Raw genomic sequence first — 72089 nt, forward strand, 5'->3', positions numbered from 1 at the left:
CGGGGTTCCAGTGGGAGAATTCAGTTCCATACTTGTCTTCTATGATCTTATACCAAAGCCTGTTCTTTTCAACACGATATCTCCAACTCTATTTAGCTAGCATTGCTAAATTCATAGGTTTAAGATTGCACACACCAAGTCCACCCCTTTCTTTAGTTGCTCTAACTAAATCCCAGTTAACTAAATGGGAAGTTTTTGCACCATCTCTAAATTCCCATAAGAAATTGCACATCTTTTTTTCTGGAATCTTAATCACTGAGATTGAGGCCTTAAACAGAGAAAAATAATAGGTGGGAAGAGAGTATAAAATACATTTCAAAAGAGCAAGCTTACCTCCCCTCGATAGCGAGATACGTCTCCAAACAGAAAGTCTAGCATCGAACTTCTCTATAATAGGATCCCAAATTCTGATTGAGCCAGATTTTGCACCAAGCGGCATTCCCAAATACATAAAAGGTAGACAATCAGTTGAACAACCAAATTCTTCATCCCATAGAGTTAAGCTAGGGACCTCTCCAACGACAATTAATCTTGTTTTCAAAGTATTTACCTTTAGACCGGCTATGAACTCGAAACAATGTAATGCTGAAAACAAGTTATGTAGATTTTCTTTTTTATTTTATAAAAAGAAGATTGTGTCATCTGCATAGTGAAGATGATTGACTACTATACTTGTAGGACAAACAGAAAAGTCGCTGAATAGACCTTGATTAGCTGCTCTATCTATGAATCTAGAAAAACCCTCTATATCGATGTTAAAAAGAAGAGGAGATACATGACAACCCTTTCTTACACCTATTGTACTAGTGAAATAGCCGAAAGAAGACCCATTAATAAGAACCTAGAATGACGAAGTCGAGTAACAAAATCTCAACCAGTTGCACCATTTCCTACTAAAACCCATCTGAACCATTATAAATTCAAGATATCTCCAATTGATTCTGTCAAACGCCTTTTCAAGATCAATTTTGCATACAATTCCCGGATTTCCATACCTAAGTCTAGAAACTACCAATTCATTGTCAATTAGGGTACCATCAATGATTTGTCTGACTTCAATATATGCACATTGTACTGGAGAAATAAGCTTATCCATAACCAGTTTTAGCCTTGAGGCTAGAACTTTTGCAATGATCTTATAGACACTTGTGAGGAGGAAAATAGGTCTGTAGTCCTTGATAGTCTCAATATGGTCTTTTTTAGGTACAAGACTGATGAAAGTAGAGTTGTGCTTAGAGTTAATAGTACCTGTAGTACATAATTCATTCACGGTACCCATAATATCATGATTGATGAAATGCCAACACTTCTGAAAGAAGAGACTACGGAAACCATCCGAGCCAGGTGCTATGTCATTCTCTAAATCTCTACTAGCATGCAAAACCCCTTCATCGGTGAAATCATCTTCAAGGATAGTGGCCTCTGTAGTGGTAATGGAATCAAACTCAATCTCTTCTAAATTGGGTCGAATAATTTCTTCCTCGGAGAATAAAGATTGGTAATACCCTACTATATGCTCTTGTAACCTTCCTCTGTCAGACACTAATTCATCTTTGATATATAATTTTATGATTCTGTTGTATCTGCGTCTAGCAGAAGCATTGCTGATGAAATAAGAAGTGTTCCTATCACCTTCTTGCAACCACCTAGTATTAGATTTAATTTTCCATTCAGTCTCCTCCATTTTAGAAATCCTTTCAAAGTCAGCTTTGTGTTGAAGATGCACATTTCGCTCTTCTTCAGTGAGGATATTATCCTCCGCCAGTCCATCAGGAGTTTGTATTTCAGAGAGAATAGCATTCAGCTTTGTATCGGTATTACCAAAAACTTCTTTGTTCCAGACTTTTAGCTTTTCTTTAAGTGCTTGTAACTTCAGCCAAAGCATAATGCTAGGAGTACCTTCAAAACAAAAAGAAAGCCATCAATCTTCTAGTAATTGTAAGAATCCATTCTCCAAGAACCACATAACTTCAAACCTGAAAGGACTAGGTCCCCAAGAGGGGTCGAAAATATCTAAAAGGAGTGGGATGTGATCAGAGGTGGGTCTGGCTTTGGCTAATTGGGTTACAAAAAGGTAGTGTTGTTCCAAAGATGGTGAAATAAGGAACCTATCCAATCTGCACATAACCGGGTTTGGTTGACCATTTGACCATGTATATCCGTCTCCTTTGAGAGGTAAATCAATGAGGTCATGCTCAACAATAAATTTTTTGAACTTCTTCATACTTCTTCTGATCTTCTTAAAATTATTTTTTTCAGAACACTTGGTTATTTTGTTGAAATCACCACCAATACACCAAGGGAGATTAGTCCAATATCTATAGACCGTATCGAGTTCAATCCAAAACTCAGTTCTGTCAACTGAATTGTTTGGTCCGTATACACTTGTAAGAAACCACTGAAAGTTATCAAGTTTGTTTGTACAAAGTACAGAGAGCGTATACTCGGCCACAAGGGAATCACTAACTTCCACCAAATCTCTATCCCAGAGAATTAACATACCACCTTTGCTTCCTACAGATTGTTGTAAAGTCCACCCCACATTCTTGTATCCACATATCTGCTTAATGTCCCGAGATGTACAGTGCATCAATTTGGTTTCTTGGATCATACTGATGGGAGGTCTAATGAACTGTAACATTTTATGAACCACCGTTCTTCTACTGCTCGAGTTAAGATCTCTAACATCCCAAGTTAGAATCTTAAGACCCATTTTGAACAAGATTTACCCCTAGAAGTAGCTGACCTTCTTGGCCTGGATGGAGGAGAATTAATAACCTCAACAGAGATACCTAGCCGTTTAAGTTCATTACACAGCTTTAGTGGTATCACCAGCTATGAATGACTATCTGAGTTGAGACCTAAGCAAGCATCATCAGCCATATCTGCAGGGGGTTCAAATCCTGGTGGATATTCAGGAGTGCAAGAATCTGAATAAGTGGAGTCATATGTATCCTTCTCAGAAAGAAAAGTATCTTCGAGACCCATTAGGGGTACTATATATTGCTTTGCTTCAAGCACATGAATGATGTGAACACCCTCAATACAAATTGTTCTCTGGACAGCAAAGTCACTATGAATTTGTTTTTTGTTGGTAAAACGGGGATAGGTTTTGAGCACAGGATCAGAAGTTTTAATTTTTGAAACTAGTAATTTCCTAGAATGATTTGGCATGGATGGGAAGCTAATGCCAAGTTTGATTCCAAGGTCGAATAGACGGTTAACTTCCTTCATAATCCAAGATGGTATTGTGAATTGTTGGATTTTTTGTGGATTTTTGGCATGCGGGTTTAAGCTATTTTCCTTGGTAATATGAGTAACCAAAGCCTGGCGTTTATGGGTGTGGCTGTAAGTTGATTGTGGTGTTATGGTAGGTGAAGGATGAAGTGATGATGGGTTGGGAAACGATATGAGGTTTTCAATGAAAGATTCGAGAGGTGATATAGCCAGACTTCTTTCAGATGATTTCTTAGAAGATAATGCTGTGGATGGGACAATATCGGTTAGGTTTATAGGTTCTTCACAGGTTTCAGGGATGGAAATTATGAATGCCACCGGCATACTCACCTGATCTATTTCCATGTCATTAGCCACATCAGCGATGATTGCCACGTCATCTGTCACTTCAGCTAATACATCAGGTTCTACAATTGAAGTACTCGAAATTTTAGTTAACATATTGCTGCCAAACTTGCTCCACGAGCTTTGACTTGGATTTGGATTTCTTCTTTTTTCTGTACCTTCTTTTCTTCTTTTATTTGGGTTGCACGAGAGCCTTATTAATAGGGGAAGAAATCAAAGATTTCGAAATATCCCGAATATCAGCTGGGGGGCTTCGGATCGTCTATGGCCTAAATAGGTGTCTCCTTGTGTCCCACGAGTAATAATCCGCCATGTGTCCAAATTAGGTTATCGTAAATAGAAAAAGATACAACAATGATACACACACCGAACCCAGCTCCAGTGATCTGTACCGAGAAAAATCTAACGGCTATTAGGGGAGTCCTGGAGGAGATTTGTAGGGGGTGCGGTTAAAGGTGGGGCCCAACATATTTTTTTTCTTTCACACCAAACTTCACGGTGCAGATCGCGGGAGATTTATCATCCTTGGAGAGTGGAGAAAACCAATGTAGAAAAATCAAAACAATAAATACTCAAACCAAATTATAGATAATTTTGTACGGAACCTACTTCCTAACCAAAAAAATATATCTTATTCTCTTATACTTTTCTTGCTCGTCTTCTGGTCTTCTCTTCCATTAGTATTAGTTTGTGGTCGAAATAGATCATGTATTGAGTTAGCTTTTCATCTTCATGTAATCAGTCCTGCATGTTACAGATATGTCATGGTTATTCTGAATTAACTTTCTCTTTTTAACCCTGGAAGTTTCCAAAAAAATAAGGCGGGATGGAAACTCTGTTAAAAGTTGGATCTGTGATCTTAGGTGGAATGATAAGAAAACTACAGTCAACTGAAGAGGACTTTCCTTTAACGCTGATGCGAGCTGTGAACATATTTTTTCCTGAAAATATCTTTATTACTCTAGGTATAGAATTGATTCCATTGACATTTCTTATTTTTAAGCGCACAACTCGAAGATTAGTGAGTTTCAGGGTTGCAGGATCGATCAAAAGTATCTCCCTACATACTTCACCAATCGCATGAATAACTTCCAAGGACCAAAACTGAAAAACGAATACCGACAATTTTAATGTTGAAATCGTAGTGATGAACAACATTAGTACTCCAAATTTGACTATGCCATCGAAATACAGAATAGGTGACCTTGTGTGCAGTAAATTTGAATTCTAAATTAGCCTGTGAGAAGTCGTCATCAACGTGAAAGATTGCTTGTGTTGAGTTTATTGGAAACAGTTCAAAACCTTTCCGAATCTGTAATTCCGTACAAAGAAATTTCCCTAAGCTTGACCATGATTTAACTCTTACAGGGGAAGAGATGATGAAAGCACTACTCCATCTACCTAGGTTGGATGAATCGTGATCAATGTGGATGAATTGGCCAAATTTGGAATTCTTAGTTTTGATAGAGTATGGTGCAGCATACTTATCACAGACAAACGGAGAACTGGTTTGTTTGGGGTAATGGGTTTTGGAACTGACATTCTGGTTTTGGGAAAACAAGGATTGAGCATATGTTGTATTAGGTTTTGTGAAAGCTGCTGGATGGGTATGACTATTTAGTGGGTTCAACAGAGGTTTTGGTTTAGATAATGAGGCAGTGAAGTTGATAATGGATTCCATTGCAGATCTCATATCAAACCATCCTTCAAAACAAGCTCCTGCAGGGACATAGAATAAGACTGGGTAAGCTTTAGGGTTTGATCTAGATAATGTAATATGGAGAAAAAATCCTTTTTCATTATGTAATTTGGTTGCAGAAAACCATTTTTGATTATCTTCATATTTCCAGAACATCCTTCCCAAATCACCATTTTTTGTAGCTTCATGAAAAAGCCTTTGTAAATCAGCAGCTAGTTTGAAAGTGAAAGTTCCATTCAATTTTCCAGTACAATAGAACTCCGTGAGGGTAATGTTTGAAGAGGGTATGGTTGAACTACAGGTTATTCTAAAGAACTTCCAATCAATGGTGATGAATCGTTGCTCAGAAGTCATTATTTCTTATGGATTGAGGCTGGGAATGTAATGGATCTAAGGGATCTAATCGCTAACAGGATGAAGAAAACTAAGGTTCGGAGAATGGAGGAGAGAGAAAACATCGCTTAATTCAAACTACTTAGATTAAATCCGTAAGCGGTAAGCATTGTCTTTACAGACTCATTAAAAATTTAAAAGTCCCTAAATAGTAATGTCTTTACAGTTCCGACCTCTTCAAGGTCTCATCATCAACATAATGATGACTATCAGATAAAAAAAAAAGAAGAAAAATCATTAACATAATGATAAATCATCAATCGTATGGAGATTTTAGCCGATACTCCCCTGTGTATACTGTAGTTGCAGAAAATTTTACAACCACATCCATACAAGAATCTAATAATACACTAAGAAATCATAGTGAAAATTATTCTTTTTCTTGTTAGAATCTTAATTTGGATACAAGATAATCAATGAATTTACTAGCTCTCCAAATAAACTTTCTCTCTCCTAATTTCTTGTCTAACACAATCTCCCTCGGATCTCTCATTACATGATAGCTCTTCCCTTTATATAAGATTTTACGTAATGGATGACAGCTAATAGATCCTTTATTTTTGGAATCACTATGCGTTACAATCGCTCATATACATTCACTCAACTTCGCACACTTTACACTTCGCACAGATCATCACACTTTACTCGTGACTATGCTGACATCATCAGATACGTCATCTCAATTTTGCTATGTGCGATGATCTTCGCTTGTGTTAGAGGATCTTTATTTCGCATACATAATGAGCGTGCGATATTTCACTCCTACATTTTTCCTCTTCTCATGTCGTTCTCTTTATAAAGTTAGCTATATGAGAAATCTCCATCCTAAAGTATCGCACATGTTCAAATTTTCGTATTCTTCCTTACCGACACACTTCCGGAATCTGAGCTTTCTTAATTGAAGCGTGTCTTCTTAACCACTCATTATCTGACACGTCCTTATAACCGCTCCTTTCTATCCGTTTGTTCTTCGCATTAAATGAAATAAACCTTGGGAAACGAGAGAAAATCGTCTTATATATCTTCCTTCATCTTATTCTTCCTTATTTTTACTTCTTGTTTTCCTTTTCACCTGTTACTGCGATTTTTATCTTCATCATCTTATCTCTTTGTTTTTTTTTACAGTCTATCATATCTTCCCCATTTTCTTTATTGTTCTCCGCGTTTTCCCCTCCTTTTATTATAGTCTAATCTCAATTTCACTGATTTGATCATAATCTTACTGATTTGATCTTGATCAAGATTTATTTTTTCTTACTTATAAACCCATCATTCCCATTCTTACAATGGCTCCTGCTGGCAAAAAGATGGAGATAAAATTCACCAAACTCAAGAAAGAATTTGATACCAGAGGTTATTCGCTTTCCCTTCCTTCTGATTCTGATTATTCATCCAAACTCAATCTTGAGTTAATCAATTCCGTACAATGGACTAATCAGAAGATTATTATATAATTAGGACAACTTCTGAATAATCTTCCTATCCCATTGTATAATCCAGAAATCCCTTTGTTCTACGAAATTCTGGCTGATAATCGATTCGCATGGGGAATATTTCAGCTTAGTGGTGATGCTATTAGAATAATTTTGGAATATTCGCGCTGCGCAACAGGATTAGGAAATTCTTATTCTTATGAAGTACGGAATGAATTATTCCGTGACAAAGCTATTGATCCTGCTGATTATACTCTTGATAACTTCTTCAAACAGTACTATGTTGCGATCATGAAGAATGAATCAACCAAGTGGGACATTCGCTTAATAAGAAAGGATGGCATTTTTGAAGATGAAAAGATTATGCGAGATGTAGATTGAAATGACAAATCCAATAGTACTTCTCGCAGGTCCAATGACACATGTTGGATTAATTGTGCTGTAATCTTAGAAGGTCCTTATGTGTCGGGCAAAGTTGCTCATGGTTGCGCTCTTCCCCTGCCTGAGAAATTGTCTGCTTATCAGCCTTGGAAACTATCTCTGTCCGAAGATGAGAATAAGAAAGCGGTATGAGATTTTCGCAGAAGTATTCTAAATTTCGCATAGCTTTATTTTCTTTGTTTCTTACTTTCGTACTCTTCTAATTCCATATTGTTAAGTCAAAGAACATGGACAAGAGGGCCAAGACTTCGCACGATGTATCATCTTCGCAGAATATCGACGTAAGGAACATTCTTTCTCTAATTTTAACAATATTGTTGACTCTTTTCCTTATCTTGGTTATTCGCGAAGGTTGAAACATCGGGTGTTAAAACTATGGCTAAAACTAAGAATCAACCCAAGAAACCTGTGTCTAAAACTTCATGCAAAACGTCTTCTTCAGATCTTTCCAAGAAGCGTAAAGAATTTGATCCTTCTTCAAGCCCTGAATCCGACGATGATGATATTCTTGCTTCTGAAGATCCATCGATCCACTATACCATATTCTGTGACTAGTAACTAAAATTAGTAACCAGCATGTTTCCGTTACTAATTCGTAAATGGAAATTTCAGTTACGAAAATTTAGTAACTGTTCAAGTTCAGTTACGAAATAAGCCTAGTTTAGTAACGTCCCATCCCATGTTACTATTAGAAACTGCTAAGAAAATACGGTGCCAAGAGTTCGTTTGCGGAGTAACACAAGGCCTCATGTTTCCGCCCAAATATTAGTATCTGTTTTCTACTTCAAAGATAATTCTACTTACTTATATCTTTATCTAACCTGACTCCCCCTCTCCAGTCCAACCACATTATCTTCTTTTCTCTTCCTTCTTCACCGAAAAAGCAGAGCAGCCACTTCTTCTTCTATTGCTTCTGCTCGAGCACCAACATCACACCGTCTCGCTAATATCAACGCCATAATCTACCTTCTTCTTTTTCTTAAATCAAATTTTCTTATAACCCTCTTGTTTTATCTCTACAGTAGAATCCTAGATCCAGGATTTCTATTTCTTATCTAGGGTTTCAATTATAGAGATGAGCAAGAGATTCCTTCGATTAATCTACAGGATGATGCGGATTAAAAACAAAGGTATGAAATCATTTCGATTAATCTACATGAGGTTCTTAATCAGGTGATGTTTCATCGTTGGTTTGATTTTTGTTACAAATTCGAAGTTCAGTTAATGTTCAGGTGATGTTCTTAATGAGATTCGTTTGAACATCTTGGTTGGAAATCGACAATTTCTTTTACAAGGTAAAGGACCCTTTCTTCTAAATCATTGGGATAGTCGGAACAATCGATCTGGGTACTAATAAAATCAGATTTCTTTATTTAAATTTTGAAGATGGTTAAGAACCCTAACTTTGTTTTTGTTGTTTGATAGCCATTAGAAGGTGGACCAGCTAAAGAATTACCTAAGTTTGAATAACCATTGGATACTTCATTGTCTGTTTTGTATATTGGTTTCTATGAAAAGGAAATGGAAGGTATGATTTCATTGGGACATTTGAACCTACTTTGTGATTTCCATATTTTTAGTTTAAATTTCTTATTTGCTTTAAATTTGGGTTTTGATTTTCTTTATTGTAGAGTTTATTCTGCAATTTAGTTTTATTAAGCGATCGGGATAAGAAGGTTTGTTTAGCTTTAATGTTTTGATCATGAACTTTTTAAGGCATGCAATGAATTGGGAATTTTTGCCCTTACTGATCAGGGGATCCCGTGGTCCCTACTTGACCAGCTTTGATATTCTGGGAGCTCAGCATATTATTATGAATATGTAAACCACCTTTCTGGCGGAATCCCTTATCCACCAATGCATTTGTCCGGTGGACCTTCACCATATTCCAACGGATCTGTGATGTGACAAGGTACAACCCCTTTTCTTTCCTCTTCCTGTCATACTAAAAGCTATGCATTATTTAGGATTAGTCATCTCTTTGCTGAAAATTTCACCACTACGATTTAATTTTTGTTTATAGACTATCGTTGTCACTTCTATTGTTCGTCAACTCATTGTTGTCACTCTCTGTTGCCTTCTTGTCCGACTCAGGTGGGATGTCAGGTGGGATGTACCAAATGCCCCCTATAATGATAGTTTTGGTTTGGGTTTGCCAATGAGTCATGCTTCTATGGTAGGTTATAATTGTTCTATATTTTATTTCTTTTCGTATTTTCAATTTTTTATCTTATGTGACAATGAACTGATGCCTGGGATTATGCAGGGCTCAAGGCCAGGGATATTTCAAGACGAAAATCCTACAAGAAAGTCAGTCAGTAAGCATTTTTAAAGTTGTTATGGTAAATATTATTGCTTAATTTTTTGTTGTCAGAGCATGTCCTATCATATATTGATGTTCTCTCTAATATTTTGTTTTTTTGTGGAAACTCTGTAGACCCGACACGCGACAACAACTGGACTGGTTCGTTCTCCCAATCAGTGAAGAGCTTCTGTTTTTCTCAACTTTGGTCATGAAAAAGCTTTTCAATAATAAGCTCAAGCCTTACATACCTGATTTCAAGCTTGTGTTAGACCACTTCTGCATACATGCCGGTGGAAGAGCCGTTATTGATGAATTGGAGAAGAACATACAATTGCTTCCTTTACATCTGGAGGCTTCTAGAATGACCCTTCACCGGTTTGGGAACCCCTCTTTGAGTTCCATCTGGTATGAATTGGCTTACATTGACGCCAAAGGAAGGATGAAGTGTAAAGCAATCTCCAAAAGGTCCCTGGGCAGATTGCGTTGACAGATACCCTGTGCAAATAGCCTTTAGTTAATAAGTATTCTCTTGTTAGATCTCATCTAGGAAAAGTTCCTAGCAGAATGTTCTACCCAACTGTGGGGTTTCTATACTTTTATTCGTGATGTGTCTCTTCTTTGTTATTTGATCATAAGTCATGGTCTGAGTCTATTCCTGTTATATTTGGTAGTGTTGCTGAGGAACATAGAAATTTTGTGTAGGAAAAAACATTTGATATAGCATTTAACTATCATGTCCAATTGTCCTTGTACAATTTGAAGCTCAATTATACTTTCTCATCTGTCTTGTAAGTGGTGAATTCGTACCTCGACTACCTCAATGACATTCACCTTGAAACAAAGGAGGAAACAGATAAGGAGGCATCTGTTTTGCATAATTCAAATTATATGTTATCTCTTTGTTTTCTCTTTTCAGTGTCATGAGTATGAACGAATTAATGGATGAGTACAGGATGTCCTCGTGGTTCTTTGTTATGGATCAAACTTACAAAAAAAATTTGACTCTTTCTTTAATCATTTTTTCTTAGCTGGCTTGCTCAATTGTATGAGTCACTTAAATCCTGCTGCGAGTTTAGATTTGTACATATAGTTAGTGCAGTTTGAACTTTTATACCATTATTGTGTTGTTGGCTAGGTTCTTACTCTCCAGCTATTTAGTACAACACTCTCTCTTATATACTAGTAAAAATTTAAGCTTGAGTGACGCTGCGGAGGACTCTTCGAACTAATAGTTCAAAGCTGACAAGCAGTAGACATTAAATTCTCACATTCTCAAGGATGGTGCGCGCAATGCATAATTTTGTAACTGTTAGTAATATTATCACCTGAAATATAATTCATTATATTCAACTGACATGTTGCATCTGCAAATGTATTTTTGAAGAAATCTAGCAATTTCGGGTGGTGTCTAATCATGATTGATGAACAACTGAAGAAGAGGGCATCAAGTAACTAACCATTACAATTTCTTCCATTTTGTTGCAATAAAGATACTAAGTTCTATTTGTACTCAATCTTGTGTATTACTTGTTGTCTTGTCTTATGTCAATATTGTATGCGAGAGTTTGCAGATGAAGCAGTAATCAGGATTGCTGAGGACAAGCAAATATTGAATTAGATAAAGAAACAAGTGGATTCAGGTACTCTTATTAGAGTCATATGCCCATACTTCACAGTTATGAATCATCTGAAAGTTGAACTCACCATGAACCTAAATATCATTGAACAAACATATATAATGATTCGAACAATGTTTTCTTCCCTTTTTTTTTTGTAGAATGTGTAGTAGAGTGACTTGTATTGAATGGAGAATGAATTTTTTTTTTTTTGAAGCATAGAGAATGAATGTTTAATAGTTTGTAAAATGGGTGTTTGAATTGGATTGAATGACAATTCCAGGGGGATAGGGTATTTGAAGGGTAAAATAAAAGGGGTGGGGAATTAATGTTGACCAGGTCAACGAAGACTGATCCTTTTTTTTAGTTACAAATAATTTGTAACGGCGAAAAAGTGTTACTAAATTTTTACCAGGTAATAGGAGAAAGTCAACGTTGACTTAGTCAAAAAAATTAGCAACTCTAGTAAAAATTTAGTGACGGTTCGTTTGCAGTTACTAATTTTCATTTAGTAACGACCACACTTAACCCCAAATTAGTAACAACATGCTGGTTACCAAAATTTGTCACACCCACTTTTGTAACGGTTGAATTGTGCTACAATCCCATTTAGTAACTTGAATAGAGACTTACTAAACACGAAATATGGTGTAGTGATCTCCTCCTCCATGAAAGATTTATCTATCCTTTTCTCTGATACAATGTAAGCTATTAATGATGATGAATTGCAACACACTTTTGGAATGGCTTTTAAAGTCTGCGATGCTCCCATTTTGGAGGATCCATCTCTTCGCGGAGCTGCTTTTGTAATAAACCCAAGTTTCCAATATGTGCTTGGTTCTATGGTAATGTTCTCATCTTCGCACGTTCTTTAATTACTACTTCTATTCTTTCTTTTTATTTCATAATTCCTTCCTTATATTTTCGTAGGTATCTCGCGTATCTTATGTGGTTTCCTCAGATTACCAAAGGAAACTCCTCAAGCTTAAGGGACAAAATACCAAGCTTAAAGCTGAAAATTCTTCCAACTCTGAGCGTATTCGCGAAATCCGAGAAAGAAATGATGAACTTATGGGTACGTAAGTTTTATCATTCCCATTTTCCTTGCTTTATATGATAATTCACACTTCTTATTTTTCCATATTTGAAGACATTTATAACCTTTCTGATGAGGCATCCAATTTTCCCGATGAGGAAACTATTTTACAACATCTCAATTCTTCTTTAAACAATTATCCTACCAAAGGATTTGAGAATCTTAGTTTAGACGAATTAAGACTGAAGTATACCGCTCTTAGAATGGATCATACACCCCTATTGACTACACTCAAAAACTTCAGACGTCGTCTTCATGAGAATAAAGAGACAATTCAGATTTTGGAAGCAAGGAAGAATAAACTCATTAGTGAAAAAGATGTGGTTGCTCTCAAGGGTGCGAAGTCACTAGAAAAATTCCAAGAAATTTTCCTTAAAATTCAAGATGAACGTGATTTAGCTTTGAGCGAGAAGAAAGCACTTATTGATGAAAGAAATTTAATTCTCTCTCAACTTCTTATAGAAAGTGACGCTGAATTTAGTTGGGCTGCTAGGGTTCTGAACGATGCTAGGAAGGGTTTAGCCGTAAACTTGAGCCTTCAATCTGAACATTCCGCACTGGTTAAAGACATTATTTACAATCATGAAGGTCATTTGTTACTCTGTCATACTTGTCATTTCTTAAGGATGATATCTTGTTTAACTCTAACTTGCTTATTTATTCTTCGCAGAGAAAGAGAAGAACTATCTTGAGAGGATTGAAGAATTAGAGATGCAATTATATACCTGCAACTCCAAGTATCAGAAGTTAAAGAAGAATCACATCGTTATTGTTTCGAATAATGGCAAGGATGCCACTCGCGCTCGTGATGCAGCCGTTAAGAAAGTTTGTGTGGATAATGTTATTCCTTCTCTAAGTATATATTCGCAGACGTTCCCCCCAATGAGGTTATTCTTGATATCTCTGATAGTGAAGAAGAATATGAAGAATACGAATAAGAAACAAGTGATTATGAGACCGAACAAAATGATGAGGACAAAAATAAGTCATTCTTCATTTGCTTTTAAATTCTTTTTCTGCCTTTTATATATCTTCATTTTTTTTGGAATGAACAGGTCTTTTGGAATGAGCATCTTTGCCCCTTTAATATATGTTCCCTTTGATTTATATTTGTATTTGCACATTGCTTTAACACTCTTTAAAATGTCATTCTTTCTTGTACGTGTATAAGACTATCAAATGGGGCAAATAACATTCCTCTTATGTTTGCATTCCCATTCTTGCTTCTGTTAGTTGTCACATATTGATAGGCTGATGAACATAATGCCGTCCTAATGCGAAGTTATTCGCAGTGTATTAATTTTCTTGCAAAACAAAGTTATCATATTTTTATCACGAGGTCCCTAATGGAGGCTGTCATCCTTATCTTCCCCATGGTTTCCCCTTCAAGGAAGCTTACCTCTACCGGGTTAAGGTTGGCTCCTCCCATCCGGTAATACAACAACCATTTGATTTCGCAGTCCCTTATCCCTCTACCGATTTGGTTAATGGTTACGAGACTGCAGCCTAAGTTGGGTATCTTCGGACCGAGTGCATCATAGTCAGGACTTGTCAAGAGTGGCAAGGTACGCTCCAGACTCCCCGGGCACTCTTGACTCAACCGTGTACCTCGAATCCCTAATCGAGTTTCTGCACTCCTTAGGAAAGATCTTATTACCCCAATATTTCGATTTAGGTGCCTTTCCTGGATGGGCATTTTCGTTTTTCTCACCCCAAATCTCCATGACTCAAGTTCCAGGGTCGATGTAGCTTTCCCTTGAGTCATGCCTACCAGGTTTTCCCCGAATATGACGTGCGGTAGGTCTTACTTTTTGCATCTTGCATTTATGCGAACTAAGTTGCACGCCACATTCGGATGCCTAGCCTCCCTAATTAGAGTTTTTATTTCTGTTTCCTTCTATTAAGGTCTTATTATTAGGACTTACATTTTCCTTCTCTTGATATGATATCATCAAATGAAAATAGAATTTTTCATTCCATTCTTACTCTTGAGTTATACAACTCTAGTACATAGAATTATTATTAATTTCTTACTCATGAAGAAAAACATTTGCACCTTTCATACAAATCACTTGCTTCTTTCGTCTTTTACATCTCTTGAATTTCACAAATGCTTCTCAGAACATTACTTCGCACGGTTTCCTTTATGCGAGAATCGTCGCACACTTCACTTTTTTATTAAAAACACAACTTCTGTCTCCGCATGCCTTCTCCTTCTTTAGAAATAATCTTTCTGGATCGTTTGGTATTATTATTCGCAGAAGATTTTGCTTCAGTACTCTGCTCATCTGTTTTTCCACTTTTAGACACTACATCAACTATTAATCTTTCACCTCTTTGATTATCTTTAGCATGTTGTTTCCAATTTCTTCTTTTTCATTCCCGCTCTTCGCACTTGTCTATATCAATTTCTTGACAGCTTCGTCCTTCATTTGTATCTCCCTTTATTATGCCAAGGCCTTGAAGTAAAGGAACTTTATGCATTGATGGAATGTCGAAGCCACACCCAAAATGCTATGCAGCCATGGTCTCCCAATCAAAGCATTATAAGGGGACTCGACATCAACAAAAAAGAATACAATTTCTGTTGGAAGACTTTGTAGAGGAATTCTCATTGTCACTTCTCCTTTTGGCTTATTCGCAGCACCATTAAAGCCGTAAATTTTATAAGTTGAAGGAATTAATTCGTCATCTCTCCCTCCCATAGTCTTGTATGTATGATAGAAGAGAATATCAACAGAACTCCCAGGATCTATGAATATTCTATTTATATCCCAAGTATTCGCTTCATCTTCTTCGTCATCCTCTACCTTAGCCTTCAGATTAATCCCTAACCTCACCACTAGTGGACATTCATGTGGTTCTCCTGCTCCTGGTATTTCTTCCGCACTGAACAAAATAGTCTTTTTTTTCCAGTCCTTCAATGGTGATACCTAAGGAAGGTTAAAGATTTCTCTTCCATCATTGTCTCTCGCATGCACCCGACTTAAAATGTTGTCATGAAAGTCTTCTATATTCTCGAATGAATGTATAATCGAATTACAATACAGTTTCTTCGCCTTTACACCAACTTCAGTTATGTATGTATTCTTTCCTTTCTCCGCGCCATATGCATTTCCTTCTGATGGTGGTGGTGGTAAATTCTGTGGCTGTTGTGCTAAGAAGTGATTCAATTTTCCTTGCTCAATCAACCGCAGTATGATTTTCCTAACATTTCTACAATTACTTGTTCTGTGACCATGGAAGTGACGATATACACAGAATTATTTGCTCCTTCTACCATGCAATAAAATTCTTCCCTGTTCTCGATCATTTTCTTCATCATTACCTGACTCATAGTGTGTGTGATACCGCCCGCCTGCATTTTGACGTCTGTTATTCTTTTGACCTTCTTGTCGGTGATGATGCTCACGTGGTTACTCGTATCGGTCATATTCTATGCGTCTCTCATCACGTTGATCTTGTAAATTATCAGCTACCTGTAATTTCTCATTAATATTATCTAAGGGTTGCTCTTGCCTGACATCTCTTTAATTAGATTGACTTCGTCTTGATGAACTTATGCTTGCCCTAGATCTTGATCGCATGGCGCGTCTTGATTTATGTTCTTGTAATCTAAGATTCTCTTCTCTTGGATTATTATTCTAGTGTATCAAGTTCGCACGCTCTTCTTCTTCTCTTCGCTTGTTGTGCAATCAATCTTTGTCTAAGTTCTGCAATTATCATATTTTCTTCATTTCCTTCAATCCTTTCTGCATCTCAAGTTCTTGTTCCTCTTCGGTAGAATTCGTTCGTGCAGTATGAACACTCACGTGATCGTGATCAATATCATTGTTCTGCTCTTGTATGCGCTGAGGTCCAATTGGATTTGCATTTTTTTGATTTTCCCTTTCTCCTACCTCTGGTTGTTCAGGAATTTCACCTCTTCTTCTTTCGGCAATTCTTTTACTCCTCCTAGTTACCGTCGTTCGTTCAACAGTAGATCCGATTCGTTCCATCACCACTTTTTTGTAACAACAAATAAAAGACTATTTTAACAAGAATTGAAAGATTCTAACTATGAAAATCTCAATTGTTTAAAGAAAAATGTGAGATCTAAAATTCCACAGACTTGATTTCTAAACGAATTCACCAACAGGGTATATGACTCCTCCCTGTTTCTAGCGCCAAAATGTAGTTGCAGAAAATCTTACAACCACATCCGTACAAGAATCTAATAATACACTAAAAAATCATAGTGAAAATTATTCTTTTTCTTATTAGAATCTTAATTTGGATATAAGATAGTCAATGACTTTACTTGCTCTCCAAATAAACTTTCTCTCTCCTAATTTCTTGTGTAACACAATCTCCCCCAGATCTCTCATTACATGATAGCTCTTCCCTTTATATAGGATTTTACATAATGGATGACGGCTAATAGATCCTTTATTTTCGGAATCACTGTGCGTTACAATCGCTCATATAATTCACTCAACTTCGCACACTTTACACTTCACACGGATCATCACACTTTACTTGTGACTATGTTGACATCACCAGATACGTCATCTCAATTTTGCTATGTGCAATGATCTTCGCTTGTGTTAGATGATCTTTGTTTCACATACATAATGAACGTGCGATATTTCACTCATACATACACAAGATTGAAGCAGGTAAAATATCTTCTATGTGCTTAATCTCTAACTGTTTTGTTAATCACGAGATAGAGATTTTTTTTCAATTTCAAGAAACTGATTTGACTGGTTCCCCATGCATTTATTTTCAAACGAAAAATGATTATAAAAACGAAACAAACAAGTAATTAACTCGGGTTAAATATAATCCAACAACAAGGGGAGGAATGTGCACCCTTGGTTTAGTGGGGGTGCACATAGATGCAATCCAAATTCGAACTCCATGAATAAGAAAGAAAACTTATTGAATGAGATAACTGAATAATTTATTTTCTAACCATACTATATATAGTTGGAGACAATTCATTACACTATCTAAGCTCCAAAAACAAAACAAAAATTATACCGGAATAAATAAATTATATATGCAATGTAAATAAGCAGACTTAAGGAATGAAATCGATCTAGCTAGCTAGCTAGCTACATCGCGCCACATGATAATCCATTCGAACATTCCTCCATATGATCTTCCTCAAGAACCTGTTGAGTTGCTTCATCCAGGAGCCACTTCTCTAGTACAGAAAATGGAGGTTCGTTTTGATCATCTTCGATCAACCCTTGGTGATCACTCAGCAAGATCGAATCAACCATGTCTTCGATTGTGGTAGTTGTTGTTGTAGTAGTGGTAGTTGTTTGAGCTTCCTCTGATGATGCCGATGTTGTCCCATGAATCTTAGTTGACTGTGGAGAAGATTTCTGCTCCCAACAAGCCACATTACTTGTATTCTCAAATGTTAAAAGAGATTCAAAGTAATCTGCCTCATTTGAGAGATGAGCATCATCGTCATTGCGGGTTTCTTGTTCTTCAACTTTCTTAATGAATATATCATCATCATCAAGGTTATTGTTGCTAGTGTTGTGGTTGTTGTTATCGGAGTTGTTGCTGCCGTTGGGTACTACTTTGTCTTCTGATTGGGTAGTCTTTAATTCGAGTTTACTACTACTCAACTTGTTAGGAGAAGTTTTCACCCCAACCTTCCAAGAGTCTGCTTAAAGCATAAGTAGTAGATGAGGGAGTACTAGTACTACTACTAGTAATACTATTAATGAACTTATTTAAGGCCGAAGTTTGATGGATATCCAGATTATGGTTGCATTCTAAGTTTCTTGTTCTATTAAAACTAATACTACTATAATCTTTGTTAAGAAATTGAAAGTTCGGTGAAGATGATCCCAAATGATGCGAATGAAACTTCTTCATCAGTTTTTTCTTTAGATCTGTATTCCAATAATTCTTTATATCATTATCTGTTCTTTGTGGGAGATGTGAAGCCATTGCCGCCCATCTGTGTGTAATGCCCAAAAAAAAAAAGTAAAAAAGAATGGTCAACTAATTAAAAAAATAAATAGTTGGCTACTTTACGTAAGAAATGTAAATATATATACTTGTTGCCCCATAAACTTTGAAGACTTATAATCATCTTTTCTTCCAGTTCAGTGAAGTTTCCTCTTTTGATTTCCGGTCTTAAGTAATTAGTCCATCTCAACCTGCAACTTTTGCTGCATCTTAGCAAACCTTGTAAAACAACAACAAACAAAATTTAGGAGATAGACCTTAAAGTATATATACGTACGATCAAAAAGAAGTATAATAATAAAAATCCTGAGGAGAACATTCTATACTTACCTGCATTAGTTGGTACTGATCTCCAATTCGCTGGTCCGTGTTGTTTTATATAAGATGCTAAAAGATGGTCTTCTTCAGGAGTCCAAGGTCCTTTCTTGATTCCAAGTACTTCATCACAGCAACATCTTGGCCTATTTCCCATGGCTTGCTTATTGCTTTCTTTTTGTTTCTCCTCTATTTCTATATGATCTATCTATCTCTTAAAGTAATGTACTCTTCAACTTTACTTCTCTAGGAAAAACAACCTACCTACTTCTTCATATACAAAATGAATGAATGTACCATCTGAATGAGTTGTGAACATAAATTCATGAGAGAGATATAGAGAGGGGGGACTCCTTTGATGATCTGATCTACCTCTTTGGCTTCATCAGCTTCTTCTATCAAAAAAATATTAAATTCAGTCAAATTTACAATAGTAAGTTTATATCTAATTTTCAATGCTGCTAGGCACCCCTCCAAAACAAAATGAAAAGTAAAAGAAGAAAAAGTAATTAATGGTGTTATCAGGTTTAATAAAGGCGCGGTTTAGGTATTGTATATGAAGTGAGTTGATTTTCTTATTGTTTATTTGGAGTATCATGCTGAAGTTTATCAGAACAATGTACAGTTTAATTCTCGCAGTAGATCTTATGATCCATGAGAGTCCACGGTATTGTACCTTTCTTTACTTTAATGAGTTTTCAAGTATATTCTGTTTTTCTTGATATAATCATAACTTTGCATTGATATTTCATTTTTAACCAAACAGAAATTTATGTACTTGTCAGATAAATTCATATTGTAGATACCAAAACCACACTCGACGCATGGCGCCATATGGAAGAAGGAGTTACTTAGCATCTTTAGAATTATTTACTTGGCTTAGTTTTTTTAATTTATAAGTAAATGACATTTTTGTAAATTCACTTCTACTCTCTAGTACTTTAAGGAAATATCTAAGAGAGAGAAGGGGATCAGATTTTTATTCTCGGTTATCTCCTTTTTCCCAAAACTAGATTGAACAAGGACATAAAACAAGGATCATTTGCAATTATTCTAAGAAACTGTGTTTCCTTTCTTTTGGTAAAAGTTCAGGCTAGAAGTCGAGTGAAAACGTTTGCAGCAGTTGAAACTATTGAATTGGGTAATCAAATTGATACCCATGTGATTATCACTCAATCTAGATGCGACAATCTCACGGAGAAAATAAAAGGAGAGGAACAACTTGGCTTGGCAGGAAAATACATTATGGAAAGACTTCAAAGTTCCACGTTTTTGAACTATCAATCTCGTCAAAGTTTTAATTTCACTTATGCAACCTAGAGGGTACATAAGGCGTCTTCTGCATTGGTTCTCAAATCTAATGCAAATGCAACGTGTTATTACTTTACCATTTTTATCCTCCTAGATGTATATTTTCTTTTCTGAACTCTAATAGGTTTAGGACTGAACATGGTTTCGATTTTTCGCTGGAACCGGACCAAACCAGACCAATTAGGAAGAAACCAAACCGAACCATTTACTAATGGATTGGTTACGGTGTAGAAAGTGGAAAACCGATAGTGTTGGTTTTGGTTTGGTTTGATCTCTAAAACCGAACCAAAAACCATTGGAAAACCGATAGTGTTGGTTTTGGTTTGGTTTCTACCGTTGATTTACAAGTATTAGATTCTACCCATTGATATAGAGGATAAATAAAAACCCTAAATCTAATATTTCATTATGATACTCTCCCTCTTTCTCTTTCTCCTTCTCTCAGTCGCCTCCCTTCTCCCCCCAATTATAGCTGCTGCTACTCGACTTTTTTCTTCCCGTCTTCCTTCTTTTTTAGTTTTCAATAACTAAATTAAGATATATTATATATCTTCTTTTAATCTCTAGATTTAGAGTAAGCTTTAACTATTCTTGATTTTTTTTTTGTCTGTAACTTTGTGTAAACCAATACTATTGGCAACTACGATTTTTTTATCTGTAAATTTGTGTATTTTTATTTTTTTTGGTTTGACATAATTATTGGTTAACCAAAAACCACTAGGACAAACCGAAACCAATTGGAACCATTTGGAAATCGAACCAATGGTTAATGGATTGGTTTGGTTTAGATTTTTAGAAACCAATAATATTGGTTTCGGTTTTGGTTTGGCTAGAAACCGAACCAAAACCGACCATGAACAGCCCTAAATAGGTCATAAGCTACACATGATCTGACTCAGCCAATGCTTTCATGACTCTGTAAGTATTGTCTTGACAGGATGTTTGTTTTTTTGTGGAGTCCACGTCTAGTTCTCACTCAGTTCCTGACTCGTCCCGAGTCAAATGTCTGACTTTTTATCTTTTAATTTGAGTTAGATTTGACTCGCAAACTGATTCAAACCTAATCCCAGATTCGGACATGTTTCAGTCAGGGAATAAAATTCTCTAGGTTCATGAGACCAAGTCACTAAATCACATATTTTAAATCAGATGAGTTAGATCTGGCTCAAAAAATAAAATATATTGAGTCAGCTCCAGATGAGTTAGACGACTCAGACGATCAAATAAATAAATAAATAAACGATGTCAGGCTGATTTTTTATTTTTCTTATTGATAAAATACAAAATAAATGTAATGTTCGTGTGTCCGGTCCGGTGATATATATGAATGCATTTACGCTCAACGTGTATCAGCATCAACACGACAACTTAGGGGTGAACTGGATCTCCATTAACAAAAATAGTCAAAAGACTCGAAACCAACTTTCATGAACTGATCAATGCAATCAATTTTTCTGACTTTGATATATCTATTAAATTGTATAGGATTGACAAAATAAAGAGTTCATTTGATTGACAAGGAAATCATGTTGGCAATTAATTTGTTGCAATGTTTCGAGTCAAAAGTCAAGTAGCGAGCAGGTGTTATCCTAGTATAGTAGTAAAGTCATTGGGTATATACCAGTGATCTAAATTCGAAGCTTGTCCAGAGGAAGAGCCAACCTATGACAAGGGTAGGTTATCTAACTCCCGGTGCTATCCTACCCTGCCGGATGCCCTTAGCAATTTATGCCTAGGCACATTTCTAGCTCTGCCGCTGAGCTCGTCATATCAAGAAAAATTACTGAGCAAAAATGAAATAATCAAATAGCGCTTGTTTGGTTGTAGTAAGTAGAAAAAATTATAGGTTTTATGGGATAATGGTCTTGAGCTTTTCTGCTGAAAACCCATTATTTCTCCCGAAAACAAAACATTGAAAACCCTAGACGCTTAAAACCTTTTTAGCTCATATTTGTTACATGGAGCAGGTATGAGCAGATTATCTACATTGAAACACCTTCTTCTTCTTCTTCTTCTTCTTCTTCTTCTTTAACATCAACGATTTTTCATCGCCTTCGTCTTCATCTACATCTTATTCAACAATACCACCGGTAACTAGTTTCAAATTCGAGATTCCAACAGCGTTTTCAGACCGATTCAGCCACTATCAGACCAATTCAGACACCTATTCCAGTAGTTTTCTACCGATTTAGGGCATGTGTGTTACCTTTGTTACCTTGTTTTTGGTTTAAACCTTGAAAGAATGTTGGATCTGTCAATGATCCTAACACTTCTGTTAGATGCAGATTTGTTAACAGGTTTGGCTTTAATTTTTTCCAAACCATAAATGTCCATTTAAATTTGTTACGTTACCTCTGTTACCTTTGATTCAGATAGCGGAAATAGTTAGAAGATATTCAAATGGTGTATCTCGCAGGCAAGGTTTGCAGTTCTTATAAATGGAGAAGCTACTCATATGTTAAGAAGACAAAAGGGAATAAAGCAGGGGGACCCAATATCTCCTTTCCTCTTCATTATGGTTTCGGAATTACTTTCTAAAATGATCCAAAAAGCAGCGTCGAATGGTCTTCTTTCTGGGTTTAAGGTAAACTATAACAGAATTATAGTCAATCACCTTCGATTTGAGGATGATTTGATAGTATTCTTAGACGACACGGAGGAGAAGGTAACAAATTTGAAGAATGTCCTTTTTGCTTTTCAATCGATTTCTGGTTTGAGGGTAAATTTCAGAAAAAATGCGATAGCTAGTGTTGGGAATGAACATAACGGTTTGAATTATGCTACTTCTTTCGGTTGTCAGTTAGTTTCACTACTAATCAACTATCTTGTAATTACGTTGGGCAGTAAGTCGAAGAATATGGTGGTGTGGGATGTGATTATTCAAAAGTGTCAACAAAGATTGAGTACTTGGAAGCGAAAACATCTGTCAAAGGGGCAAAGAATAATTTTTGATTAGTAGTGTGATGGCTAGCCTCCCAATCTATTATCTTTCAATGTTCAAAATGTCAATGTCAGTAACAAAGGAAATCGAAAATATAATGAGAAATTTCTGTGAGGGTCATCTACAATATCTAAGAAGAGGAGTTGGGTTAAATGGAGGAAAGAAAGGCGCCTTCTGGAGAAAAATTATTCATGAAAATTTGGAGGTAATTTTAATTATTTTTTCCCGAATCTTTACTCTGAGTCGGTTGGTCAGAGCTTATGGGCAGAAATTTTAAAAGCTAGACAATATATTAAGGAGAACAAAGACATCATTTTGCATAATAGTTCTTACATCCAATTTTGGACTAACAAATGGATTAGTGACACCCTTCTAAAAGACGGATTCCCTTCTCTTTCCAAATCCTCACATTTTCAAAAGGCTATAGTAAAGGAAATGTTGTCAGATCAAAGTTCTTTGAATTTCAGATTTAAAAGAAACTTGAATGAGTGAAGTTTCCATCTTGATATAGTTGTTGGATGGTTTTAATACTACAATCTATAATAGTACATTGGAGCAGGGTCCGCCCCGAAGGGGAAGCAGGGAAAGCTCCACTTTGGAGCAACATACCTATTAGGGAAAAAAAATAGGAGGGATGTCATATTTACCTTGCAAACTGAGAAAAGAATTGAGACTAATAATAGAGATGAATATAAAGATCGAAGACAGTAAAGGCGTAATTTTCCCATTGATTGAAATTGACTTCAGTGGGTGTTACTAAAATTTCTAAATATTTTCAATAAGTTTTTGATCTCTCCATCTCTTGGGTAAGTTTTAGGGTTATAGAAGACACTGTTGTTTATATGTGATTTTATTTATATTTTGGAATGCGATATTGATTCAGTTACAATTCCATATTTCGGTATTTTGGTTCAACTTAATTGACTCAAAATCGATTTCCACTTTGCCAACATGTTGACGTAGAGCACCCTTTCTTACTATGATAAGATATGTAGTTCAAAACGTACTGGAAATTCTTGTTCTAAATACAAACAACATGTTACAGGTACTTCAAGACTAGAAACAGTTATAGGGTTACAAAATATTCTTATACGTTTTAGCCTTTTGGACTTCTTTCTTCCCCTTCCTATGTAAATATTATGTAAATATTGAGACATTGTAATTTGTACATGTGTTTCTGCTTTTAAATATGATATTCATAGACAATGGATCGTTGATAATCAAATGTTCATGAGTATGTTGGCTTCTCATTATGGAAATGAAATTAAGAAAAGTTATAAAAAACCTTATACAACCATGATGTTCGTCAAGTTTTTTTAAGATAAGGGGGAAACATTTTTCTGGTATGCTTTGGGGCAAAAAAATCTCAGGACCGACCCTGATTGGAGGATGCAATAAAATGGAATTTTGCGCAAGATTTTTCAGTTTCCAGCTGTTATTCTTCGATGGAGATTGATGGTTTAATTTCTTTCCCCTATAAACGGATATGGAACCCAAAAGTACCATTAAAGTTGTCTTTTTTAGCTTGGTCACTGTGTCATAATGGAGCTCTGACACTAGATTATTTGCTGAGGACTGGAAAGGTTACTTCTAGTGTCTGCACCCTGTGTAACTCAGAGCAAGAAACTCATAATCACTTATTCATTCACTGTCCGGTAACCAGAAAGCTATGACATTATTTTTTGGATCGTTTTGGTGTTCAGTGGGTTTTTTCTGAAAGCATCAAGTCCAATTTATAGGAATGGTCGGCTAAGAAAAATAACAATATGATCAAGATGATTTGGGGTATACTTTCGTCTCAATATGGTGGACCATTTGGAGAGAACGCAAATGCATGGTTTTTAATAAGAAGAGAAGAACTTTTGAGCAGCTCATAATTTCTGTTAAATACACTTTGTTCAATTAAATACACTTTGTTCAATTGGTCGATAACACTAAGATTTTTGAAGTTTGCTCTTAAGTACCTTAATATGTAATTGGAAAGTTGTAACTGGTAACAGCTAATTTCACATTCTTGTAAATGTGTTAACATTCAGTTGTGGACATCCCATTGTAACTCTGTAATTTGCTTTGCCTTTCATGAATGTAAGACCAATGGATCGTTGTGCTCGACTCAGTTATGTAACCGATCTCATTTTGGGTTTTTATCTTTAATATAATTTAGGGTTTATGATAGAAAAAAGAAAATAGTGATCTTTTGGTGATTACTTTTTAGTTTAAGTATTAAGTTTGTGGACGTGTGTAAACGACAACTATGGCATTTAATATCTATTCTTAATGTGTACATGAGGATAACCACTAAATATCATTTGCAGGGAGAAAACGTCAACAAGAAAAACCCGGATAAGTTAAGTTCTGCCAACCAAGGAAAGGATACTATTTGTTTGGGTTATCACTTTCGCATTTAATAATAAAAAAATGTTGGATTAACTTATTTATGTGACGCCATCAGCTTCTGATGTCAGAAACATTATTAACTAATCCCAAATTTCAAAGGGTGATTCTGCACTCACCGAAATTCCCCCTTCAATTTACACCAAAAGGGCAACGGACTGATAGCACATAGAGTGCTTAACATCTGGATTACAAAAGGCAGGACTGGGCCCTATCTGTTATCTCACGTGGTGGTTGTTTAGGTGGAAAATCCGAAATCAACCTAATTGAATTTTAAATCAAGAGCCAACAACCATGCTATGCTTCAGACAGGCAACTCGACTAGTGCTATCGTGATGTGCGAATAAATTTTAATACTCCCTCCATTTCTTGAAAAATAGGCCAAACTAAAAAAAAAATATCAAACTCTCTTCCTTCCAAAAACAGAAGGAATACAAAAAATAAAATAATAAGTCAACTATATACGGTCTATAAATTAGCCCGTGAAAATGAACAACTATAACGCACCTATAATAATTCAGTTTAATACTGTATTATCATCATTACAAAACTACCCATTGGTGAACGGATTGTTGTAATATATTCATTGATCGGAACACTTGTTCTGAGACTGTGGACAAAGTACAATTGTTGTCAAAGGAGATAATTAAACCATCTTCTCCAACACCTCAACACCTTAAAACCTACAATCTTTCACTTCTTGATCATCTTACTCCTCCTGTTTATGTTCAAGCCATTATTTTCTACCCATCCGGTAGCATCAAGAGATATAATGGGGGTGAAAAGGGTATTTTTGAGCTCCTCAAGAGATCGTTCTCGGAGACACTGACGATATTTCATCCTTTGGCTGGTCGAATCAAAGATAACATAATAGTTGATTGTAATGATGAGGGTATCGAATACTATGAAGCGAAAGTCAATGGTGAAACCTCGGATTATATGAGTTCAATTGTTTCCATCTGATATTGTTGTTGCTGATAATATGGTTAAGGTAAGGATACTCTATTAATCGTCCAAGTTGTTTGACTGCGGTGGGATAGCCATATCCGGGTGTGTGTCACAGAAGATAGCCGACGGCCTGAGCGTCGCAATGTTATTGGTTAATGCTTGGGCAGCCAGCGCTCTTGGCGGTGGTCCTGTGGAGAGTCTGTGCCCAACATTCTGCTTCTTATTTCCCTCCTAAAGAAAATCTACCCGATTATATGCCTGGTTTGCTAGAGAGCGTTGGGCAAGGATCCAAGATTGTATCAAAGAGATTCGTAATAGATGGTTCCAAATTATCCACCTTAAGGTCATCAATTAATTATATGTCTCCACGAAGAATGAGCACTACCTGACATCATTCGAGGCCGTGACGGCTCTATTATGGAAATCGGTGATGGAGGTAAGTAAACTAAAATCAGCTATACTAGAAAAACCCACACCACTGCTGCCAAGGGCATCATTCAGGAATATCGTGACGGTCGCAACTGCAACATCGATGAACGATGGTGGAAACGAATTAGATGAATTGGTGGGTCAAGTAAGAGAAAGCATAAGTAAGATCAACAATGAGTATATACAGTATATGGGAAGTGGTGGATTTATGAAATCCATTTTAGCTTTTACAAACTTGAATGAAAATGGTAATGGCAACTGCAAGATGAAACTTAGCTTATATAAAGACAACTCTCTTTATTGATGTTTAGAAAATCTCTCAAAACTAAACACAACCTCTAATCTTGCTCATATAATCAACCACAACTTTGGTGATCATATATATAGAACTATGAATTCCTTTTCCTAGTCCTATTACCTTATTACATGTCTTTCCTTTTCTTAGAACTAGATGACTTCTAATTCCCTTAGGATTACATCAATTTCCTAATCTTGTCCTAACCAGCTTGTTAGTGACTTCTATGTTGAAGTTAATCCAACATTCTCCCCCTTAAGCTTCAACTGTGCTTGTGAAAAATCTTGTACTCCTATTAATTTCCTCATTTCTTCAAACTTGATCCGAGCCAATGCCTTTGTTAATATATCTGCCTTCTGCTCAGTTCCAGGTATGTGTTCTACGTTAATGACCTCCTTCTCGATGCATTCTCGTATAAAATTATACCTTTTGTGAATGTGTTTCGTCTTCCCATGAAACACTGGATTTTTAGTGAGTGCAATTGCAGACTTATTATCAATCTTGATGAGAACTTTTGTAGGTTCTCTTCCTTTGATTTCACCGAACAGTTCTTGAAGCCATATTGATTGTTTAGCTGCTTCTGTTGCAGCCATAAACTCAGCTTCACAGGATGAGAGGGATACAGTGTCTTGTTTCTGTGATCACCATGTAATAGGTTCTTCACCTAGATAAAATATATGACCAGTTGTACCTTTTCCATCATCTTGGTAATATTATAACTGCTGTCACTATACCCAACAATTCCTTTTGATCCTCATTGACCATACTTCAATCCACAACTGATTGTTCCTCTTAGACATCTTAATATCTGCTTTATTACATCACCATGAGACTTGCGGACTCTGCATATAACGGCTTGCTACTCCCACAGAGAAAGCCAAGTCTGGTCTTGTGTGTAACAAGTATCTAAGGCATCCAACATTTCTTCTATAACTCGTTGAATCAATCTCAGCTTCTTCTTGTGCCTTTGAAACTTTAAGTCCAAACTCCATTGGTATCTTAGTTGGATTACAAGTTTCAAGTCCTGCTTCTTTCAGAATTCTCCTTGCATAAGCTTCTTGTTTAATCTGAATCCCATCTACTCCTTGATGGAATTCTATGCCAAGGTAATAAGTGAGATTTCCGAGGTCTGACATCTCAAACTTTGATGACATTTCTCTCTTGAACTCATTGATCACCTTAAGGGAGTTGCCAGTCAAAAATAGATCATCTACATAAACTGCAATCACAAGAAGCGTTCCCTTTTCTTCTCTTCTGTATACTGATGTTTCTTTAGAGCACTTAACAAATCTGATTTCTCTTAAGATTTGATCTAACTTTGTATTCCAGGCTCGAGGAGCTTGTCTTAGACCATATAGAGCTTTTGATAACTTATAAACCTTATGCTCTTGTCCTTTTACTTCAAAACCTTCTGGTAGTTCAACATACACATCATCTCGCAATTCACCATGTAAGAATGCTGTCTTAACGTCTAAGTGGTGAATTTCCCATGAGTTTGATGCTGCCTCTGCAATTAATAAACGTATTGTTTCAATTCTAGCAACTGGTGCAAAAACTTCATCAAAATCTATGCCTGATTCTTGAACGTATCCCTTAGCTACAAGTGTTGCCTTATATTTGTTGACAGTACCATCAGCATTCCGTTTTATTTTGAATATCCACTTAAGACCAATCACTTTTACCCCACCTGAATTATCAACTAGAAACCAAGTCTTGTTTCTGTTGATTGAAATAATTTCTTCTCTACATGCTTGTATCCATTTATACGAAAGCTTTGCTTCCTTAAAGTTTCCTGGTTCGTCATTAATGGACAACAATAATGTCTCACATTCCTCTGCTGCTTGAAGAACATAATCCTCCAGATACTGTGGTTTTTGAGTCTGTCTTGTTGATTTTCGCAGTGGAATGGGTCGAGTTATTTCATCGATCTCTTATTCTTCTTTTTCTTCTTCTTCTTCTTCTACTTCTTCTACTTCTTCATTATTCTCAGTGTTTTCATTATTCTCTTCTTCTTCTTGATTAACATCATTGTTTCCATTGGTATTGATGATTATGGGTCCTTCTCCTTCATCAATTACTTGACCCCATCTCATGTGAAACATTCCTGGATCCCTACTTGGTCTATCATTAGTTTCTTTCCAGTTCCAATGTGCTGTCTCATCAAACACCACGTCTCGATTCACTATCACTCTTTTCGTTGTTGGATTGAATAATCTGTAAGCTTTGGATCCAGGATCAATTCCTAGATTCACAAGAGTCTGAGATCGATCATCAAGTTTCTTAAGAGTTGCAGAATCAACTTTTGCATATGCTTTGCAACCAAACACTCTTAAATGTTCTATGTTTGGTTTTCTCTTTCGCAAACTTTCATATGGAGTCATGTCTTTCAGAGCTTTCGTAGGTATCCTGTTTATCAGGTATGTGGAGTGTCGTACAGCTTCTCCCCATAGATAATTAGGAACCTGCATAGCCTTTAAATAACTTCTTGTCATCTCCATTAGAGTCCTGTTTCTCCTCTCCACCACTCCGTTTTGTTGGGGTATCCCTCGAACCATCTTGTTCTGAGACATAGTTTTTAAGGTTCTGAAACTTATGTGTCCTAACCTTGCGTGCCAATTCTATGTCTGATCTTCCAGTCTCATATTCAGACACAATGGCCTTCCAATCATGAGACTTATCTTGTAGAGTATATTCTGTGAGCGTGAGGCTCTAACTAAAAGTCTTCCACTTAGGTCATGAACTGTTAGATAATCTTGTCGCATTCTAACATCACATCCAACTTCTGTAGCTTGTCCTAAACTTAGAATGTTGCTTTGTAAGTTTGGGATGAAGTAGATATTTGTGACAAGCTTCTGTTCTCCGGTCTTGCTCTGAAATAAAATTTATCCTTTCCCTTCAATTTCTACAGAAGATCCATCCCCAAACTTCACTTGTACTTTGATTTTCTCATTGAGTTCAGAAAAGTAGTTTCTCTTACCAGTCATGTGATTGCTGGCTCCATTATCTAAATACCAGATTCCTTCTTCTCCATCCTTTGATTCGTAGTTCTTTGGTATTAGTTTCCCTTCATTTAAGAATACAACTTCGTGCATGAAAAGAGCTGTATCTGCTTCCCTTGTTTCATTCTTGTTTGCTTCTTCCATCTTTTGTATTCTTTCAGGGCATACAGAGGAGAAGTGTCCTGGTTTATCACATCTGTAACAAATAATGTTTTATCTATCCTTCTTTTCTTTCCCTTGGTTTTGATCATTCTGACTTGTTGTTCTATCTTGTGATTTAAACCTTCCTCCCCTTCCTCGGCCTCTGTTTACTCTACCACCTCTTCCACGACCTCTTCCTCTTGTCGCAGAGTTTTGTTGGTAAGTGTTTTTGTACAAAAGTTTTCCTTGAGTTTCTCCATTGTTTTCTTCATCACGGATTCTCTCTTCATATGCTTTCAATCTTCCACTTATATCTTCATAGCTAGTCTTCTTTAAATCTAAGACTTGTTCGAGAGAAGCTATGATATGAATATACTTGGATCTTGGTAAGCTATTGAGAAACTTCTTTACCAGTTTATCTTCATCAATGGATTGTCCAAGTGACGATAGCTTTCCTGCTAAGCTATCAATAGTATCAGTGTCTTTCATCTTCATTCTTTCAAATTCATACATTAAGGTTTGCAGACGGGATTCCTTAACTCGATCAGCTCCGAGATTACGTGCCTTTATTGCATCCCAAATTTTCTTTGAAGTTTCCTGTTCACCAACTTGTAGAATAAGACATTCTGGTATTGCTTGAAAGAGTAATCCAATGGCAACATTGTTTTTGTCTGGGTCCAATGTACCAGGATCAATTGTTTCCCAAACTTTGTAGATTTTCATCAGTACCTTCATTCTCATGGCCCATACTGTGTAGTTTGTGGCGTTGAGGATTGGAACTTGTATTGATGGTGGCGTGAACTGTTTTACACCCACAATGGTGGTTTCGTTTTCCATGGCTCAGAAACACGCTCTAACACCAATTAATGGCAACTGCAAGATGAAACATAGCTTATATAAAGACAACTCTCTTTATTGATGTTTAGAAAATCTCTCAAAACTAAACAAAAGCTCTAATCTTGCTCATATGATCAACCACAACTTTGGTGATCATATATATATATAGAATTATGAATTCCTTTTCCTAATCCTATTACCTTATTACATGTCTTTCCTTTTCTTAAAACTAGATGACTTCTAATTCCCTTAGGATTACATCAATTTTCTAATCTTATCCTAACCAACTTGTTAGTGACTTCTATGTTGAAGTTAATTCAACATTTTTTTTTTGTTAGAACTTTCATGATGGTTTGCCTCCATAAAAAACGCCTTAACCTTGTCAGTTGTGATCTAAGCCACCAGAAAACAAACATATATATACAAATAAAGAATAATTTCACCGGGAACAGTCATTGGTCTCGATAGATCACAGAGAACATATTAAACATACTGAGCCGAAAAATTAAACAAGTTCTCGCAACCAAAGGAAATGTTCACTAGTTCAGAAAATCCTTCATTGGATCGTCATGATGGGTCCTCTTCATCCTATATGCCTCCATATCCTCAGCAGTGACCTCATCATTCCATTTAACATTATACTTCCGCTTTCTTTCATCCCGCTCTTCCCGTTTCCTTTCATCCTCCTTCCTGAGGGCTTCGTTCAGCCGTTTTGGATCAAGAACCTGATCTTCTGGTACATCAGTTCCCCAAGGAGCAAGCTTCTTCTCCTCTGCTGCTACAGGTACTTCTTCAGTTGCCTCCTTGCGAGCAATATTGGCTTTCATATGATCAATTGCCTCTTCAGCCGCCTCAATTCCTGCAATTCCTAAGCAGTAGCTGTTCTTAATCATCTGTTTGCAGCACTTGTAACCCCACTGGTGATCTTTCCACCACGAGCCCCAAACTGTCGTATGGTTATTTGGGTAGATGTCTTCTTCATACTTGCTCCTTGGAATGGCCATCTCCTGGCCCTTGATGATTCTACCAGCACGGTCATACTCGACCTGACTCTCACTTTGTCCAACGAGAAGCTCTCTAGGAACGTCCTCATCAGTTGCTGCATTACCGTACTTCTCCATGATGGTATCTTTTGTTTTCGTCTTCAACTTATCCTTGCTAATCATAAAATTTTTATACAGAAATTCAGCTTGGGAAGGAGCAGCCTGCATGTGCATATCTTGCCCCTTCTCGGAAGCCTCCCAAGCATGCATAGTGAGCTGCTTGAACTCTGATGCTTGGCCACTGGTTCTATACTGGTTATCACCTCCATAGGACTTCTCATTAGGATCAGTGTCTGGAATAGGATCCTCACGCATAGAACGAGTTTTGGGATCATAGTGAGAGGAATTGACGTCTAGATTCAAAAGGTATTTCGCTGTATCCTCCCGAATACGCAAGTTCCTGACGGTTCCTGTGCTTCCACCACCAGTGGTTCTCACACGTTTCTCCACCTTAGCAAAATCCATTTGTTTGCTCTCATCAACCTTAACTTCATCTACTCTCAGATCATCTTCATCCTCATCACTCACCTCGGCCACTGCCGCAGCCTCATCATTTTGGTTATTGCTTTTCTCCTCTAATTTCTTCAGTTGCTGCTCTTTTAGGTGGTTTCTTCTGGCATCATCTCTGGCCTCGTATCTGTCCACGACGCGAGCATATGTTGAGGTATCATATCCGTTCCATCGGTCTCTCTTTGCATCATAATCCAATTCAAATGTTTCAATCTTTTCATCAGGCGCAATGTACATGTTTGTATGTATTGCTCCCTTCTTCCGAGGCCTTTCCATGCATGACTTGGCATCATGTGTCATAGCCCCACAATTTTGGCAAGCGCCTTTCCTGTACTTGTCGGCCTGAAATATCTTTGCACCCCTTTCATACCATTTATCGGTGTAATTCGGATCTTGTTTCCATTTCCTTTGATGTTTCAAACTCGGTCTCTCAGCATTGAGATACCAAGGTGCAGATGACATATACTGCGGAATATGAGGATTGATTTCTTTTCCATCTTCATCAACCTCAGCGGGTGCAAGACCAGCTTTACGAGCTTCTTCTAATTCTAACTGTTTCCGATGATCCTCCCTGGACTTAAAAGCCATCGATGCAGTTGCCATATTTGGAAGGAGGAAATGAGATACCTTCTACCTCAACACCTTTTGACAGTATACCGAATGTTCTGTGGTTCTTACGCTGGTTTGAAGGCGGTGTAATTATTGGCAACTGCAAGATGAAACTTAGCTTATATAAAGACAACTCTCTTTATTGATGTTTAGAAAATCTCTCAAAACTAAACACAAGCTCTAATCTTGTTCATATGATCAACCACAACTTTGGCGATCATATATATATAGAACTATGAATTTCTTTTCCTAGTCCTATTACCTTATTACATGTTTTTCCTTTTCTTAGAACTAGATGACTTCTAATTCCCTTAGGATTACATCAATTTCCTAATCTTGTCCTAACCAGCTTGTTAGAGACTTCTATGTTGAAGTTAATCCAACAAATGGCAATCCCATGGTTCAAAATGTTGAGGTTTATTGGATATTAAGTGTATGTAAAGCTCCACTGTATGATATTGATTTTGGATGGGGAAAACCAGAGTTGGTATGTTCTAGTGCAAGTAAACCGTATCAGAATGTATTTTTACTGATGGATACAAAATGTGGTAATGGGGTTCAAGTTCAAGTACATATGACAAAAGAAGATATGGCTTTGTTTGAGACAAATCAAGGGCTTCTTCAATTTGCTAATGTTGGCAACTAGAAACTGTAAGACAGTGTAAACAAACCGTTACAGTTGACACTGCATTTACGGTACTGTTTCAGTCATCAACTGGGATATGTACATGGGTTGATAAACGTTTGTCCGCTTTATTTGTTTTTCATTGAACTAAACCAAGGCTACAACCAGTTTCTCTCTTATGAGACTTTTTAACCTACTTGGCAAATCATAATCCCAGAAAATTTAAATAAAGAGTCTTGCATCCTTAGCTACAGAATCAACAACATTAATAAGAGTACGTTTCCAAGAAGTAAAGAAACTGAGCAAGTATTTACAGTCATTGACCACCCCAAGCACGTTTGATACTCGAATAAACTACTACCCAAAATTACCTCATCAAAGAAAACAAACACAAATATTTTTGCTACTTGTTACCAACCCTCCAGCAGTCCCAATGACCCCTATAGGTGCCACAATGTGCATATCAGAAATGTGATAGAATCTGTCTGGATAGTTATTTTCACGCTATCTCACAACTTCAACACTGTTTTATTTATAAAATCCAAAGGTATAGTAAATTTGAGGCTAATGCTCTGGTAGTTTCATGGGTTTGTCCACCAAAAGAACACAAATTCTCGCTCTAACGGTCGCATATACGGCCGGATTCATTACACTCAACACATTTGTTTAGTCAAAGCTAGTTTTTGTTATTAGTTAGATCGAGATAATAATACAATCAAGTAATTTGTATCGGGAAAGGAAAAATCTACTAATTTTGTATCGACTACCTAAATACTGTACTGATGGAGTTTCTGCTCTTTCATGTTATGCAGCATGCAATTACCAACTCAACAGATTGTTTTACTCTGTAAGAATTCATTATTCTTGAAAGATTCAGCATTTATGTGAACCCTTGGTGGCAAATTGGCAATTCACTGAAACCCTCTGAAGCCCCAACAAAAATCTATTAAATGACACTTTAAAACATTATGAATCCAATTTAACATCTCCTCAAAAAAAATTTAGAAACAACAAGTGTTCCCAGGTGAAAGTAAAAATAAGTCAGAAAAATAACAAAAAATAGCACAAATCATAGCTAATAAGGTTTAGATTATTACTAACTAGCAAAGAATTTAGCAGCTCAGTTGGAGGGTATTGAATGCAGCTGCTAAATGTACAAAATCCAGTCTGGCAAATCAGTCATCGCAGTCAATAACATAAGACTCAGCTGCGAGACAAAAACTTAGACTATGACAAGTGATGATAAATACCTTAGAGTTTATTTCTGGAGAAGTATCATACATTATGTCCTCCTAGCAAGTGCATCACATTCCAAGCCACTAGAAGCAACCAACCGATCAAAATAGTATGGTTTCTCTAAATTCTAGCACAACAGATCAGCCTTTGTCACTCACCATTTCATTAAGATGGTGACTGCCATTTTTATTGTACTGACTGTCATACTAATCATTATGTATGTTGTTGGTAGTGGTGGTGGACTGCATGCTCAGATTTTACATTCCTCCAGTCCACCCTTCTAGATAATAACATTGTTATACATAGAGAAATGCCAAAATGACAACTCTGAGAGAAAAAACTTCAATTCCAAATTATCTGAAAGCAACTATATCGGGTCGACTTACATGCATTTCTTCATAAAAAATTAAAAAAAAAAAAATCATGTGGGTCACTCATACATAAGCAAACAACTAAGAGGTAAAAAGGAGAAGATGTTACCCTGCTTTTTGATCTCTGGTTTGGATCATTTATCTAATGGAAAGTAGTGATAAGGAGGTAAGTATTCTTTCAGCAAGTTGTGTTTTCCCCTGACGAAAGATTCACTCAGTATAGCTATAGTATTCCTAATACCCTGCCTGTCAATATTGTACATGCTAAAAACATGATAGATGTCCAAACTCCAAAATAAAACTGCATGCAAGTGACATTATATAATTCCACCATCTCCACTATCGCTACAACAATTAGAAGCAATGCAAAATTGCATGCTTCTGCCGCCTAAAACTCCAAAAAGGATAATCTCATCGAGTAACTGAACTCCAAATACAAGGTTTGTAAACATCACATTATCTCATCGAGATAATCTCGTATGTCACCTAACGTCTAGATTATGTTTTCAATATAATCTCCAAGGTTTCCTCACTTTTCATTCTAAAATAACTCCATAGTGAAGTGCATAGAAATATACCTGACTAACTAATACTTCATAAACCGAACAGTCTACAAATTCAAATTGACAACTGATGAAGGGTGTTTGAATACTGCACACTTATATGATGTTCGTAAGTGACCATGGGAAACCATTTACATCTAATATACACCCTGAATCACACCCTATTCAACAAAAATGGTTATTGCATTTTTGGCTTGAAAAAGAGGTAGAACAACCTTTCAAACAGACTTTGAAGGCTGACTCTCGCTTCTTCTTTAGGACGAAAACAGAGAGTGCACGAAAGAAAGATAATAAGGCTAATGAGGAACATCATACCTTTTAGTCTGAATACCGAACACCGAATACAATTGAAAAATTCTTTGGATAGATTAAAAGATAACAGCGAAGCAATGGAAGTCCATTAACCGAATGTCTTGTTCCAATGGAATAGTCAACATCCTCTTATCAGATCTATCACCAAGGACTTGAATAGTCTCTCGTTATTGAATTTGTCGGTAAACATATAAATTCCCTAAGCAACTGCTGGAAACTCTTCTTTCCTCTATACACGACAACTCTACATCCCAAGCATTGAACAACACCATTTTTCCTGTTATTGATTTTGTTTGGCAATCAAATATGATATCAATGATGCACAGTTATATTGCTCCAAACAGTGTCACTAACTCATTTCAATCCCAAGAGACAAACAATCTTACTTCATTTTCCGAAATTCATGCGTCACTCCAAGAAACTGGTGGAAGTATTGTCGGCCTTGGCTTTAGAACAAATCCTAAGGTACTCAGATGAGGAACAGAGGGAAGATTGCTATGCGTGAAAGAAGGATGAAATAGCTGTTTATATACCATGGTTCTGATGTTATATGCATCTTAGACATCTCTATTTGTTTTGCATTTGGACTTTATAATAATTTTCATTATTGTGGAGGGAATTAACCAGGAAAAGATATACAAATGTATATTATTATCATATATGTATCAATGTTTTTTACTATGAATCGTCTTCTTAATATTACTCCTAGCTACTTTACCATCTGTCCAGAACTTTCATGAGAAAAAATTTGATACCTTTTCAGGCATAGGAGGACATAGGACTAGCTAGCAGAGCGTCAATGTTTAATGAGGTAAACATTAGAGGTTGAAATATATGCATTTCATTTCAATTCATGGATTGTATCAACATCTTAAATTAATTGCACCACCGATTTCGAATTTAGGTGGACTTACTGAAGTTCGTATTTTATCTTAGTTTTTGCTACATCTACAAAGCAGTATCCTCCAGATTGCAATCTCACCTTTAATAATAACGAAATTAAAGGAACACAAATTTATGCACATGGAGTAGTATTAGTTACATAATATACAACTTACAATTTATCAACAAAAACTAACTTAGCATTAGCAGATCGAACGTCAGGTCAAAGTTAATTTAGTTATGTACATCAAGATGTGTTACCGAATGATAAAGTAGTTGTAGAGAAGACTCTCAAGTCTGGTAAGTAGTTTCCTATCAATCTGATAGCATAACTGTACTTTTAGTAAATAAGTTTTGGTAATGAGACAACGGAGCAAATTTGTAAATTTATTTTAGTTTTCTTAGATCGGTTAAGCTTTCCTTTGTGGTTAATTCCATTAGGTGATAACTTTTGTTTTTTAATCTATGTGTAGGTAGGTCCAATCCAACCTTTAGAGAATATGAGGTTAGTGGGTGATGGTAGACAAGGCAGTTGGCAAGAGGAATATACTTGGTGGAAATGCATATGTTTGTATACAGTCACATACGTTGTAGCAAAGTGACTTCCTTAAAACAAGCAATGGACTGACATCCATATTCCTCTGTATGTCCCATACAACTCAGTACGGGATATGCTCTCGCAAGTTATTTTTCAATGCCGATGATTGAAAATCGCAAAAAAAATCCCGACGTTATCAAGGAAAAGGTCATTTGGTGGACTATATCAAAAACGGTACAGATCTTTATTCATGTCAATTTCCTTAAAGGTTACACCATTTTAGTTAGTGCTTCGCTATGCAATTTATTATATATCGATCCTTTGTCAGTAAATAGCTACATGATTGTTAGACAAAGCTAATATGACTGAGTTAAGTAATGATAACAGGAAAAAGAAAAATATAAGTCGAAGGAGATTCCATTTTTAGTTGCCGGTGTGGATTTGATTGGGAACAAGTTAGTTGATCTTATGTCTATTGTTATTAATATTTTATAAGTTTTGATGTTTTATGTCTCATCGATCCTAAAGCCCGGAATACAAAAGGTCGCATTGACCTGAACTGTGCAGTAATCAAAAGCCCTTTGCTTTTTCTGTTCATGTAATGGTTACCTTCATTTCTAAAGAACCTCCATCGTCATATTATGGAAGCTCGAACGGATTGTATTAATAGTCTCGATAATTTTATTGTTGTACTTGCAGCAACTCTTAATACCTTAGGAACTTGCACACCTCTTTGTCAATTATAGCCTTGGAAATATTTGCATCCTATGTAGTGTTTATTATTATTTTTTTATTTTGAATTCATGATATCTTAATTCCCTGTTTGCACGAGATATTCATGGAGTAGCAACAAAAGGAGATAAAATTACAGTTGTGTTAATGATGGCTATTGGCTATTTCCTCAAATATTGCAAGTTTACTTAAAAACTTTGATGAAGTTGTGCAGTTTGGTTACAAGCAGCATATTAATATAACTTCTGATTGTAATCGCAATGCAATATTCATTAACAACACTTTTGTTTGCTCTGTCATAGTTACAGTCGTCCAGACAGTGTCTCTGTAGCTGTTTCATTACACTCCCGATCATCTTGAGGTTAGGATGATTCTACCCACCAGGGAGTTTAGCACATGTTCTATGTTTTTTACATGGTCCTGCATCGTCATATTATCTTCTTGGTACCAACGTATTACATATAAATGTAAGAGGAAGGCCCACAATTTTGAAGTTACGAAAGCATTCATCAAATGTAACTCATGAGCAACATACTTCATTGTAGACTTTATGACAAAGTTTCGCATACCAACACTTCGTTAAATTAATGGACACACATTTAAAACATTGCGATCTAATGGGTACTATACAAATTGCAGGAACTTTAACCTCATGACATGTTTGAGATTTTGGATTTTCTACCAATATGGCGAATGATTAATATGAGAATAGCACGTGAATCATTTGGAACAAAAGCGTAAGCAGGTATATGGGGAACATGCGATACGGACATGAAGGATGAGGAGAATTTTATGGACGATGTTGATAGTTGATTTGGCTTGGAGCTGCAGTCAGCCTAATTTTTTTAAGCATTTTAATTTTGTTTATCTTTTTAAGAATTTAAATTTTTATTGTTCATGTAGAGCACTATCTCATTCTAAATAATGAACCTAAATAAAACAATGTCAAGGAGTTGAGAATGATATACTGAAAGAGTAGTTCTAAACAGAGAGTGTTGTTAAAACAACACAAAAACCGAATTCTAATTTTGTCTCACAGATTTTTTTATGTGGACCCAGTGGGCCCCGTGGAGGATAGCAGGGGTCCGGCTTTGTGAGATCTTTTCAAGCGGTTATTATGGGACGATTTAATTTGACGTTCTGTCAAGCATTTTTGATACTGAAAAAGGAAAAAACAGTTTTAGACTTAATCCTAATCGATGAAAAAGCGTGAAGGTTTATTCCACAATATGGGTCGGAAATAAAAAATAGATATAAATCTTATGTGTTATAATGTTGTACTGTTATAGGAACATATGATTCACGCAGCCATTGATAATATGTTGCAGTGGTTGAAGGTGCAATATATTTACCACGTAAATGAAACTTGAGAAAACCCCTATATATAGATAATTGAAAATGCAGAGCTTTTCTAAACCGGACTGCAAATAAAATGATCATGTAAAAATTGAAATTATGGCCTACATAATTCGTGAACTGTTACAACTCAACATAGATCAAGGCCCGTGCCGTTACCGCACGGGTTAAGCCCTAGTAACCCATATAAAAGGCACCAGAAGTCATTGTATGAGAGAGGGACCTTTCTTAAGAGTTTGTGCAAGGAATTTAGGAGAGAAAAAGTTATTTGTTTTCCAAGTTAGAGTTTTCTCATATTGCATTTTGTATATGTTCATGTTCTTAATGAAGTAATTTAGAGAATTTTTTTTTATCATGTCTTAGATTATTTAGATTATTACTTGGATGTGGCTATAGGATTTCTTGTAGTTACAACCACGTTTTTACAAAATTATCATCTTCTATCATATTTTTTACTCTTAAATCTTACATACACCAACTAATCTTGTAGGCTCTTGCCCTACACTACCAAGAAACATATTATTTGGTGATTACATTGCATATACGTCGTAGGTATACTTCCTTAAAAATCATAAAATCATATTACGTGAGGCGAGATTTTTTTAAAATATGATTTTTTTTAACGTTATAATACTCCGGAAGGAGGTTCATCCGCTGAAGCCAAACGTTTGAGAAGGTTACTGTTTGGGCAAAAATTGAACTTCACCACAAACAATCTCAATTGAAGTTGATGCTCGATCTTCTCCTCCTGATAAATGGAGTGTGGGTACCTACAAAAAAATCTTCCGACGCTCAAGTTAAAATCAGGTTTTCTACAGGAGTTTTTAGGGTTTGGGAGCATACCTTTTTTTAGTATTTTTGTTATCCTTTTATGGGCCAAAGGAATCTCTAGATAAAGCTCTGTTGCTATATCTGCGCTCATATTACTTATTCAACCTTCTCGAATCTTCCATAGGGTTTAGAGAAAGAATGTACCATTCAAAAATTAAATAAAATAGAAAGAAACCTATTATAGGGGCAAATATTTGGTTTTGAGGGCTCACAAAATGACAAAATCGGGTTATGAAATAGTGATCAACAAAACCCAAAATCTAACTATTTTTGTAATGGCTAGAATACCCTCCATGAATTATAAAATTAAATTTATTATCTTTTCCTTCTCTTTTCATTCATAAATCATGATGAAGATGATGATCATATACAAAAAACAAATCTATTATATTCTCCTTCTCTTTTCATTCATAAATCATGATGAAGATGATGATCATAAAAATTCTCCTCCCTAGTGATGAAGATGACTATCATAAAAAGAAAAAACTAAGAAAACTCATCACTTATTATTGCAAAAAACAGTTTCAGTACTGTCTACGGTGGGGAAAATTCATACTTCCCAACCATAGACAATTCAGTCTACAGTTGGGAAAATTCATATTTCCCCACCGTAGAAAGTCTATGGTTGGGAAAATTCATACTTCCCAACCGTAGAAAGTTAAGTCTACGGTTGGGAAAATTCATATTTCCCAACCGTAGACAGTTCTGAAACTGCTTTTTCAAAAAACCCAATTCGATCGATTCCGTTTATCCGTGCATTGAAACCAATTAAATGAGATGGGTTTTTGATTTTTACCTTATTCAAATCATTGCGGGTGGATTAAATGGTGTTAATCGATAATGAATTATTTTGAGAATTGACGATTAATCGAAGAAATAAGTGATGGAGGTGATGGGGAAGAAGAAAATGGAAGAATTAAAGGAGAGGAATGAAAAAAAATTAGTTTTAGGTTTTCAATATTTTATAGGTTAAGGGTATTTTAATATTTTTCTCATAAATTAGGTCCCCTTATCATCATTGTAGAATATTTGAATCCTTAGAAGCCCTCAAAACTCTTTTCTTGGAGCCCCTGTAATAGGTTTCAATAAAAAACCAATTATTTGGATGGAGTAAAGCTAACAGAGAATTGAATCAATATTTTGCACATACTTAAACTAATACTCCCAAGAAAATAGGATCATAACAGATTGTTGTAGTTCACTCCAACAAAGTGACATAAGTATTGCTTGCTTGTTTGTAGAAACCGTGCTAAGGATCGCTTACCAAGATGACATAATTGTTCATATACCCCGGTCTTGGTATCATATCCCCAAACGTACTTCTTGGAACTAAGTATAACAACATATTTGTCAACTGGACTGATACCTCCAACCTTAGTTTCTGTAATCAAATTAACCCCTTCTCGCCCATCTAACCGATCTGGAAGTCCAATATCCTTGTGCAACGTATACCAGTCTCCATCAAGCACCCAAACGTACACTCAAACTCCTTTCCGTTACCGTAAACCTAGCATAACATATCAATCCTTCTGACACCCCGAGACATTCACTGAAATAGGTTATATCACCATCCATTGCTCCGTTAGGCATATTGATCAACCTACATGCATAGCCACAGGTTCCATGGTTTGGGTTTCTATCAACACAACAGTAGAGAAGACCATTATGGGTAAGAAGATTGTCATAAAGGGAGTTATCCCAAGTAACATATTGAGGACATAAAACATCATAGGTATTCCATTCACTCAAATCAGAAGAAACTATTTCAACTTTGAATTTTTTAGCTGCAGATGCAAACTTTGGTATAGGGATAACCTTATAACTCTTAGAAACGAGTGATGATGAACAAGATTCATTACATATGATACCAGTCACAACGCTATTATTTTCTCTTGGTGGTGGTGGAGGAAGTGAAACCCATGGGTTTGTTTGTTGCTACATCAGGTTGTTGTCAATGAAATTTTTTGAGACTGAATAATATTTTCCGTCATGCGGTTGCAGATGATGGTGATGGTTGTTTAAGATATGGAAAATGGGTCATTTGTCCAAATATTTTAAAACATGGTTCTAATGGACGAGTAAAAATTAGTATGGGTGAAATGGACACCAAAAAAATAGCGAGGATGAAACTGGATTCATCCTGGCTAAAACTTAAAAAATAGCGTGGATGAAACTGGATGCATCCTGATGTAAATTAAAAATAAGAAAAAATATTTGGAAATGGGTAGGAGGAAACTGTTTACATCTTGTCTATATTTACATTTTTGTCCATTTAAACAGTATCAAAATCTAGATGTCTTTTTCACCTAGGAATTGTTGATTTTAGTCTTTTTAACCAATTTTGTGTTTAAGATATAGGTTTAGCCCTTGGGATTTTTTTTTCTATTGTTGTTGTTGGATTTTTGGTCGCTTTCTAGAATGGGTTCACTCATTGGATGTAGTGGTTTTAGCTGATGTCTTGGTGGTGGTGGTTGCCGTTTATTTTGCCGTGGTGCATCTCCTCCTTGGGGGCGCGACTAGAACATTCCTGTGGTGTTTTCCTGGCGCTCGGCTCGACGCTTGGTCTTCTCACTGTACTTTTACTCTTTGGAGCAAGGGTGGTAAATCGTTTATATTCCCTATAAGATGGCTGGTGTGTATTTCTGTGCTCCGTTCAGTCCTTTGGTATCTGTCTTTGTATTGTGCTCTGTATCGAGCTTCTATTTGTCAAACTAACTTTTGGCTTTTCGCCTTATTTAAGTCGAAATAATCTCTACATCTAATTTCTCAAGATGTGGAGATGTGTATTGTGTTTTTCCCCTGCGCCCCTGCCAGCAGATTCATTTAGTGTTAGCCACAATATGATCGATGTTCCACGCATACGATGCTCACGGTTCTACGGATGTCGTCTCCCAAGATATGACGATCATACCTTGTAGTAAGTAGCACTGCAATACTACTCGGCCGGCAAATGTCGACAATTACTGCGCTTTTAATGACTCTTTGACATAAATACTTGTTTTCTTTCTCTTAAAAACTTCTCAAAACCCCTACAAAATAGAACTAAGAGATGAGTTTATATAGAGTCAATAGTGACTGTATAAGGTCTCTTTTCACCAATACGTGACTCACCATGGCCAATGATGACTCTTCTTAATACCTATTCATGACTAGCTGTCTTATGGTGAAAAGGCATAACCCAAACACATCTCTTGAAGTTTAAATCTTAAAAACAATTTTCACTCACATAAAAAATTTGAACTCAAAATTGTAACAGTTTCTAGTCTTGATCTACAGGACTGCTAATAAAATTAGAACTCTAAATTTAATTTACAGTTCAAAACTAAATAATGTAGGAAAGATTACTATTTTCTCTTTTTTAATTTAATCGCCATGAGAAAGAAATCTTAATTGAATGAAATTACTGCATAATTCAGTTTCTATCAGTACTAAGTTTTTGAAGATAACTTTGGTAGTTTACATAAACAAACTTTAGGAATGAAATCATCTAACTAACTAAATGCTTATTTAATTTTATATGATAACCCTAATTCTTCCGTCATTCATTTGGTGACTTGAACACAAACTCATACTTAAAAACAGTTTTTCCCCTTACGGAGCCAGAGAAGAAAAGCATTACCATGCTAAACATGATCAAAATTTTGGATAGATCTCCATTTGATCTTCCTCAAGAACTTGGACAGTTGCTTCATCCAGGAGCCACTTCTCTAGTAAAGAAAATGGAGTACGTTGGTTTTGATCATCTACAATCATCCCTTGGTGATCACTACCCGAGATCGAATTTACCCTATCTTCAGTTGGGGTAGCAGCTGTAGTAGTAATGGTAGTGGTTTGAGGTTCCTCTGGGGATGGCGATGTCGAGTCATGAATTGTAGTCGATGAGTCTGAAGAAGATTTCTACTCCCAACAGCCAATACTAGTACTCTCAAATGGGAAAAGAGATTCAAAGTAATCTGCCTCATTAGAGATAACATAATCATCGCTATTACAGGTATCTTGCACTTCAAATTTCTTAATAAGTAGCTCATCATAATTATAAGGGTTATTGTTACCATTGTTGGGGTTGTTGTTATCGGAGTTATTGCTGCCACTGGGTAGTACTTTTTCTTCTGTTTGGGTGGTCTTTAATTTGAGCGCACCACTACTGAACTTGTTAGGAGAATTCTTGACGCAATCTTCCAAGAGTCTTGAAATGTTTTCTGTGCTTGAAGCATAAGTGGTAGATGAGGGGGTACTAGTACTACTACTAGTAATAGTACTAATGAACTTATTTAGGGCTGAATTTTGATGGATACTCAAATGATGATATTCTAAGTTGCTTATCCTATCATGACTAAGAGTTCTACAATTTTTGTTAAGAAACTGAAGGCTTGTTGATGATGATCCCAGATGATGCGAACGAAACTTATTCTTGAGTTTTTTCTTTCGATTTGCATTCCAATAATTATTTATATCATTATCTGTTCTTTGTGGAAGATTTGAAGCTATTGCTGCCCATCTGAGTGTAATACCCCCACCAAAAAAGAGATCAAGTTACTAAAATTTATAGATTACGGAATCGAAATTAAATAAGCATTACTAGGGTTTTACGAGAGAAATGTAGATATATATACTTGTTTCCCCATAAACGTTGAAGAGTAATTATGTTGTTTTCTTCAAGTTCAGTGAAGTTTCCTCTCTTGATTCCTGGTCTTAAGTAATTAGTCCATCTCAGCCTGCAACTTTTGCTGCACCTTGACAAACCTAAAAGTTATAACAACGAACAAAAAATTAGGAGGTACACGTTTAAAGTACACATTTACGAAAAGTATAATGATCAGCATGCATAAAATCAAATTCATAGTACGATGTAGAGAGAGTATTGAGGATATTCTATATACCTATTCTAAACTTACCTGCATTAGTTGGAACTGATCTCCAATTCCCTGGTCCATGTCCTTCGATGTAAGATGCTAAAATTAGATCTTCTTCAGGAGTCCAAGGTCCTTTCTTGATACCAAGTACTTTATCACAACAAGGAGGTCTTCCCATGGCTAATGGCTTGCGTTCTTCTCGTTTGATCTCCTCTCTATTTTAGGGGGAATGTTCTTCAACTTACCAAAATGAGTTGAATTGGGAATAACTTCATGAGAGAAAGGGGTATAAAAGCTGTTCTCACTCATTTGATGATTTTGATCTACCTCTCTGACTTGGCTTATTCTATTACGTAATTACTTTCTTATGAAAACATATTAAATTCTGTCAAATTTACAACAAGTGTCCAAGTCATTGTAGAGATTTTTATTTTTTAAGAAATTATGGTTTTTTTTTGTCTATGTGTGTTTATTACTAGCTAGATAGAGCAGAGTCGCTGTTTCTCAATGAATGGGCGGTTTATGATTTTAAGTTTCAATTTTGACGTTGAACCTAAAAATGTTACTTGATCAGAAGATTCAGAATTACAATCGTATTTGATGAAGTAGATTTTCTATGATCCAAGAAAGTCCACGGTATTACTTTACAAAAAAAATAAAAAATAGAACCAAATAAAAAGAGAGCAATTATTAATTAAGAAACCAGAAAACCACAATGGGGATCGGGGAGGGACAACATCCAGAGAAATAAGAAACAAAAGAAATTTTAGAAAAATCGAAAATGGAAAAACATCTGTCAACATTCAACCCCATTGCAATATTAATCATCATTGTGGAGAATTCCTCCGACAAGATTCAGTAGAAATTCTCTTGGTGGTGGAAATTCTTTCAAAACTAATTAATGATGCGGTGGAGAGAGGTCAGCTCTCTGGATTTCAAGTGGTGGAATATGGCTCTATTATTTCTCATCTTCAATTTGCGTATGATACTTTGATCTTCATTGATGCGACAGTGGAGGAAGTTAGACGACTTTTCATCATTTTGGTTGTTTTTGAAATCATTACGGGATTGAAGATGAACCTTGACAAGAATACTATCATTAGTGTGGGAGATGAAGGGGTGATTGAAGATCTTGCCAAAGAATTAGGCTGCAAAACAGAGAACTTCCTTTCACATATCTTGGCATGCCAATTGTAGCTCATTGGCGTAGTACTTCAGTGTGGGATCATGTTTTGCTCAGAATGGAACAAAAGTTAGCTTCGTGGAAGAAAAGACAATTAAATAAAGAAGGTAGAGCAATTCTTATCAAGAGTTGTCTAGCGAGTTTACCTATCTACTATCTTTCACTGTTTCATCTTCCGGTAAGTGCGGAAAAGAGAATGATTAAGATTATGCATAACTTCTTGTGGGGTGCGCTGAAAGGTAGAAGGAAATTGATTTGGGTTTCCTGGAAGAAACTATGTATTCTGAAGGTGAAAGGGGGATTAGGCGTGAAGAATCTGAGGAAAACAAACCAATCATTGCTAACCAAGTGGATTTGGATATTTTCGAAGAACAAAAATAGCCTTTGAAGGGAACTAGTGAATGAAAAATTTTCTTATAATTCTAATCTTCTAATTCCTAACGTGGATAATATGCCTCAAGGAAGGAGCCTATGGAAGAATGTTACTAATATGGTGTCATTAGTCCAAAATACGGCGAGCTTCACGGTAAGGAATGGAAAGGGTATTCGGTTTTGGAAGGATCATTGGCTTGATGGGGGAATTTTATAGAACCTTTTTATGGTTGTTTTCAAGGTTGCAAGGATGAAGAATGCTACAGTCTCGGATATGATAGTGAACGGAGAATGGGTTTATGATTTCAAGAGGCCTTTAAATTTGAATGACCAACTAGAATGGGATTTACTAAAACGTGATTTACATCATGTTCCTGTTTTAGTGGAGGAGGATGACAAAATTGAGATTATGGATAATTTCAGCACTTCGAATTGTTATGAGAATCTAATTGGTGAGTTTGACGATTGCGGATTCAATAATTTTCTTTGGAGATCTCATATTCCAAACAAGGTGAGTTTTATTTTGTGGCTACTTTTCATGACTCTCTTCCACCTAGAGATATGTTACGCCATCGTGGTGTGGACATAGAAAGTGAACAATGCGTCTTATGCAATAATGTTAGGGAATCTGCGAATCATATATTTCTTCATTGCACGTATTCTTTTGAGGTTTGGAAGTATTTCATTGTAGACTTTAAAATCGCTTGGCCTATACCAAGTACGTTGCTTCAATTATTTGAAGCTTGGACAATTAACGCGCTGCGTGGTAAAGGAAGACATGTCTGGGAAATATTGCACTATGCGATTTGTTGGGTTTTGTGGAAGGAAAGGAATGGGAGGGTCTTTGGAGGTCGTCACAAGTGTGTGCAAGAAAGTATTGATTTCGTCAAAAAATTAATAGTTTTATGGTCTTGCGATAGTGATATTTTTAAATATGTTGATCCTAATCTTATTTGGAGTAATTGGGAAACTCTAATGTGTATGTAATTTGTTGTTCTTGCTTTGATCCTTGTTTTTTTTTTTTCTCTTTAATATAAACTTTTCTTTCTAAAAAAAAAACTTCAGTAGTATTAGCTCTAAATTTAGTAAGAATATGCAACGGATCTCCTTAGTTACGATCCATTAATATATTCTTTCTATTACATGCCAGTTGAAAGAGGACACATTGAACTTCAGTTTTTTTCTATTTTTGAAGAGAAAAAAGGGTACAAGATGACAGCCCCTGTGCGAAACCAAAGGTGTGGGCAAACCACCACCACAAACAAAGAAATAAACTAAAAGAGTGGAAGAAACCAACTTGTCAACTGTTGGAAACAGTGAACAAATAATGAAATCGAATCTCAAACAGCTAAGTCGCGGACTAGGTCGCTATCTTTAAGGTATTTCGCGACTCTGCCTCTTGATTGTGCTAACAGTCAAAAAATTATCGAAAATCTATGGGATAAAACAGCTCATACTCTCTTGTTCGATTTCTCTACACCTTGAGAAATCGAACCAACTCTTACTCTTTCTAACACTTGCTCAGAATCACTCGGAAAAACAGATACATTTTCTCTTTTCAGAAACCAGCCTTTTTAATAGCTTAAGAGAATCGATTACTTTTAATGAAAATAAATTCTGATTAATTACCAAGAATTAATCTTCCGTAACAGACAGAAAACGAGAAGAAAATAGAACCAAAATTAATGAGAATTAATTACAGAATAATTTCCTTAAAATGTTTTGAAAACCAAAAGTCAAAACTGCAAAAAATTATTTTTTTCAAATCACTGGACCTCCCAAGACCCCAAGGCCCCGCTCTCTCGGACTTTTGATAAATAGTATAGATATAAATAATATACCTAACCAAATGCAAAGGGTGAGACTTGAACCCAAGTCTATAGTGTGCGAGCCCAAAATAATACCACCACACTATCTCTTTATGTTTGGTATAATATTACAAAATTATGTTTTTAAATATACATACCCAGCACCAACCAAATAAATAAAAAACAATGTTATAAAAAAAGCAAATTACTTATGCTTCCTATCCGTAGATCTTTGGCCTTTTCCCAAATTTTCATTGAACTTCAGTTAAAATATCTGCATGCGGCGCTTTATGTCTAGTTTTGCTTGTTAAAAAGGCATTTTTGTATGTCTATTAGGCTTAACCCGTGCCGTAACGGCACGGGCATACAGTTTATTAGAAAAATCAGGTGTGGATTTTATACATACCCCTTTTATTTTCATTTATTTTGGGGATATCTGGAGATTGGTTATCCCCCTTTAGCCCAGTAAGGATGCACTGCGCTGTTTCACTTCTCAACATGTTTTCTTCATAGGTGGACAAACATACAGGATAATGCAAAAAAAAAATTAATGTTTGTTACAGATAAAAATACTACTCCAACACAAATCTTACAAAAAAAAAAATGCAAATATGACATTAAACTTATGTGGAGGTCATCCTATGCGGAAATTTGACATTAGGCTCTTAAAATCTAAAGTTTAGATTTATAGCGAGGCTCGTTACATTACTTCAATTCTTTCTAACTTATACAGTTGTCAACAACCCTATCAGCCGACGACAGCTCTTACCTCTGTTGCCATCTATCTTAATCTCCCAAAAAAACAAACGGAATAAACATAAAACTCAAAATAATTTTATACAACAAATCTTCACAAATTTATAGGTTTTATATTCCAATTGTGAGTTAATACTACTATATGTACATATATCGTAACTCCGAAAGATGGCAAAAGAGAACAATGCAAAGGCATCTTTACCTGGTAGCAAAAAGTTTTAAAGAGTGTAAAATTTAGAAAGATAAACCTAAACTTCAGAACTTAAATAAGTTTTCGATCCTTCGTATATGGCGTATCCTCAATCCAATTCTTTCATTGATTCGTCAACTCTCTTAATGAGTATCCCAGTTTCCATCTGTAGATTATCATGATGTTGTTACAATTGCTACGGTCTAAGTTTCATCTTCGTGGTATTTTTACAGTTACAATCTCAAGCATAGGGTCTTGACCCTGTCCAACAGTTCCCCATATTGCTCTTATACCTGTGGAGGGTTTGGATTTTCTTAACTTCATCTTCCAGCTATACATTGCAAAACATATTAGTAATATGTAGGTATAATTGAATGTCTTCAATCAATTATTTCACATATATTCGTTGTAAAATGGTTGACGCCAATATTGATTCTCCATTTCTGAGTTCCACTCATTGTAAGTATCAGCTTTTTCTCACCCTCTTTTGGCTGAAATACGCATTTAAAATACAATCTGACGCATTAGAATCTCATAGACGATCTCCAAAATATGTTTCATTTTTTTTCATGCGATGTATATTTTGCACTATTTGTAAGATTGATGAATCGACATACCCAGTAGTAAGCTGCTTCCAATTACCCTCTTGTTGAGATAAGCAAACATGTAATTTTGTTCTTGAAAATGCTTTTGTTCCTCCATATCGTCTTTCTTGATGCCTGCATATTTGGAAGACAATTCAAGATAGTTTAGCCTAAAGAAGTCCCATGTTGAGAATCTACCAAGTGAAAATGAGGGATCATTCACCAACAGAATTGTAGTGATTTCGGATTACTTTTGTTCGAATTCCCTGTGGTTCCTTGATTTTCATATGCTCGAGATTGGTTGTGGGAAGGATCATATATATAATATATTGATGTGGTCAGTAATCATTAAATGTTCTAAATGCCAGAATGGCATCAACACAAAAGTGAGATGTTTCTTAAAAAAGAAAAACAATCAAAAATAAAATTTCCAAAATTCCCTAATACCTTTTAATTAGTCACCCTACAAAGCCATCAAAAATGTTAATATCTTCTTCACCAAAAATCATTACTTGCTACATATTCCTCATCTGTCAAACTCCGTTAAATTCTACAACAAATCCCAATTACTGCTGAAATATTATAATGGTTCAAGTTAATCAAGAACAAAAACTTTTTCTACGTATTTATAGATGGCAATAAGAGCATGGATAATCTCAAGTAAACCCCAAGATCATTTGTGACCATCAAACCCATTATCCAACGTTGTATATGCAATTCTAAAATTTAGCTCAATCTGTTGAATTCATATTAAAAACGGTTAGCAACACACAACATTTATGCCTTAATTAAGTATCTGTCCACGACGCGAGCATATGTTGAGGTATCATATCCGTTCCATCGGTCTCTCTTGCCATCATAATCCAATTCAAATGTTTCAATCTTTTCATCAGGCGCAATGTACATGTTTGTATGTATTGCTCCCTTCTTCCGAGGCCTTTCCATGCATGACTTGGCATCATGTGTCATAGCCCCACAATTTTGGCAAGCGCCTTTCCTGTACTTGTCGGCCTGAAATATCTTTGCACCCCTTTCATACCATTTATCGGTGTAATTCGGATCTTGTTTCCATTTCCTTTGATGTTTCAAACTCGGTCTCTCAGCATTGAGATACCAAGGTGCAGATGACATATACTGCGAAATATGAGGATTGATTTCTTTTCCATCTTCATCAACCTCAGCGGGTGCAAGACCAGCTTTACGAGCTTCTTCTAATTCTAACTGTTTCCGATGATCCTCCCTGGACTTAAAAGCCATCGATGCAGTTGCCATATTTGGAAGGAGGAAATGAGATACCTTCTACCTCAACACCTTTTGACAGTATACCGAATGTTCTGTGGTTCTTACGCTGGTTTGAAGGCGGTGTAATTATTGGCAACTGCAAGATGAAACTTAGCTTATATAAAGACAACTCTCTTTATTGATGTTTAGAAAATCTCTCAAAACTAAACACAAGCTCTAATCTTGCTCATATGATCAACCACAACTTTGGCGATCATATATATATAGAACTATGAATTCCTTTTACTAGTCCTATTACCTTATTACATGTTTTTCCTTTTCTTAGAACTAGATGACTTCTAATTCCCTTAGGATTACATCAATTTACTAATCTTGTCCTAACCAGCTTGTTAGAGACTTCTATGTTGAAGTTAATCCAACAAATGGCAATCCCATGGTTCAAAATGTTGAGGTTTATTGGATATTAAGTGTATGTAAAGCTCCACTGTATGATATTGATTTTGGATGGGGAAAACCAGAGTTGGTATGTTCTAGTGCAAGTAAACCGTATCAGAATGTATTTTTACTGATGGATACAAAATGTGGTAATGGGGTTCAAGTTCAAGTACATATGACAAAAGAAGATATGGCTTTGTTTGAGACAAATCAAGGGCTTCTTCAATTTGCTAATGTTGGCAACTAGAAACTGTAAGACAGTGTAAACAAACCGTTACAGTTGACACTGCATTTACGGTACTGTTTCAGTCATCAACTGGGATATGTACATGGGTTGATAAACGTTTGTCCGCTTTATTTGTTTTTCATTGAACTAAACCAAGGCTACAACCAGTTTCTCTCTTATGAGACTTTTTAACCTACTTGGCAAATCATAATCCCAGAAAATTTAAATAAAGAGTCTTGCATCCTTAGCTACAGAATCAACAACATTAATAAGAGTACGTTTCCAAGAAGTAAAGAAACTGAGCAAGTATTTACAGTCATTGACCACCCCAAGCACGTTTGATACTCGAATAAACTACTACCCAAAATTACCTCATCAAAGAAAACAAACACAAATATTTTTGCTACTTGTTACCAACCCTCCAGCAGTCCCAATGACCCCTATAGGTGCCACAATGTGCATATCAGAAATGTGATAGAATCTGTCTGGATAGTTATTTTCACGCTATCTCACAACTTCAACACTGTTTTATTTATAAAATCCAAAGGTATAGTAAATTTGAGGCTAATGCTCTGGTAGTTTCATGGGTTTGTCCACCAAAAGAACACAAATTCTCGCTCTAACGGTCGCATATACGGCCGGATTCATTACACTCAACACATTTGTTTAGTCAAAGCTAGTTTTTGTTATTAGTTAGATCGAGATAATAATACAATCAAGTAATTTGTATCGGGAAAGGAAAAATCTACTAATTTTGTATCGACTACCTAAATACTGTACTGATGGAGTTTCTGCTCTTTCATGTTATGCAGCATGCAATTACCAACTCAACAGATTGTTTTACTCTGTAAGAATTCATTATTCTTGAAAGATTCAGCATTTATGTGAACCCTTGGTGGCAAATTGGCAATTCACTGAAACCCTCTGAAGCCCCAACAAAAATCTATTAAATGACACTTTAAAACATTATGAATCCAATTTAACATCTCCTCAAAAAAAATTTAGAAACAACAAGTGTTCCCAGGTGAAAGTAAAAATAAGTCAGAAAAATAACAAAAAATAGCACAAATCATAGCTAATAAGGTTTAGATTATTACTAACTAGCAAAGAATTTAGCAGCTCAGTTGGAGGGTATTGAATGCAGCTGCTAAATGTACAAAATCCAGTCTGGCAAATCAGTCATCGCAGTCAATAACATAAGACTCAGCTGCGAGACAAAAACTTAGACTATGACAAGTGATGATAAATACCTTAGAGTTTATTTCTGGAGAAGTATCATACATTATGTCCTCCTAGCAAGTGCATCACATTCCAAGCCACTAGAAGCAACCAACCGATCAAAGTAGTATGGTTTCTCTAAATTCTAGCACAACAGATCAGCCTTTGTCACTCACCATTTCATTAAGATGGTGACTGCCATTTTTATTGTACTGACTGTCATACTAATCATTATGTATGTTGTTGGTAGTGGTGGTGGACTGCATGCTCAGATTTTACATTCCTCCAGTCCACCCTTCTAGATAATAACATTGTTATACATAGAGAAATGCCAAAATGACAACTCTGAGAGAAAAAACTTCAATTCCAAATTATCTGAAAGCAACTATATCGGGTCGACTTACATGCATTTCTTCATAAAAAATTAAAAAAAAAAAAATCATGTGGGTCACTCATACATAAGCAAACAACTAAGAGGTAAAAAGGAGAAGATGTTACCCTGCTTTTTGATCTCTGGTTTGGATCATTTATCTAATGGAAAGTAGTGATAAGGAGGTAAGTATTCTTTCAGCAAGTTGTGTTTTCCCCTGACGAAAGATTCACTCAGTATAGCTATAGTATTCCTAATACCCTGCCTGTCAATATTGTACATGCTAAAAACATGATAGATGTCCAAACTCCAAAATAAAACTGCATGCAAGTGACATTATATAATTCCACCATCTCCACTATCGCTACAACAATTAGAAGCAATGCAAAATTGCATGCTTCTGCCGCCTAAAACTCCAAAAAGGATAATCTCATCGAGTAACTGAACTCCAAATACAAGGTTTGTAAACATCACATTATCTCATCGAGATAATCTCGTATGTCACCTAACGTCTAGATTATGTTTTCAATATAATCTCCAAGGTTTCCTCACTTTTCATTCTAAAATAACTCCATAGTGAAGTGCATAGAAATATACCTGACTAACTAATACTTCATAAACCGAACAGTCTACAAATTCAAATTGACAACTGATGAAGGGTGTTTGAATACTGCACACTTATATGATGTTCGTAAGTGACCATGGGAAACCATTTACATCTAATATACACCCTGAATCACACCCTATTCAACAAAAATGGTTATTGCATTTTTGGCTTGAAAAAGAGGTAGAACAACCTTTCAAACAGACTTTGAAGGCTGACTCTCGCTTCTTCTTTAGGACGAAAACAGAGAGTGCACGAAAGAAAGATAATAAGGCTAATGAGGAACATCATACCTTTTAGTCTGAATACCGAACACCGAATACAATTGAAAAATTCTTTGGATAGATTAAAAGATAACAGCGAAGCAATGGAAGTCCATTAACCGAATGTCTTGTTCCAATGGAATAGTCAACATCCTCTTATCAGATCTATCACCAAGGACTTGAATAGTCTCTCGTTATTGAATTTGTCGGTAAACATATAAATTCCCTAAGCAACTGCTGGAAACTCTTCTTTCCTCTATACACGACAACTCTACATCCCAAGCATTGAACAACACCATTTTTCCTGTTATTGATTTTGTTTGGCAATCAAATATGATATCAATGATGCACAGTTATATTGCTCCAAACAGTGTCACTAACTCATTTCAATCCCAAGAGACAAACAATCTTACTTCATTTTCCGAAATTCATGCGTCACTCCAAGAAACTGGTGGAAGTATTGTCGGCCTTGGCTTTAGAACAAATCCTAAGGTACTCAGATGAGGAACAGAGGGAAGATTGCTATGCGTGAAAGAAGGATGAAATAGCTGTTTATATACCATGGTTCTGATGTTATATGCATCTTAGACATCTCTATTTGTTTTGCATTTGGACTTTATAATAATTTTCATTATTGTGGAGGGAATTAACCAGGAAAAGATATACAAATGTATATTATTATCATATATGTATCAATGTTTTTTACTATGAATCGTCTTCTTAATATTACTCCTAGCTACTTTACCATCTGTCCAGAACTTTCATGAGAAAAAATTTGATACCTTTTCAGGCATAGGAGGACATAGGACTAGCTAGCAGAGCGTCAATGTTTAATGAGGTAAACATTAGAGGTTGAAATATATGCATTTCATTTCAATTTATGGATTGTATCAACATCTTAAATTAATTGCACCACCGATTTCGAATTTAGGTGGACTTACTGAAGTTCGTATTTTATCTTAGTTTTTGCTACATCTACAAAGCAGTATCCTCCAGATTGCAATCTCACCTTTAATAATAACGAAATTAAAGGAACACAAATTTATGCACATGGAGTAGTATTAGTTACATAATATACAACTTACAATTTATCAACAAAAACTAACTTAGCATTAGCAGATCGAACGTCAGGTCAAAGTTAATTTAGTTATGTACATCAAGATGTGTTACCGAATGATAAAGTAGTTGTAGAGAAGACTCTCAAGTCTGGTAAGTAGTTTCCTATCAATCTGATAGCATAACTGTACTTTTAGTAAATAAGTTTTGGTAATGAGACAACGGAGCAAATTTGTAAATTTATTTTAGTTTTCTTAGATCGGTTAAGCTTTCCTTTGTGGTTAATTCCATTAGGTGATAACTTTTGTTTTTTAATCTATGTGTAGGTAGGTCCAATCCAACCTTTAGAGAATATGAGGTTAGTGGGTGATGGTAGACAAGGCAGTTGGCAAGAGGAATATACTTGGTGGAAATGCATATGTTTGTATACAGTCACATACGTTGTAGCAAAGTGACTTCCTTAAAACAAGCAATGGACTGACATCCATATTCCTCTGTATGTCCCATACAACTCAGTACGGGATATGCTCTCGCAAGTTATTTTTCAATGCCGATGATTGAAAATCGCAAAAAAAATCCCGACGTTATCAAGGAAAAGGTCATTTGGTGGACTATATCAAAAACGGTACAGATCTTTATTCATGTCAATTTCCTTAAAGGTTACACCATTTTAGTTAGTGCTTCGCTATGCAATTTATTATATATCGATCCTTTGTCAGTAAATAGCTACATGATTGTTAGACAAAGCTAATATGACTGAGTTAAGTAATGATAACAGGAAAAAGAAAAATATAAGTCGAAGGAGATTCCATTTTTAGTTGCCGGTGTGGATTTGATTGGGAACAAGTTAGTTGATCTTATGTCTATTGTTATTAATATTTTATAAGTTTTGATGTTTTATGTCTCATCGATCCTAAAGCCCGGAATACAAAAGGTCGCATTGACCTGAACTGTGCAGTAATCAAAAGCCCTTTGCTTTTTCTGTTCATGTAATGGTTACCTTCATTTCTAAAGAACCTCCATCGTCATATTATGGAAGCTCGAACGGATTGTATTAATAGTCTCGATAATTTTATTGTTGTACTTGCAGCAACTCTTAATACCTTAGGAACTTGCACACCTCTTTGTCAATTATAGCCTTGGAAATATTTGCATCCTATGTAGTGTTTATTATTATTTTTTTATTTTGAATTCATGATATCTTAATTCCCTGTTTGCACGAGATATTCATGGAGTAGCAACAAAAGGAGATAAAATTACAGTTGTGTTAATGATGGCTATTGGCTATTTCCTCAAATATTGCAAGTTTACTTAAAAACTTTGATGAAGTTGTGCAGTTTGGTTACAAGCAGCATATTAATATAACTTCTGATTGTAATCGCAATGCAATATTCATTAACAACACTTTTGTTTGCTCTGTCATAGTTACAGTCGTCCAGACAGTGTCTCTGTAGCTGTTTCATTACACTCCCGATCATCTTGAGGTTAGGATGATTCTACCCACCAGGGAGTTTAGCACATGTTCTATGTTTTTTACATGGTCCTGCATCGTCATATTATCTTCTTGGTACCAACGTATTACATATAAATGTAAGAGGAAGGCCCACAATTTTGAAGTTACGAAAGCATTCATCAAATGTAACTCATGAGCAACATACTTCATTGTAGACTTTATGACAAAGTTTCGCATACCAACACTTCGTTAAATTAATGGACACACATTTAAAACATTGCGATCTAATGGGTACTATACAAATTGCAGGAACTTTAACCTCATGACATGTTTGAGATTTTGGATTTTCTACCAATATGGCGAATGATTAATATGAGAATAGCACGTGAATCATTTGGAACAAAAGCGTAAGCAGGTATATGGGGAACATGCGATACGGACATGAAGGATGAGGAGAATTTTATGGACGATGTTGATAGTTGATTTGGCTTGGAGCTGCAGTCAGCCTAATTTTTTTAAGCATTTTAATTTTGTTTATCTTTTTAAGAATTTAAATTTTTATTGTTCATGTAGAGCACTATCTCATTCTAAATAATGAACCTAAATAAAACAATGTCAAGGAGTTGAGAATGATATACTGAAAGAGTAGTTCTAAACAGAGAGTGTTGTTAAAACAACACAAAAACCGAATTCTAATTTTGTCTCACAGATTTTTTTATGTGGACCCAGTGGGCCCCGTGGAGGATAGCAGGGGTCCGGCTTTGTGAGATCTTTTCAAGCGGTTATTATGGGACGATTTAATTTGACGTTCTGTCAAGCATTTTTGATACTGAAAAAGGAAAAAACAGTTTTAGACTTAATCCTAATCGATGAAAAAGCGTGAAGGTTTATTCCACAATATGGGTCGGAAATAAAAAATAGATATAAATCTTATGTGTTATAATGTTGTACTGTTATAGGAACATATGATTCACGCAGCCATTGATAATATGTTGCAGTGGTTGAAGGTGCAATATATTTACCACGTAAATGAAACTTGAGAAAACCCCTATATATAGATAATTGAAAATGCAGAGCTTTTCTAAACCGGACTGCAAATAAAATGATCATGTAAAAATTGAAATTATGGCCTACATAATTCGTGAACTGTTACAACTCAACATAGATCAAGGCCCGTGCCGTTACCGCACGGGTTAAGCCCTAGTAACCCATATAAAAGGCACCAGAAGTCATTGTATGAGAGAGGGACCTTTCTTAAGAGTTTGTGCAAGGAATTTAGGAGAGAAAAAGTTATTTGTTTTCCAAGTTAGAGTTTTCTCATATTGCATTTTGTATATGTTCATGTTCTTAATGAAGTAATTTAGAGAATTTTTTTTATCATGTCTTAGATTATTTAGATTATTACTTGGATGTGGCTATAGGATTTCTTGTAGTTACAACCACGTTTTTACAAAATTATCATCTTCTATCATATTTTTTACTCTTAAATCTTACATACACCAACTAATCTTGTAGGCTCTTGCCCTACACTACCAAGAAACATATTATTTGGTGATTACATTGCATATACGTCGTAGGTATACTTCCTTAAAAATCATAAAATCATATTACGTGAGGCGAGATTTTTTTAAAATATGATTTTTTTTAACGTTATAATACTCCGGAAGGAGGTTCATCCGCTGAAGCCAAACGTTTGAGAAGGTTACTGTTTGGGCAAAAATTGAACTTCACGACAAACAATCTCAATTGAAGTTGATGCTCGATCTTCTCCTCCTGATAAATGGAGTGTGGGTACCTACAAAAAAATCTTCCGACGCTCAAGTTAAAATCAGGTTTTCTACAGGAGTTTTTAGGGTTTGGGAGCATACCTTTTTTTAGTATTTTTGTTATCCTTTTATGGGCCAAAGGAATCTCTAGATAAAGCTCTGTTGCTATATCTGCGCTCATATTACTTATTCAACCTTCTCGAATCTTCCATAGGGTTTAGAGAAAGAATGTACCATTCAAAAATTAAATAAAATAGAAAGAAACCTATTATAGGGGTAAATATTTGGTTTTGAGGGCTCACAAAATGACAAAATCGGGTTATGAAATAGTGATCAACAAAACCCCATATCTAACTATTTTTGTAATGGCTAGAATACCCTCCATGAATTATAAAATTAAATTTATTATCTTTTCCTTCTCTTTTCATTCATATATCATGATGAAGATGATGATCATATACAAAAAAACAAATCTATTATATTCTCCTTCTCTTTTCATTCATAAATCATGATGAAGATGATGATCATAAAAATTCTCCTCCCTCGTGATGAAGATGACGATCATGAAAAGAAAAAACTAAGAAAACTCATCACTTATTATTGCAAAAAACAGTTTCAGTACTGTCTACGGTGGGGAAAATTCATACTTCCCAACCATAGACAATTCAGTCTACGGTTGGGAAAATTCATATTTCCCCACCGTAGAAAGTCTATGGTTGGGAAAATTCATACTTCCCAACCGTAGAAAGTTAAGTCTACGGTTGGGAAAATTCATATTTCCCAACCGTAGAAAGTTTTGAAACTGTTTTTTCAAAAACCCAATTCGATCGATTCCGTTTATCCGTGCATTGAAACCAATTAAATGAGATGGTTTTTTGATTTTTACCTTATTCAAATCATTGCGGGTGGATTAAATGGTGTTAATCGATGATGAATTATTTTGAGAATTGACGATTAATCGAAGAAATAAGTGATGGAGGTGATGGGGAAGAAGAAAATGGAAGAATTAAAGGAGAGGAATGAAAAAAATTAGTTTTAGGTTTTCAATATTTAATAGGTTAAGGGTATTTTAGTATTTTTCTCATAAATTAGGTCCCCTTATCATCATTGTAGAATATTTGAATCCTTAGAAGCCCTCAAAACTCTTTTCTTGGAGCCCCTGTAATAGGTTTCAATAGAAAACCAATTATTTGGATGGAGTAAAGCTAACAGAGAATTGAATCAATATTTTGCACATACTTAAACTAATACTCCCAAGAAAATAGGATCATAACAGATTGTTGTAGTTCACTCCAACAAAGTGACATAAGTATTGCTTGCTTGTTTGTAGAAACCGTGCTAAGGATCGCTTACCAAGATGACATAATTGTTCATATGCCCCGGTCTTGGTATCATATCCCCAAACGTACTTCTTGGAACTAAGTATAACAACATATTTGTCAACTGGACTGATACCTCCAACCTTAGTTTCTGTAATCAAATTAACCCCTTCTCGCCCATCTAACCGATCTGGAAGTCCAATATCCTTGTGCAACGTATACCAGTCTACATCAAGCACCCAAACGTACACTCAAACTCCTTTCCGTTACCCTAAACCTAGCATAACATATCAATCCTTCTGACACCCCGAGACATTCACTGAAATAGGTTATATCACCATCCATTGCTCCGTTAGGCATATTGATCAACCTACATGCATAGCCACAGGTTCCATGGTTTGGGTTTCTATCAACACAACAGTAGAGAAGACCATTATGGGTAAGAAGATTTTCATAAAGGGAGTTATCCCAAGTAACATATTGAGGACATAAAACATCATAGGTATTCCATTCACTCAGATCAGAAGAAACTATTTCAACTTTGAATTTTTTAGCTGCAGATGCAAACTTTGGTATAGGGATAACCTTATAACTCTTAGAAACGAGTGATGATGAACAAGATTCATTACATATGATACCAGTCACAACGCTATTATTTTCTCTTGGTGGTGGTGGAGGAAGTGAAACCCATGGGTTTGTTTGTTGCTACATCAGGTTGTTGTCAATGAAATTTTTTGAGACTGAATAATATTTTCCGTCATGCGGTTGCAGATGATGGTGATGGTTGTTTAAGATATGGAAAATGGGTCATTTGTCCAAATATTTTAAAACATGGTTCTAATGGACGAGTAAAAATTAGTATGGGTGAAATGGACACCAAAAAAATAGCGAGGATGAAACTGGATTCATCCTGGCTAAAACTTAAAAAACAGCGTGGATGAAACTGGATGCATCCTGATGTAAATTAAAAATAAGAAAAAATATTTGAAAATGGGTAGGAGGAAACTGTTTACATCCTGTCTATATTTACATTTTTGTCCATTTAAACAGTATCAAAATCTAGATGTCTTTTTCACCTAGGAATTGTTGATTTTAGTCTTTTTAACCAATTTTGTGTTTAAGATATAGGTTTAGCCCTTGGGATTTTTTTTTCTATTGTTGTTGTTGGATTTTTGGTCGCTTTCTAGAATGGGTTCACTCATTGGATGTAGTGGTTTTAGCTGATGTCTTGGTGGTGGTGGTTGCCGTTTATTTTGCCGTGGTGCATCTCCTCCTTGGGGGCGCGACTAGAACATTCCTGTGGTGTTTTCCTGGCGCTCTTAATGACTCTTTGACATAAATACTTGTTTTCTTTCTCTTAAAAACTTCTCAAAACCCCTACAAAATAGAACTAAGAGATGAGTTTATATAGAGTCAATAGTGACTGTATAAGGTGTCTTTTCACCAATATGTGACTCACCATGGCCAATGATGACTCTTCTTAATACCTATTCATGACTAGGTGTCTTATGGTGAAAAGGCATAACCCAAACACATCTCTTGAAGTTTAAATCTTAAAAACAATTTTCACTCACATAAAAAATTTGAACTCAAAATTTTAACAGTTTCTAGTCTTGATCTACAGGACTGCTAAAAAAATTAGAACTCTAAATTTAATTTACAGTTCAAAACTAAATAATGTAGGAAAGATTACAATTTTCTCTTTTTTAATTTAATCGCCATGAGAAAGAAATCTTAATTGAATGAAATTACTGCATAATTCAGTTTCTATCAGTACTAAGTTTTTGAAGATAACTTTGGTAGTTTACATAAACAAACTTTAGGAATGAAATCATCTAACTAACTAAATGCTTATTTAATTTTATATGATAACCCTAATTCTTCCGTCATTCATTTGGTGACTTGAACACAAACTCATACTTAAAAACAGTTTTTCCCCTTACGGAGCCAGAGAAGAAAAGCATTACCATGCTAAACATGATCAAAATTTTGGATAGATCTCCATTTGATCTTCCTCAAGAACTTGGACAGTTGCTTCATCCAGGAGCCACTTCTCTAGTAAAGAAAATGGAGGACGTTGGTTTTGATCATCTACAATCATCCCTTGGTGATCACTACCCGAGATCGAATTTACCCTATCTTCAGTTGGGGTAGCAGCTGTAGTAGTAATGGTAGTGGTTTGAGGTTCCTCTGGGGATGGCGATGTCGAGTCATGAATTGTAGTCGATGAGTCTGAAGAAGATTTCTGCTCCCAACAGCCAATACTAGTACTCTCAAATGGGAAAAGAGATTCAAAGTAATCTGCCTCATTAGAGATAACATAATCATCGCTATTACAGGTATCTTGCACTTCAAATTTCTTAATAAGTAGCTCATCATAATTATAAGGGTTATTGTTACCATTGTTGGGGTTGTTGTTATCGGAGTTATTGCTGCCACTGGGTAGTACTTTTTCTTCTGTTTGGGTGGTCTTTAATTTGAGCGCACCACTACTGAACTTGTTAGGAGAATTCTTGACGCAATCTTCCAAGAGTCTTGAAATGTTTTCTGTGCTTGAAGCATAAGTGGTAGATGAGGGGGTACTAGTACTACTACTAGTAATAGTACTAATGAACTTATTTAGGGCTGAATTTTGATGGATACTCAAATGATGATATTCTAAGTTGCTTATCCTATCATGACTAAGAGTTCTACAATTTTTGTTTAGAAACTGAAGGCTTGTTGATGATGATCCCAGATGATGCGAACGAAACTTATTCTTGAGTTTTTTCTTTCGATGTGCATTCCAATAATTATTTATATCATTATCTGTTCTTTGTGGAAGATTTGAAGCTATTGCTGCCCATCTGAGTGTAATACCCCCACCAAAAAAGAGATCAAGTTACTAAAATTTATAGATTACGGAATCGAAATTAATTAACCATTACTAGGGTTTTACGAGAGAAATGTAAATATATATACTTGTTTCCCCATAAACGTTGAAGAGTAATTATGTTGTTCTCTTCAAGTTCAGTGAAGTTTCCTCTCTTGATTCCTGGTCTTAAGTAATTAGTCCATCTCAGCCTGCAACTTTTGCTGCACCTTGACAAACCTAAAAGTTATAACAACGAACAAAAAATTAGGAGGTACACGTTTAAAGTACACATTTACGAAATGTATAATGATCAGCATGCATAAAATCAAATTCATAGTACGATGTAGAGAGAGTATTGAGGATATTCTATATACCTATTCTAAACTTACCTGCATTAGTTGGAACTGATCTCCAATTCCCTGGTCCATGTCCTTCGATGTAAGATGCTAAAATTAGATCTTCTTCAGGAGTCCAAGGTCCTTTCTTGATACCAAGTACTTTATCACAACAAGGAGGTCTTCCCATGGCTAATGGCTTGCGTTCTTCTCGTTTGATCTCCTCTCTATTTTAGGGGGAATGTTCTTCAACTTACCAAAATGAGTTGAATTGGGAATAACTTCATGAGAGAAAGGGGTATAAAAGCTGTTCTCACTCATTTGATGATTTTGATCTACCTCTCTGACTTGGCTTATTCTATTACGTAATTACTTTCTTATGAAAACATATTAAATTCTGTCAAATTTACAACAAGTGTCCAAGTCATTGTAGAGATTTTTATTTTTTAAGAAATTATGGTTTTTTTTGTCTATGTGTGTTTATTACTAGCTAGATAGAGCAGAGTCGCTGTTTCTCAATAAATGGGCGGTTTATGATTTTAAGTTTCAATTTTGACGTTGAACCTAAAAATGTTACTTGATCAGAAGATTCAGAATTACAATCGTATTTGATGAAGTAGATTTTCTATGATCCAAGAAAGTCCACGGTATTACTTTACAAAAAAAATAAAAAATAGAACCAAATAAAAAGAGAGCAATTATTAATTAAGAAACCAGAAAACCACAATGGGGATCGGGGAGGGACAACATCCAGAGAAATAAGAAACAAAAGAAATTTTAGAAAAATCGAAAATGGCAAAACATCTATCAACATTCAACCCCATTGCAATATTAATCATCATTGTGGAGAATTCCTCCGACAAGCTTCAGTAGAAATTCTCTTGGTGGTGGAAATTCTTTCAAAACTAATTAATGATGCGGTGGAGAGAGGTCAGCTCTCTGGATTTCAAGTGGTGGAATATGGCTCTATTATTTCTCATCTTCAATTTGCGGATGATACTTTGATCTTCATTGATGCGACAGTGGAGGAAGTTAGACGACTTTTCATCATTTTTGTTGTTTTTGAAATCATTACGGGATTGAAGATGAACCTTGACAAGAATACTATGATTAGTGTGGGAGATGAAGGGGTGATTGAAGATCTTGCCAAAGAATTAGGCTGCAAAACAGAGAACTTCCTTTCACATATCTTGGCAAGCCAATTGGAGCTCATTGGCGTAGTACTTCAGTGTGGGATCATGTTTTGCTCAGAATGGAACAAAAGTTAGCTTCGTGGAAGAAAAGACAATTAAATAAAGAAGGTAGAGTAATTCTTATCAAGAGTTGTCTTGCGAGTTTACCTATCTATTATCTTTCACTGTTTCATCTTCCGGTAAGTGCGGAAAAGAGAATGATTAAGATTATGCGTAACTTCTTGTGGGGTGCGCTGAAAGGTAGAAGGAAATTGATTTGGGTTTCCTGGAAGAAACTATGTATTCTGAAGGTGAAAGGGGGATTAGGCGTGAAGAATCTGAGGAAAACAAACCAATCATTGCTAACCAAGTGGATTTGGATATTTTCGAAGAACAAAAATAGCCTTTGAAGGAAACTAGTGAATGAAAAATTTTCTTATAATTCTAATCTTCTAATTCCTGATGTGGATAATATGCCTCAAGGAAGGAGCCTATGGAAGAATGTTACTAATATGGTGTCATTAGTCCAAAGTACGGCGAGCTTCACGGTAAGGAATGGAAAAGGTATTCGGTTTTGGAAGGATCATTGGCTTGATGGGGGAATTTTATAGAACCTTTTTCCGGTTGTTTTCAAGGTTGCAAGGATGAAGAATGCTACAGTCTCGGATATGATAGTGAACGGAGAATGGGTTTATGATTTCAAGAGGCCTTTAAATTTGAATGACCAACTAGAATGGGATTTACTAAAACGTGATTTACATCATGTTCCTGTTTTAGTGGAGGAGGATGACAAAATTGAGATTATGGATAATTTCAGCACTTCGAATTGTTATGAGAATCTAATTGGTGAGTTTGACGATTGCGGCTTCAATAATTTTCTTTGGAGATCTCATATTCCAAACAAGGTGAGTTTTATTTTGTGGCTACTTTTCATGAATCTCTTCCAACTAGAGATATGTTACGCCATCGTGGTGTGGACATAGAAAGTGAACAATGCGTCTTATGCAATAATGTTAGGGAATCTGCGAATCATATATTTCTTCATTGCACGTATTCTTTTGAGGTTTGGAAGTATTTCATTGTAGCCTTTAAAATCGCTTGGCCTATACCAAGTACGTTGCTTCAATTATTTGAAGCTTGGACAATTAACGCGTTGCGTGGTAAAGGAAGACATGTCTGGGAAATATTGCACTATGCGATTTGTTGGGTTTTGTGGAAGGAAATGAATGGGAGGGTCTTTGGAGGTCGTCACAAGTGTGTGCAAGAAAGTATTGATTTCGTCAAAAAATTAATAGTTTTATGGTCTTGCGATAGTGATATTTTTAAATATGTTGATCCTAATCTTATTTGGAGTAATTGGAAAATTCTAATGTGTATGTAATTTGTTGTTCTTGGTTTGATCCTTGTTTTTTTTTTTTTCTCTTTAATATAAACTTTTCTTTCTAAAAAAAACTTCAGTAGTATTAGCTCTAAATTTAGTAAGAATATGCAACGGATCTCCTTAGTTACGATCCATTAATATATTCTTTCTATTACATGCCAGTTGAAAGAGGACACATTGAACTTCAGTTTTTTTCTTTTTTTGAAGAGAAAAAAGGGTACAAGATGACAGCCCCTGTGCGAAACCAAAGGTGTGGGCAAACCACCACCACAAACAAAGAAATAAACTAAAAGAGTGGAAGAAACCAACTTGTCAACTGTTGGAAACAGTGAACAAATAATGAAATCGAATCTCAAACAGCTAAGTCGCGGACTAGGTCGCTATCTTTAAGGTATTTCGCGACTCTGCCTCTTGATTGTGCTAACAGTCAAAAATTATCGAAAATCTATGGGATAAAACAGCTCATACTCTCTTGTTCGATTTCTCTACACGTTGAGAAATCGAACCAACTCTTACTCTTTCTAACACTTGCTCAGAATCACTCGGAAAAACAGATACATTTTCTCTTTTCAGAAACCATCCTTTTTAATAGCTTAAGAGAATCGATTACGTTTAATGAAAATAAATTCTGATTAATTACCAAGAATTAATCTTCCGTAACAGACAGAAAACGAGAAGAAAATAGAACCAAAATTAATGAGAATTAATTACAGAATAATTTCCTTAAAATGTTTTGAAAACCAAAAGTCAAATCTGCAAAAAATTATTTTTTTCAAATCACTGGACCTCCCAAGATCCCAAGGCCCCGCTCTCTCGGACTTTTGATAAATAGTATAGATATAGGGGTGTAAATTGGGTCGGGCCGGGAAGCCTGGCCTAATTATTAAATGGGACGGGACAGGTCGGGACTGGAAATATCTTGCCCATCAGAACAAATAGGCCGGGCGGGCAGGACTATACCTGTTAGAAGACTGCCCATGGCCTGCCCAAGCCTGTTTAGTAATTTGGGCCCGGGCGGGCAGGTTCAGGGCGGGCCTTCAATGTATAATATTAAAGTTTCAACAACTTAATCAATCAAATACTTCCATAAACAAATCAATAAACTCATTGTTCTTCAAAGATCAAAATTGTTCACTCAAAATCAAAGCATTAAAACATAAAAGAAAACGTCCCCTGATAACTCAATTTAAAAACAAAGACTCATGCGTCCTTTTCTACTTGCGCAGCTTAGCAGTCCATGACTCCACACAACTTTATTCTGAAAATACTAAAAGAAACTTTCAAGCCATTCACCTGCACAAAAACAGAAAAAGAACAATACAAAAATTTATGGAAAGAGCGTACTTTTTTTTTGTTCACTCTAGATTACAGAAGTATCAAATTGTAATTCACTAACACTTGCATTGTGTGCTATGTTAATATATAGACAGTAAGTCAGTATTCTATTATCTCTATAGAAACCATCATCGAATTATCATGTAAATGAAAAGTGATCAGAACATAAAAGGATGTGAAGACAGATATTTACCTTAGAAAAGAAGCGACTGACGAGATTAAGTGGCCAAACGTTCAAGTTCATCTGCCGGAGTAATATCATCATTCAAAGGATCAATCGGCTTAAAATATCTTTCATCTCAGCCTTCCACCAATCTTTTAGAACAACTGAACACTCCAACATATCCGGAGTTAAACTACTTCGGTAATCACCTAGTATACGTTTCCCGAGAGAGAAGGAAGACTCGGAGGCAACTGTAGATGCTTGGACTGCTAGAACATCACGAGCGACACAAGAAAGTACTCGGTACCTCTTTTCATTGCTTTTCCACCAATCTAACACGTCAAAGTTCTCGATATCAGCCAAAGCAGGTTCAGGCTCAGCATAATACCTCTTTAGTTCTTCTGATGATGCAGCAAGAGGGTATCTTTTTTGCCGATTGCGAGATGCCCAGAAAGTGCTTCCAGATGAAGTGGAGGAGACCTCGGTTGAAGATCCTGAATGCATTGGACCAGCAGAAGTCTCTGAAGTACCTGTTGAAGTCGGCGGACCACTGGAAACTGTAGTTACCTGTTTATCATGCAAAATATTTGAGTACTCCGCAAACAGACTCTTCAGCTTAGCATCCATTAACCTAATTTGTTCGCCGTGGCATCGAATTGAGAATGCAGAAGTGCCAAAGCATTCTTCAATATCAGAAAGAGTACTTTCCACCCCTCTTAGATTAAGACGAGGATCCAAAATAGACCCTAACCCAAATAATATAGGAGTTTCACCCCAATACTTAACAAACTTTTCCTCCATGGCAGCAATAATATTCTTGAAAAATGGGTTATCTCTGTGATTCTTGAAGACCATACCAATTTCATATAAATATTGAAGAACTGAGTTACTAGTCACATAATGAACTCCTGAAAAATAATTAGTGGCATCATAGAAAGGCTTCAAAAATGCACATAACACTTCAGCGTGTTCCCAATCAGTATCATCAATAACATGAAGACATGACCTATCATCAAGGAATGCCTACAGCACTTGACGGTAGGGAATTGCATCTTTCAACATAAGATAAGTGGAGTTCCACCTATGTTTTACATCAAGCTGCAATTTTTTAGGCCTAACATCCATATCATCACACAATAACCGGAACTGTGTACACCTTGTACCAGACATAAAAATATACTTCAAGCTACCCTTAACATGTTCAAGCATCTCAGTAAACCCTTGAACTTTTAATCCATCATGGACTACTAAGTTCAGGATATGACAACAACACCTAACATGAAATAAATCTCCTTAGAAGGAAGGTTAGGCAATAATTTTTTCAATCTAGAAACTGAGACAGTGTTTGCATTAGCATTATCCATAGCTAAAGAAAACAATTTTTCTGAAATACTCCAATCATGAACAAGCTTGCGAAAAATGAATTCAGCTATATTCTCACCAGTATGAGATGTGTCGATTAAAGCATAAGTTATTATTCTTTTTTGCAGAACCCAATTATTGTCAATGAAATATGCAGTGATACCCAAATAACTCAATCTCTGTTTTGAGAGCCAAATATCGGATGTCAGTGAAATCCTGCCAGGACTATCAAGAAGAATTCTCTTCAACTGTTGTTTTCCCTCTAGATAACACTTATATATATCAGTCCTCAAAGTATTACGAGAAAACTTAACGAAACCAGGATGAAAACTAGCATTGATGAACCATTGGAAAATAGGATCTTCAACGAATTGGAAAGGGAGCTCTCTTAAAATAATTAGCTTAATAACATTTTTCCTAGCTCTAGCCTGGTTGAAAGTAAAGGTAGCAAATTTACCTTGACCATTTACAACTATTGTGGTCTGTGAATTATCGGTCTTGCGCTTCTTCAAACAGCTATTTGTATGCCTTTTTAGGTGTGAGGTTCCAGCATTGCCACCTGATTTTTTCCTTTCTCCACAGATTCTGCAAACTGCCCACATTATAATTGTCCCAGGATTTTCTGGATCTTCCTCTTCTAACTGATCAAAACCACCCCATACCTCAGATGTTAACTTTTTTTTTGGCTTTCGGATAGTTGCATTTGTTGGAGCTGGAGTTCCATTAACATCAGAATTGGTAATAAGCTCAGATGCTGCTTGTGAAGGATTTTCGCCTACTTGACTAGGATCCATTGTGAGAATTCCTGTGTAGAATATCATTGAATGTATAAGTTATACAAGTATATAAGACTAGTTAACATCCAACACCTAAGTGAGCACTAAAAGATCCCAACTTCATTTACCGATTTGAATATATTAATCCATTTCGTTCATACCCATGAATACCCCATCAAACAGAAAAGTAATTTATAATCATAAATCCTAAGCAAAATTAAAACATCAATCGGCAACAATAATGTCCAAATCAATTGAAACAAAAAACAGAAATGAATACCCAAGTTATTATTATCACTTATTAGCACATGCATCAAGTAGAAAAGTAAATCTATCATCACTTAAAATCATTTAAAACAACATTACAAGATCAATCACTAGTAACAATGGAAAAATCAATTGAAATAAAAACATAAAACAAGTGAAAATGAAATTATTGAAACACATACCTTAAGTTTAGCCGCGTAGCAGTACTTCGAAATCAAGCTCTCGTTTGCGGTTCTTCAAAACCCTTATATATAAAATGAATACAAGAGAAAGATAACTTTGATTGTGACCTAATTCAACTAATATATAACAAAATTTCATATATTTACTCCAAAATTGGATCATCTTTCAATAGGAAACCCTAAATTTTCTCACTAAAAATAGCAAAATGAATATATTAATATGCAGAAAAATACTCGGGATAGAATCGAATTTGATGGACTCTGTCACTCTGGTAATCCAAGACTCCAAGTACATATCTAGATTCTAGATATAGAATGAATCGATAAAATCGGAAAGGAATAATTAGGCCGGGTAAATGGGTAGGCAAACGGGACGGGTTGACAGGACGGGTACCGGGCCGGGCAAGACTTTTTTACTCATGGCATGTGCCCGTCCTATTATTTAAAAGGGCTAGGCCGGGCTAGCCTGTGACGGGCAACGGGTACCCATGGGCTGTTATGGGTAAGGGCGGACGGTACTGGGCTTAGGGCTGCCGGGCAGAATTTACACCCCTATATAGATATAAATAATATATCTAGCCAAATGCAAAGGGTGAGACTTGAACCCAAGTCTATAGTGTGCGAACCCAAAATAATACCACCACACTATCTCTCTATGTTTGGTATAATATTACAAAATTATATTTTTAAATATACATACCCAACACCAACCAAATAAATAAAAAACAATGTTACAAAAAAAGCAAATTACTTATGCTTCCTATCCGTAGATCTTTGGCCTTTCCCCAAATTTTCATTGAACTTCAGTTAGAATATCTGCATGCGGCGCTTTATGTCTAGTTTTGCTTGTTAAAAAGGCATTTTTGTATGTCTACTAGGACTTAAACCGTGCCGTAACGGCACGGGCATACAGTTTATTAGACAAATTAGGTGTGGATTTTATATATACCCCTTTTATTTTCATTTATTTTGGGTATGTCTGGAGATTGGTTATGCCCCTTTAGCCCAGTAAGGATGCACTGCGCTGTTTCACTTCTCAACATGTTTTCTTCATAGGTGGACAAACATACAGGATAATGCAAAAAAAAAATTAATGTTTGTTACAGATAAAAATACTACTCCAACACAAATCTTACAAAAAAAAAATGCAAATATGACATTAAACTTATGTGGAGGTCATTCTATGCGGAAATTTGTCATTAGGCTCTTAAAATCTAAAGTTTAGATTTATAGGGAGGCTCGTTACATTACTTCAATTCTTTCTAACTTATCCAGTTGTCAACAACCCTATCAGCCGACGACAGCTCTTACCTCTGTTGCCATCTATCTTAATCTCCCAAAAAAACAAACGGAATAAACATAAAACTCAAAATAATTTTATACAACAAATCTTCACAAATTTATAGGTTTTATATTCCAATTGTGAGTTAATACTACTATATGTACATATATCGTAACTCCGAAAGATGGCAAAAGAGAACAATGCAAAGGCATCTTACCTGGTAGCAAAAAGTTTTAAAGAGTGTAAAATTTAGAAAGATAAACCTAAACTTCAGAACTTAAATAAGTTTTCGATCCTTCGTATATGGCGTATCCTCAATCCGATTCTTTCATTGATTCGTCAACTCTCTTAATGAGTATCCCAGTTTCCATCTGTAGATTATCATGATGTTGTTACAATTGCTACGGTCTAAGTTTCATCTTCGTGGTATTTTTACAGTTACATTCTCAAGCATAGGGTCTTGACCCTGTCCAACAGTTCCCCATATTGCTCTTATACCTGTGGAGGGTTTGGATTTTCTTAA

General features: G+C 35.8%; 6 protein-coding genes and 1 pseudogene across 13 annotated transcripts; 1 reads left to right on the forward strand and 6 right to left on the reverse strand.

Annotated features, from left to right (window-relative positions):
• Positions 1-1921: 1921 nt before the first annotated feature.
• Positions 1922-2713, reverse strand: LOC113350934. Its single transcript, XM_026595034.1, has one exon. The coding sequence runs from the start codon at positions 2711-2713 to the stop codon at positions 1922-1924; it is 792 nt and encodes a 263-aa protein (XP_026450819.1).
• Positions 2714-8453: 5740 nt separating this feature from the next.
• On the forward strand, positions 8454-10594 carry LOC113347558 (3-ketoacyl-CoA synthase 4-like). 8 transcript variants are annotated; one of them, XR_003359084.1, is made up of 7 exons: positions 8454-8843; positions 8974-9076; positions 9180-9224; positions 9304-9460; positions 9643-9724; positions 9815-9890; positions 9986-10594. XR_003359084.1 is itself a non-coding variant. In XM_026591239.1 (4 exons), the coding sequence occupies exons 2-4, from the start codon at positions 9707-9709 to the stop codon at positions 10338-10340; spliced, it is 417 nt and encodes a 138-aa protein (XP_026447024.1). In that variant the 5' UTR covers positions 9102-9460; positions 9643-9706; the 3' UTR covers positions 10341-10594. The 8 variants fall into 8 exon arrangements, 1 of the variants encoding a protein (XP_026447024.1); XR_003359086.1 differs by having other exon boundaries at positions 9331-9460; XR_003359087.1 differs by having other exon boundaries at positions 8454-8678; positions 8770-8843; positions 9180-9460.
• Positions 10595-17664: 7070 nt separating this feature from the next.
• On the reverse strand, positions 17665-19013 carry LOC113350935 (annotated as a pseudogene).
• A 12541-nt stretch (positions 19014-31554) lies between these two features.
• Positions 31555-33398, reverse strand: LOC113347559 (pre-mRNA-splicing factor SLU7-A-like). The gene has a single exon (XM_026591240.1). The coding sequence runs from the start codon at positions 33305-33307 to the stop codon at positions 31691-31693; it is 1617 nt and encodes a 538-aa protein (XP_026447025.1). The 5' UTR covers positions 33308-33398; the 3' UTR covers positions 31555-31690.
• Positions 33399-44392: 10994 nt separating this feature from the next.
• LOC113350936 (transcription factor MYB30-like) lies at positions 44393-45790 on the reverse strand. The gene is made up of 4 exons (XM_026595035.1): positions 45655-45790; positions 45373-45502; positions 44800-45257; positions 44393-44484 (listed from the first exon to the last, which is right to left on the reverse strand). Exons 1-4 carry the CDS (start codon positions 45788-45790, stop codon positions 44393-44395), a joined length of 816 nt encoding a protein of 271 aa, XP_026450820.1.
• A 4372-nt stretch (positions 45791-50162) lies between these two features.
• On the reverse strand, positions 50163-51777 carry LOC113350937 (pre-mRNA-splicing factor SLU7-A-like). Its single transcript, XM_026595036.1, has 3 exons — positions 51360-51777; positions 50564-50640; positions 50163-50252 (listed from the first exon to the last, which is right to left on the reverse strand). Exons 1-3 carry the CDS (start codon positions 51775-51777, stop codon positions 50163-50165), a joined length of 585 nt encoding a protein of 194 aa, XP_026450821.1.
• Positions 51778-62438: 10661 nt separating this feature from the next.
• LOC113350938 (myb-related protein 306-like) lies at positions 62439-63836 on the reverse strand. Its single transcript, XM_026595037.1, has 4 exons — positions 63701-63836; positions 63419-63548; positions 63152-63303; positions 62439-63058 (listed from the first exon to the last, which is right to left on the reverse strand). The coding sequence occupies exons 1-4, from the start codon at positions 63834-63836 to the stop codon at positions 62439-62441; spliced, it is 1038 nt and encodes a 345-aa protein (XP_026450822.1).
• Positions 63837-72089: the final 8253 nt, after the last annotated feature.

The sequence above is a fragment of the Papaver somniferum genome, chromosome 2, assembly GCF_003573695.1.
Source record: "Papaver somniferum cultivar HN1 chromosome 2, ASM357369v1, whole genome shotgun sequence".
Lineage (NCBI taxonomy): Eukaryota > Viridiplantae > Streptophyta > Magnoliopsida > Ranunculales > Papaveraceae > Papaver > Papaver somniferum.

Bases quoted from the DNA above. Each gene is read 5' to 3' on its own strand.
- LOC113350934 (XM_026595034.1), bottom strand. From the start codon at position 2,713: ATGGGTCTTAAGATTCTAACTTGGGATGTTAGAGATCTTAACTCGAGC.
- LOC113347558 (XM_026591239.1), top strand. The intron at 9,859-9,985 runs GTCAGTCAGTAA...GAAACTCTGTAG, and splicing joins GACGAAAATCCTACAAGAAA to ACCCGACACGCGACAACAAC.
- LOC113347559 (XM_026591240.1), bottom strand. From the start codon at position 33,307: ATGGCAACTGCATCGATGGCTTTTAAGTCCAGGGAGGATCATCGGAAA.
- LOC113350936 (XM_026595035.1), bottom strand. From the start codon at position 45,790: ATGGGAAGACCTCCTTGTTGTGATAAAGTACTTGGTATCAAGAAAGGA. The intron at 45,503-45,654 runs GTAAGTTTAGAA...TATAACTTTTAG, and splicing joins ATCAGTTCCAACTAATGCAG to GTTTGTCAAGGTGCAGCAAA. The intron at 45,258-45,372 runs GTATATATATCT...TATTACACTCAG, and splicing joins CAACGTTTATGGGGAAACAA to ATGGGCAGCAATAGCTTCAA.
- LOC113350937 (XM_026595036.1), bottom strand. From the start codon at position 51,777: ATGGCAACTGCATCGATGGCTTTTAAGTCCAGGGAGGATCATCGGAAA. The intron at 50,641-51,359 runs GCAAGAGAGACC...CCAAATATGCAG, and splicing joins ATTTGAATTGGATTATGATG to GCATCAAGAAAGACGATATG. The intron at 50,253-50,563 runs GTAATTGGAAGC...TGCAATGTATAG, and splicing joins TTGCTTATCTCAACAAGAGG to CTGGAAGATGAAGTTAAGAA.
- LOC113350938 (XM_026595037.1), bottom strand. From the start codon at position 63,836: ATGGGAAGACCTCCTTGTTGTGATAAAGTACTTGGTATCAAGAAAGGA. The intron at 63,549-63,700 runs GTAAGTTTAGAA...TATAACTTTTAG, and splicing joins ATCAGTTCCAACTAATGCAG to GTTTGTCAAGGTGCAGCAAA. The intron at 63,304-63,418 runs GTATATATATTT...TATTACACTCAG, and splicing joins CAACGTTTATGGGGAAACAA to ATGGGCAGCAATAGCTTCAA.